The sequence below is a fragment of the Erinaceus europaeus genome, chromosome 5 (assembly GCF_950295315.1).
Source record: "Erinaceus europaeus chromosome 5, mEriEur2.1, whole genome shotgun sequence".
NCBI lineage: Eukaryota > Metazoa > Chordata > Mammalia > Eulipotyphla > Erinaceidae > Erinaceus > Erinaceus europaeus.
This window is the reverse complement of record NC_080166.1, coordinates 93543250-93615338: the sequence shown is the minus strand read 5'-3', so window position 1 is coordinate 93615338 and position 72089 is coordinate 93543250. Positions and strand designations below refer to the sequence as shown.

The following is a 72089-nucleotide window of genomic DNA, read 5'->3' as shown; positions in this document are numbered from 1 at the left end:
GACTCACCAAACAAAAAAGAGAGAAGACTCAAATTAATAGAATTGTCAACGATACAGGAGATATCACAACTGACACCACAGAAATCCAGAGAATTCTGCGAAACTTCTATAAAGAACTATATGCCACCAAGCTAGAGAATCTGGAAGAAATGGAACAATTCCTAGAAACCTATGCACTTCCAAAACTGAACCAAGAAGAACTACAAAATCTAAATGCACCAATCACAGACAAAGAAATTGAAACCGTTATTAAGAATCTCCCCAACAACAAAAGTCCTGGACCAGATGGCTTCACAAACGAATTCTACAAAACTTTCAGGAAACAGTTAATACCCATACTTCTTAAGCTATTCCATAAGATTGAAGAAACAGGAATACTCCCTTCCACCTTTTATGAAGCCAACATCACCCTGATACCAAAAGCTGATAGGGACAGAACAAAAAAGGAAAACTACAGACCAATATCTCTGATGAACATAGATGCCAAAATATTAAACAAGATCTTGGCCAACCGGATACAGCAACACATCAAAAAGATTGCTCATCATGACCAAGTGGGATTCATCCCAGGAATGCAAGGCTGGTTCAACATCCGTAAATCAATCAATGTCATTCATCACATCAATAAAAGCAAAGCCAAAAACCACATGATTATCTCAATAGATGCAGAGAAAGCCTTTGACAAAATCCAACACCCATTCATGCTCAAAACTCTACAAAAAATGGGAATAGATGGGAAATTCCTCAAGATAGTGGAGTCTATATATAGCAAACCTACAGCCAACATCATACTCAATGGAGAGAAGCTGAAAGCATTCCCCCTCAGATCAGGGACTAGACAGGGCTGCCCACTGTCACCGTTACTCTTCAACATAGTATTGGAAGTTCTTGCCATAGCAATCAGGCAAGAGAAAGAAATCAAAGGGATACAGATTGGAAGGGAAGAAGTCAAGCTCTCACTATTTGCAGATGATATGATAGTATACATAGAAAGACCTAAAGAATCCAGTAGAAAATTACTGGAATTTGTTAGGCAATATAGCAAGGTATCAGGCTACAAAATCAATGTACAAAAATCAGTGGCATTTCTTTATGCAAACACTAAATCTGAAGAAGAAGACATCCAGAAATCACTCCCATTCACTGTTTCAGCAAAATCAATCAAATACCTAGGAATAAAGTTGACCAAAGAAGTGAAAGACTTGTATGCTGAAAACTATGAGTCGCTACTCAAGGAGATAGAAAGTGATACCAAGAAATGGAAAGATATCCCATGCTCATGGATTGGAAGAATAAATATCATCAAAATGAACATTCTCCCCAGAGCCATATACAAATTTAATGCAATACCCATCAAAGTTCCACCAAGCTTCTTTAAGAGAATAGAACAAACACTACAATCATTTATCTGGAACCTGAAAACACCTAGAATTGCCAAAACCATCTTGAGGAAAAGAAACAGAAATGGAGGCATCACACTCCCAGACCTTAAACTATATTATAAAGCCATCATCATCAAAACAGCATGGTACTGGAACAAAAATATGCACACAGACCAGTGGAACAGAATTGAAAGCCCAGAAGTAAATCCCAACACCTATGGGCATCTAATCTTTGATAAGGGGGCCCAAAGGATTAAATGGAAGAAGGAGGCTCTCTTCAATAAATGGTGCTGGGAAAACTGGGTTGAAACATGCAGAAGAATGAAATTGAACCACTTTATCTCACCAGAAACAAAAATCAACTCCAAATGGATCAAAGACCTAGATGTCAGACCAGAAACAATCAAATACTTAGAGGAAAACATTGGTAAAACACTTTCCCATCTACACCTCAAGGATATCTTTGATGAATCAAACCCAATTGCAAGGAAGACCAAAGTAGAAACAAACCAATGGGACTACATCAAATTGAAAAGCTTCTGCACATCCAAAGAAACAATTAAACAAACAGAGAGACCCCTCACAGAATGGGAGAAGATCTTCACATGCCAGACATCAGACAAGAAACTAATCACCAAAATATATAAAGAGCTCAGCAAACTTAGCCGCAAAAAAGCAAATGACCCCATCCAAAAATGGGCAGAGGAAATGAACAAAACACTCACCACAGAGGAGATCCAAAAGGCTAACAAACATATGAAAAACTGCTCTAGGTCACTGATTGTCAGAGAAATGCAAATTAAGACAACACTAAGATACCACCTCACTCCTGTAAGAATGGCATACATCAAAAAGGACAGCAGCAACAAATGCTGGAGAGGATGTGGGGACAGAGGAACCCTTTTACATTGCTGGTGGGAATGTAAATTGGTACAGCCTCTGTGGAGAGCAGTCTGGAAAACCCTCAGAAGGTTAGACATGGACCTTCCATATGACCCAATAATTCCTCTCCTGGGGTTATACCCCAAGGACTCCATAACACCCAACCAAAAAGAGGTGTGTACTCCTATGTTCATAGCAGCACAATTCATAATAGCTAAAACCTGGAAGCAACCCAGGTGCCCAACAACAGATGAATGGCTGAGAAAGCTGTGGTATATATACACAATGGAATACTATGCAGCTATCAAGAACAATGAACCCACCTTCTCTGACCCCTCTTGGACAGAGCTAGAAGGAATTATGTTAAGTGAACTGAGTCAGAAAGTTAAAGATGAGTATGGGATGATCCCACTCATCAACAGAAGCTGACTTAGAAGATCTGAAAGGGAAACTAAAAGCAGGACCTCACTAAACTGTAAGTAGGGCACCAAAGAAAAAACCCAGTGGTGAGGGGTAGACATGTAGCTTTCTGGGCCAGTGGGGGGTGGGAATGGGCGGGAGGGATGGGTCACGGTCCTTTGGTGATGGGAATGGTGTTTATGTACACTCCTAGCAAAATGTAGACATATAAATCAGTAGTTAATTAATATGAGAGGGGGAAATCAATTGTATGTCTCAAAGGTTCTCAGGAGACAAACTGAATCTTTTTAATAGATAGGCTACGTATTTGATATGCGGACTCTCTCAAAAGCCTAGACCAAGTAGATTGGAGGCTTCCAATAGCACAGCTATATACAAGATACTGGGTACTGTACAGCAAACCATAACAAAGGGACTTTTCAAAGTTAACCCAATTAACAAATAATGTGATGATAATATTAACTATTGATTGTCTTTTTGAACCCTAAGACAGCAGGAACCTCACATCTTCACTATAGAGCCCCTACTTCCCCCAGTCCTGGCACCCATGGATAGGGCTCACTTTCCCGTATGCTTCTCCCAATCCATACCAAATAATATTGCATCCGCCGATCACAACCTAACCAAAGCAACGATTGCCATCTCAACATGCTTCACCTCAGAGTGTATCCAGAGACTTCACGTGTGGAATGACAACCCTTCAGCTTCATTACTCGGGTGAGACCTTTCCTTTTATAGTACACTCTAATTTCATCTCAGGTAGTTCACTTTCTAACAAAGTCCCATAACCTAGACATACACCAGTTTCTGTGAGAGAGAGCGTATGCGCACACGTATCCATAAACTACTGCAAAATATATACCTGAAAGCAGGATTACACTAGAGTTTGCAGTGAGTACCTCCCCAACACTTCCTCTCCACTATTCCAATCTTGGGATCCATGTTTGCTCAACAAATTGTTTGGCTTTGTATGTTAACTCTCTTTTCAATCACCAGGTTCCAGATGCCACCAGGATGCTGGCTAGGCTTCCCTGGATTGAAGACCCCACCAATGTGTCCTGGAGCTCAGCTTCCCCAGAGACACACCTTACTAGGGAAAGAGAGAGGCAGACTGGGAGTATGGACCGACCAGTCAACGCCCATGTTCAGCGGGGAAGCAATTACAGAAGCCAGACCCTCTACCTTCTGCAACCCTCAACGACCCTGGGTCCATGCTCCCAGAGGGCTAGAGAATGGGAAGGCTATCATGGGAGAGGGTGGGTTATGGGGATTGGGTGGTGGGAATTGTGTGGAGTTGTACCCCTCCTACCTTATGCTTTTGTTCACTAATCCTTTCTTAAATTAAAAATTTAAATAAAAAAAAAAAAAAAAAAAAAGACTGTGGGGTTGTGGAGGAGTGGGTTTCAGGTACTGGTGCATGATGGTAAAGGAGGACCTAAGTGGGGAGGTTAAAGTCTTTTGCAGAAAACTGAGAAATTTTACACATGTACCAACAACTATATTTACTGTTTATATTACACTATTAATCTTCCCAATAAGAAACTAAAAATGCTAAATAAGTATTTAATTTCAAACAACTTAGCCTTATAACTAAGAACAATAGAAATAGCAAGATAGAATTTTTGGAGCCAGGTGGTGGTGCACCTGGTTAAGCGCACATGTTGCAGTGTGCAAGAACCCGAGTTCAAGTCCCCAGTCCCCACCTGCAGAGAGAAAGCTTCACGAGTGGTAAAGCAGGGCTACAGGTGTTTCTCTGTCTCTCTATTTCCCCCTCCTCGCAATTTCAGGCTGTCTCTATCCAATAAATAAAGATAATACAAAAATTTTTTGTTTTAATTTAAAACAAAGAAAAATAGAATTTTTTCAAGTCTTGCTGCTACTACCATAAAAATCAGACTCAGAACTCAAAGTTATATGAATTATGTATTTTAAATTTTATTTTATATAAGCTATGTATTTGAAAAAATGTACTGAAAAGTTAACCATACACATAATTATAAATACATGTGCAATATCTAAAATAATAGGTATAAGAGACTAATATAACCCTTTCTTGGCATAGTTACTTGGTCAGTATTTCCAGCCTGATAGTCAGTGCTCAGCTAGTTATGACACTTAAGATAAATCCCCATAGGATAAATTCCTAAGTAGAGGTTTTTAACTTTTTAGTAAAGTTGATGCTGCTCTTACAAATTATAATTCAAAGGCAATCTTTTCTGTTTGCCAGTAATTACCTGGTACTCAGTAGCAGGGCTTATTTCTACTGTATTTGCTGATTGCAGCTAATAACTAACCTCCTGTTCAGAAATTTCAGTTTTCATTAATTTATAAGGAATAAACTTGATTTTTACCATAGGTATGGAAGGGGAAAAAAATGCAGAAGAGCTAGTTTTATTTAACGCCATAGGGCTGCTTAAGGGCATGTTTTGCCTGCTTGTGGACGTAACATCCATCATTCACAGGTATACATTTAATTTCAGAACATAACTGTAGAGCAAGACAAGAAACAGATATTGACATTGGTGACACTTTATTGTTTCACATGAGCAAAAGATCAAATAAGTACAGTTTGAGAAGCAACTCAATTTACCACCTTCAAAAGCACATATAGATGGTGAAAAGTAAATACCTTAGCATGTCACAGATGAAGTAAATGTCATTGATAGTTGTAAAAAAAAAAGTCAAGTTACATGTAAGTAGCTTAATATATACATGAGTTATTCAAAGTGTATTCATTCATCTTATGAATATTTTTGAGTACCCATCCATCCTATAGCAGTAGTAGTTAACTATAGAAAATTAATTAAAAATTATCCTGCCCCCAAGGACCTTTTTGTTCCTGGCAAGGAGAGATAGACAATTATTATTTAGCATAATAAGTGTTTGTTTCGCCATGGGGAACACAGATGTATAAGCAGGGAGGAGTTGGATCTTAGAGGAAAGGAACAATACTTATTGCTATGGAAATTTGGAAGCAGTATCCAGAAATGATGATAAAGATGATTTTAATTAAAAAAAAAAGAACAGATGGTATATATCCCAGAATGGAGGAGCACACAGGACAAGAATTTTCAGCTGTGTTTATCCAAGGAAGAATAGTAAACTGTGATGTCCCAAAATACTCCCTCGTCTACGGCCATACCACCCTGAACACGCCCGATCTCGTCTGATCTCAGAAGCCAAAATACTCCCTCAAGACTGTCTCTCCTTTGTCTGGGGCCCACTCCACAAGCAACTATTTCACAAAGAAGTCAACCTCCCAGGAGCTTTGGGTGAAAGAAGGAAGCTTCTGTTCATTTGAGTTACTATAGATTTTCCCATAGTAATGTGCTGACCTAGAGGTAAAATTTGGAAGATTTAAGACTCCTGGCAGTGGCCTTTCAAAGATTTCTGCCCCAAGGGAAAAGTAAGTTTCAGTGGGATGAAGGATGTAATATGGCAAGTTTTGGTTTGTCGGGCCTTTTCTAAAACCAGTTAATTTGAGAAAATCAAGAACTTGAATTTTACACAATTTTTCATAGATCTAAAACATGTCATGTGAAAAATATATATCTTCCTTTTTTATTGCCACCAGGGTTATCACTCAGTCTTGGGTGTCTGCATGATAAATCCACTGCTCCTGGTCATTTATTTTTTCTTTCTCCCCTTTCCTTCCCTACCCTTCCCTTCCCTTCCTTTCCTTTCCTTTCCCTTCCCTTCCCTTCCCTTTCCTTCCCTACCCTTCCCTTCCCTTCCTTTCCTTTCCCTTCCCTTCCCTTCCCTCCCCTCCCCTCCCCTCCCCTCCCCTCCCCTCTTCTCTTTCTCTTTCTCTTTCTCTTTCTCTTTTTCTCTTTCTTTCTCTCCCTTCTCTCTCTTTTTCTTTTTATATTATTTGATAGGACATAGAGAAGTTAAGGGGCCTGGTGATGGCACACCCAGTTAAGCACACATAATACAAACCACAAGGACCCATGCAAGGATCCAGGTTTGAGCCCTAGCTCCCCACCAGCCGGGAGGCACAAGCAGCAAGCAGGTCTGCAGGTGTTACCATTCTCTCTCCATTTTCTCCCTACCCTCTCAATTTCTCCGTCCTATCAAGTATAATAGAAAGGAAAAATGGCCACCAGCAGCAGTGGAATTTGTTTTTATTTATTTATTTATTTATTTTATTTAAGAAAGGAGACATTAACAAAACCATAGGGTAGGAAGGGTACAACTCCACACAATTCCCGCCACCCAATCTCCATGTCCCACCCCCTCCCCTGATAGCTTTCCCATTCTCTAGCCCTCTGGGAGCATGGACCCAGGGTCTTTGTGGGTTGCAGAAGGTGGAAGGTCTGGCTTCTGTAATTGCTTCCCCGCTGAACATGGGCATTGACTGGTCAGTCCATACTCCCAGTAGCAGTGGAATTTGTAATGCCAGCACTGAGCTCCAGTGATAACCCTGATGGTAAAAAAGAAAGACAGTGAGGAAGAGGAGGAAAGAGAGAAATTGTACTCACATGTCAACAACTCTAAACTATTAACCCCCAACAAAATAAGCAAAAAACCTCTCAAAAACATAGTTCATCTAACATGCATTGTGTTTGTTTCTGAAAAATATGGATTACATAAATGTAATAAAAAGTCTTAAAAGTTATTTCTGTTAGAAGAGAAAGTAAGTATACAAGTTCTTAGTTATACAGTTGGTAAGGTGAAGTGCAGAGGAAGTCCTGGTAAAAATCCAGGTACAGATTTAGTGAATTAAAGAACTCAGAAAGGTTTCTTGAAGAGAGTGATTTTGCGTTTAGTCTGAAAATTTGAATCTAATTTCTATTTTTATTAAGAGAATACTACCTGCATAAAGATACTAAGAAGCAGCAGAGTTGTAGGAAAAGCTGACTGTCCTCTGTGCCACCAGAAACCTAGTTCACAGTCAAGTACTTAAGCATGTCATGTAGGGTCTTGAGTGCTAAAGCAGAGAGTTTTCAGGGGACTGCAAGATGTGTAAGCACTATATTTATAGCAAAACAATCTGAGAGTAATGAGTAGTCCAAGATTAAGGACTAACGGATGGATGTTTTAGGGAATAATTGCTGCAGGAAATGCAGACATAAGCCAAGACCATGTAGTGGGTACAGAAATTAAATGAGATTCAATAAAGTCACTGTGAGCATGGGACATCCATGACTCAGCAACTAATTAAATGCTGGGTTTCAGAAGATGGGGGCAAGCAACATTTTACAATTTGTAGTTCATTTTAATGGCACATAAATAGGGCTAACAGAGGTAGAAATATGAGCATAACTGGATTCAGAGGAAAAGTGAAGGGAGGGTTTAATTTTACATATAATACAAGCCTTTTATAATAACTGTCCAGGACACCAACTTTTCCTTCCACCTCCATTCCTGGCATTGAGCTTATTTTTTCATTTTAATTAGCATATGGATTCTGTCTCTTTTTTTTTTGGTATTTTTATTTCATTTTTTCTTAATTTTTATTTATAAAACGGAAACACTGACAAAAACCATAGGATAAGAGGGGTACAACGCCACACAATTCCCACCAACAGAACTCCGTATCCCATGTCCTCCCCTGATAGCTTCCTATTCTTTATCCCTCTGGGAGTATGGACCCAGGGTCATTATGGGGTGCAGATAGTGGAAGGTCTGGCTTCTGTAATTGCTTCCCCTGTTGAACATGGGCATTGGCAGGTTGATCCATACTCCCAGCCTGTCTCTTTCTTTCCCTAGTGGGGTGGGGCTATGGGGAAGCAGGTCTCCAGGACACATTGGTGGGGTCATCTGCCCAGGGAAGTCTGGTTGGAATCATGTTAGCATCTGAAACCTCATGGCTAAAAAGAGAGTTAACATATAAAACCCAACAAATTGTTGACTAATCATGAACCTAAAGGCTAGAATATTGCAGATGAAGATTTGGGGGTCTCTATTTTGTAAATAGTATGCCTATTTTAGTTATATTCAAGTTTTTGTTTATTTATTTGTTTTTATGAGCCTGACATCTGACATGCAGGTGGATTCAAGTTATTGTCAGAGGAGATGATGTCATGGCTGGAAAAAGGACCAGAAAGCTGGATCAAGGAAGAGAGTAGCTCCCAAATATAGAAAAGGCATATAAATATTGTTGACTATAAATCCCATGGATCTGATTTGGTCTGGGGCCCATATTCAGCTTAGGAGCCTATGTGACCTCTGCTTCCCTGTAGATCCGACCTCACATTCTGTGGTCATGAGTAGAAACATTTTAAGCTGCCCCAATTTCAGAACCCATCTTCCTCAGGTGGAAGATATAGTATGTTGTCCAGCCTCCTTTCAGAGGATGGAACATTCTCTACAGATATTGATCCACATTGAGGGCAAGGTCCTATGGGGGGCCCACAAAGGAGTTTATTGTGTTGTTCCTGAGAGAGATAACCAATAACAACGGGGAGAGAGGGATTTATTTGAGGTCTAGGCCCATCATGTCTGTTTGGGAATCTCAGGACTCCCTGACTAGGGCTCCAGATGATGGAGTGACCTGATAGTGACCAAAGAGTCATCCTTAATGTATACACAATGGAATACTATGTAGCTATTAAGAACAATGAACCTACCTTCTCTGACCCATCTTGGATGGAGCTAGTTAGTCATTTTGAGCCTGCCTGCATGCATGCATATGCCATGAAACTGAACCCAATGGGCTGCGGGGGGGGGGGGGGGGGGTAGATAGCATAATGGTTATGCAAAGAGACTCTCATGCCTGAGGCTCTGAACCTGGGTTCAATCACCCACACCACCATAAGCCAGAGCTGGGCAGTGCTCTGGTGTTCAAAAGAAAGAAAGAAAGAAAGAGAGAGAGAGAGAGAGAGAGAGAGGAAGAAAGAAGAAAGAAAGAAAGAAAGAAAGGAAGAAAGAAAGAAAGAAAGAAAGAAAGAAGGAAAAAGAAAGAAAGAAAGAAGGAATGTTCAACCCAACATGTTAGTCAAAAAGCCCCTTGAATCACAGCTGCCCTTGAGTGCTCTCTCACCTAGTTTCCTGTCATGCTGTTTGGTGACAACACTTAAGGTATGTAACCACCCCTGTTCCCCCTTTCCTCCAAAAGTTCCCTAGATCATTACCCTAATTAGTTAATTGCCCCCAAGCTATTGCAACATGAATGAACTTGCCCTTCCTCCTCTCTCATTAGCTCTTGAGAACATCCCAAAACACCACCTAAATAAAGCTCCTTGTGTGCTACTGCCACCTTGTGGTTATGTTTTCCCCAATCAGACCGTAAATTCCTTAACTCACCACAAAATTCATGTTTTTAATCGCTTTTCCTAAGCCTATGTATTTTTCTTTATGTTTTTCATTTACCAGAAATAAGTATCAAATGTTAAGTCGTAATCTGTGCATTATAGGATTATTACCTGATTAAGGTTTAGTTCATTTGGCTATATTTCCTACAGAAGGCGAATCTTAAAAATAATTTTTAAAGAAGTAAATTATCATAGCAGGTTTCATATCAAGCCTAAGGTGCTAATAGAACTTTCTGCAGTGGTGGAAATGCTCTATATCCTTACTGTCCTACACATTAATGTTTGGTCAGATTAGACGCTGAAACTGGCTACTGAACATTTGGAACTGTTAAGTGCACCTGAAGACCTGGATATTTAATTGCATGTATTCAGTCATATGTAGCTAGCAGATACCCTGTCAGAAACATAACACCTTAAATAAGGTGATTTTTTTTCACAAGCCTTCATCTACTTTTTGGTGAATGTGGAAATTTATCCCAGCAAGTCAGAGAAATCATCTAAGGAAGAGAAATAAGACTGTCTGGTCTGATAGTAAGGGGAATTCCCATTGTATCTGGCCTAATTGGCTAAATTCAAGCATCTTTAATATATATATTTTTTTTTACCAAAGCACTGGTCAGCTCTGGTTTACAGTGGTGCAGGGGATTGAATCTGGGACCTCAAAGCCTCAGGCATGACAGTCTGTTTACATAACCTTTATGCTATCTACCCCTTCCCAAGAAAATTATTTTTAAGAGAGAATACATCAAGAAAACTTCAAATGAAATCAAATGTAAGAGGGTTTAAGCCTTCAGTTCCCACCTGCAGGGAGGAAACTTCAGGGGCAGTGAAACAGGTCTGCAGGAGTCTTTCTCTTTCCCTCTGTATCTCCCGTGTTCCCCTCAATTTCTGTCTAGAGGAAGGAAGGAAGAAAGGAAGGGAGAAGGAGAGAGAGAGAGGGAGAGAGAGAGGAAAAAGGAAATAAGGCATGAAAGAAGGAAGGAATGTGGGAAAGAAGGAAGGAAGGAGGAAGGGAGGGAAGGGAAGAAAACAAGATTAGTGTCCACCAGGAGAGGTGAATTTACTATGTAGGCACTGAGATCCAGCAATTACCCTGGTGGCATAAATAAATAAGTAGGAATGAAATAACACCTCAGACTCATTCTCACACATTTGAAGCTGTAGTCATGGGTCCCAGAATAGTGCCTGACACATAATAGAAACTCAGAGGACACAGTAAAGGAGTCATCTTGGTTTTGTGATTTTTTTTAAATTTGTGGTAAAACATGCACAACATAAAACCAGCCATTTAAATTATTTTTAAGAGTGAAATTCAAAAAAATATTCATTATGTCGTGCAACCATGGCCATTATTCATTTCCAAAAATTTTCATCACACACATACACACACACACACACACACACACACACACACACACACACACACGATGTACTCATAAAACAGCAATTATCCATTCTTCTCTCCCAAGTCCCTGGTAAATTCTGTTCTTCTGTCTATTCTAAGAATCTCATATAATTGTAATCATGACATTTTTATCCTCTTGTGTCAGATTTACTTTCCTTAGCAGTATATTCTCAAGGAATGATAGTGTGTGTCAGACTCTCTTTTCTGTCTGAATATTACTCCACTGTATATACATATTATGTGTATTTTTTATCTGCTCGTCTCTGAACAAACATTGGGAATGTTGCCACATCTTGACTGGTGTGAATAATGCAGCTACAATGTATGAGTATCTGAGTCCCTGTTTTAAATTATTTTAGGTTTATCCCTAGAAATTGCTGGATGAATGGTAACTGTATATTTAATTTGTGGGGAAGGATACTGACAATCTTTCCCCTAACAGCTGCACTCATGTTATATTCCCACTACCAATGTAAGAGGGTTCCAATTTCTCCTCATACTAACAGTTTTTTTTTTTAATAGTCATCCTAATAAGTGTGAAATGGCCATTTACTGTGGTTTCAATTTGCATCCAATGGCTGTGAAGTACTTTAAAAGATAGTTTTAATGGGTATTTTCTATGTATCTGGCACCATATTAAGTATGTTACGGACATTAATTAACCCTCACAGTAAATCAATGGCAGAGATAATTTATCTTTTCTTTGCAGATGCAACTAGGTTAGATTAAGGAATTGAGCCAAGTTCACTTAGTTAATAGAGGCTGCCAGGCTTCAAATCCAGATATTTCTGCTGCCTAGTTCTTGTTCTCAGCTGTTGTTATATTCCTTTCACAGTCTTCACCCCAGGAAAGGGGCTGACTTGGCATGGGTTGACATTCCCTACTCATAAAGTCTAGAGAATCTGCAACTGGCTGGTGTCAGTCACTGTTCCTAGTGAGACAATAGTCCTTGGTCATTTGTAACTAGTGACTGTGACTCATGCAAAGCAGAAACTCTGATTACTTTTAAAAATATATTTATTTATTTATTCCCTTTTGTTGCCCTTGTTATATTATTGTTATTGTTGTTGTTGTTATTGATGTCGTTGTTGTTGGATAGGACAGAAAGAAATGGAAAGAGGAGGGGAAGACAGAGAGGGGGAGAAAAAGATAGACACCTGCGGACCTGCTTCACTGCTTGTGAAGTGACTTACCTGAAGGTTGGGAGCCAGGGGCTCTAACTGGGATCCTTATGCCTGTCCTTGTGCTTTGAGCCACATGTGCTTAACCTGCTGCACTACCGCCCGACTCCCAGCTCTGATTATTCTTATTTAAAACAAGAACATAAAGCTGTACTACCTTGTGGAAAATGTTGAGCCATTTTCTTTTGTTCACAAATATATTTAGTCTAGAAATATAATCTACAAGTCAAGTGTCAAGCTTTCTTAAACTGCAAAGGGAAAGTCTGCCATATTTTTCTTCCTTTCTTCTTTTCTTGCCATCCGGGTTATTATCCTTGGGTTTCATTGCTTTTACAATAAATTCAGTGCTCTTAGTGTTTTTTTTTTTCATTTTTTCATTTCCTTTTGATAGAGATAAAGAAATTATAATGAAAGAGGGAAATAGGGAAAGAGAAAGAGATACACCTTCAGACCTGCTTCACTGAATGCTCATGAGGCTTGCCCTCTGCAGGTAGGCAATGGGGCTTGAATATAGATCCATATGCACAGTAAGTTGCATGCTCTGGCAAGTGTGCCACCGTCCAGCTCCTCCCCACTTCCCACCCCACCATAGGATTCTTGGTTGTACATCTAAAAAATCAGCATATGGATTAGAAATATGCCTGCATTCTTGAATGCTTTTTTTCCTTTTTCATAGATAAAAAATAATTTAATTAGAGGTCCGGGAGGTGGCACAGTAGATAAAGCATTGGACTCTCAACCATGAGGTCCCGAATTCAATGTCCAGCAGTACATGTACCAGAGTGATAGCTGGTTCTTTCTCTCCTCCTATCTCTCTCATGAAAAAATTATTTTAAAAATAATAAAATAAAATAATTTAATTAGATTTTTTAAATTTCTTTACTGGGGAATTAATGTTTTACATTCGACAGTAAATACAACAGTTTATACATGCATAGCATTTCCCAGTTTTCCATATAACAATACAACCCCCACTAGGTCCTCTGTCATCCTTTTTGGACCTATATTCTCCCACCCAACCAACCCAGAGTCTTTTACTTTGGTGCAATACGCCAATTCCAGTTAAGGTTCTACTTGTGTTTTCTCTTCTGATCTTGTTTTTCAACTTCTGCCTGAGAGTGAGATCATCCCATATTCATCCTTCTGTTTCTGACTTATTTCACTTAACATGATTTTTTCAAGCGCCATCCAAGATGGGCTGAAAACGGTAAAGTCACCATTTTTAATAGCTGACTAGTATCCCATTGTGTATATATACCACAACTTACTCAGCCACTCATCTGTTGCTGGACACCTGGGTTGCTTCCAGATTTTGGCTATTACAAACTGTGCTGCTAAAAACATATGTGTACACAGATCTTTTTGGATAGGTGTGTTGTGTTCCTTAGGTTATTTCTCAGGAGAGGAATTGCAGGGTCATACGGTAGGTTCATTTCTAGGGTTCTGAGAGTTCCCCAGACCAGTCTCCACAGAGGTTGGACCAATTGACATTCCCACCAGCAGTACAGGAGGGTTCCTTTGATGCCACAACCTTTCCAGCATTTGCTGCTGCTACCTTTTCTAATGTATGACATTCTCATAGGAGTGAAGTGGTATCTCATTGTTGTCTTTATTTGCATTTCCCTGACAATCAAAGACTTCGAGCATTTTTTCATGTGTTTCTTGGAATTTTGGATCTCTTCTGTAGTGAATATTCTGTCCATGTCCTTTCCCCATTTTTGGATGGGGATACTTGTTTTCTTGTTGTTGAGTTTGGCAAGCTCTTTATATATTTTGGTTATGAAACTCTTGTCTGATGTATGGAATGTAAAGATCTTCTCCCATTCTGTGAGGGGTCTCTTGGTTTGGGTAGTGGTTTCTTTTGCTGTGAAGAAGCTTTTTAATTTGATGTAGTCCCATAGGTTTATGCTTGCCTTAGTCTTCTTTGTAATTGGATGCATTCCATTGAAGATGTCTCTAAAATTTATGCAGAGAAGAATTCTACCAATATTTTCCTCTAAGTATCTGATATTTTCTGGTCTAACATCCAAGTTCTTGATCCACTTGGAATTTACTTTTGTATTTGGTGAAATAAAGTGGTTCAGTTTCATCCTTCTGCAGGTTTCAACCCATTTTTTCCAACACCATTTGTTGAAGACACTCTGCTTTCCCAATTTAATAGTCTGGGCACCATTGTCAAAGATTAGATATCCGTAGGTGTGGGGGCTTACTTCTGGGCTCTCAATTCTATTCCACTGGTCAGTGTGTCTATTCATGTTCCAGTACCAATCCATTTTAATTACGGTGGCCCTAGAATACAATTTGAGATCTGGGAGTGTGATGCCTCCAGTTCTGTTCTTCTCAAGATTGTTTTGGCAATTCTATGTCTTTTCTGGTTCCAGATAAACATTTGTAGCATTTGTTCTATTCTCCTAAAAAATATGTTTAGGATCCTGATGGGGATAGCACTAAATTTGTATATGGCACTGGGTAGTATATTCATTTTGATGATGTTAATTCTTCCAACCCATGAACATGGAATATCTTTCCACTTCTTTGTCTTTTTCAACTTCCTTGAGTAGTGACCCATAATTTTCAGTATACAAGTCTTTCACTTCTTTGGTTAGGTTTATTCCTAGATATTTTATTGTTTTTGTTGCTATAGTAAAAGGAATTGATTTCAATTTCTTCTAACTTAGTGTTTGCATAGAGGAATGCCACTGATTTTTGAATGTTAATTTTGTAGCCTGACACCTTACTGTATTTCCTGATGATTTCCAGAAGCTTCTTGCTGCATTCCTTAGGTTTTTCTATGTATACTATCATGTCATCTGCAAATAGAGAGAGTTTGACTTCTCTTCCAATCTGTATGCCTTTAATTCCTTGCTTCTACCTGATTGCTATGGCAAGAACTTCCAACACTATGTTGAATAGTAATGGTGATAGTAGGCAGCCCTGTCTAGTACCTGATCTGAGGGGAAATGCTTCCAGTTTTTCACCATTGAGTATGATGTTGGCTGTAGGTTTGCTATATATAGATTCCACTATCTTCAGGAATTTTCCATCTATTCCCATTTTTTGTAGTGTTTTGATCATAAAGGGAGGTTGGATTTTGTCGAAGGCTTTCTCTGCATCTATTGATATGACCATGTGGTTTTTGGTCTTGCTTTTATTGATGTGGCGAATCACGTTGATTGATTTATGTATATTAAACCAACCTTGCATCCCTGGGATAAACCCCACTTGGTCATGATGAACAATGTTTTTAATAGACTGCTGTATCCTGTTGGCTACTATTTTGTTCAATATTTTCGAATCTATGTTCATCAGAGATATTGGTCTGTAGTTTTCTTTTTTGGTTGTGTCCCTATCTGCTTTTGATATCAGAGTGATGTTGGCTTCATAGAAGATAGAAGGGAGTATTCCAGTGTCTTCAATCTTCTAGAAGACTTTTAAAAGTAGAGGTACTAGTTCTTCTTTGAAGGTTTTATAGAATTCATTTGTAAAACCATCTGGTCCAGGACTTTTACTCTTGGGGAAGTTTTGATAACTGTTTAAATTTCATTGGCAGTGATGGGTCTGTTCATATTATCTAGTTTCTCTTTACTTAATTCTGGAAGTTCATAGGTATCTAGGAAATCGTCCATTTCTTCCAGGTTCTCTAGCTTGGTGGCATATAGTTGTTCATAGAAGCCTCGCATGATATGTTGAATTTCTGCGGTGTCTGCTGTGATAGCTCCTCTTTCATTTATGATCTAATTTATTTGGGTCTTCTCCCTTTTTTGTTTTGTGAGTCTGGCTAAATATTTGTCGATTTTGTTCACTGTTTCGAAGAACCAACGTTTACTTTCATTGATCTTTGTATGGTTTTCTTATTTTCGATGTTATTTATTTCTACCCTAACTTAAGTTATTTCTGTCCTTCTGGTTGCTTTAGGGTTGCTTTGTTCTTATCTAGGTCTTTAAAATGTGCAATCAGGCTATTTATTTCTGCTTTTTACTTGTTTCCTAATGTGTGCTTGTATGGCTATGAACTTCCCTCTCAGTACTGCCTTGGCTGTGTCCCAAATATTTGGATAGCTCGTGTCTTCATTTTCATTGAACTCTCAAAACATTTTAATTTCTTCCTTAATTTCCTCTTTGATCTAATAGTTGTTAAGTAGTGTACTGTTGAGCTTCCACATTTTGGGACTATTACTAATCTTTTGTTGATTGTTAAGTGTTAGTTTAACTCCACTGTAGTCTGAGAAGATGCTTGGGATGATTTCAATGCTCTTGACTTTGCTTATACTGTCTTTGTGACCTAACATACGCTCTATCCTTGAGAATGACCTTTGTGGATGGGAGTAAAATGTGTATTCCAGTTTCTTGGGATGAATGGCTCTGAAAATGTCCAATAGTTCTAGTTTATTTATCTCCTCATTTAGCTCCCTCATGTCTTTATTGATTTTCTGCCTGGATGATCTGTGAAGTTGAGGGAGTGGGCTGTTGAAGTCCCTTACTATGACTGTGTTGCTATTAATATATTGCTATATCCTATATCTCTTTCAGTAGATGTTTGATGTATTTAGATGACTTCTCATTGGGTGCATAGATGTTAATAATTGTTAAGGCCTCTTGATTGACTGATCCTCTGAGCATTAAGTAGTGTCCATCCCTATCTTTTTTAATTTTATTGATTTCCAATATGAGAATAGCTATTCCCGCCTTTTTTTGTGTGTTGGCATTTTTTTTTCTTTGTTGGTGGTGATTAATGGTTTAACAGTCAACAGTAAAATACAGTAATTTATACATGTGTAACATTTATCAGTTTTCCACATAACAATCTAACCCCCCAGTGGTCCTCCTCTGCCATCATGTTCCAGGACGTGAACCCTTCCCCTGACCCCTCACTCTTTTACTTTGAAGCAATACACCAACTCCAGTCCAAGTTCTCTTTTGTATTTTCCCTTCTGTTCTTATTTTCCAACGTCTGTCTATGAGTGGGATCATCCCATATTCATGCTTCTCATTGGCTTATCTTACTTAACATGATTCCTTCAAGCTCCATCTAAGAGGAGGTGAAGAAGGTGAATTCATTATTCTTAATAGCTGAGCAGTATTCCACTGGAACACTAACCTTTTAAAGTTTAGTCTTAGAAAAAAAAATAGTTAACACATATGTCCAGCAGAGAAACAGTTACAGGAGCCAGACCTCCCACCTTCCATCCCATAAAGAATTTTGGTTCATACTCCCAGAGGGATAAAAAAATAAGGAGGTGGGTGGGTGGGATATGGTGGGTGGGTAGGATATAGCACTCTAGTGGTGGGAATTGTATGGAATTGTACCCTTGTTATCCCACAATCTTGTCAATCATTATTAAATCATTAATTTTAAAAAAGTTGAAAAATAAGAAAACACAAAGCAGAACTTGCAATACACAAACTGGGTCTGGAGTCGAGGGGAGGGTTCAGGTCCTAGAATATGATGGCAGAGGAGGATCTAGAGGAGGTTGAATTGCTACGTGGAAAATTAAGAAATGCTATCCATGTACAAACTACTTCATTTTACAGTTGACTGCAAACCATTAATCCCCAATAAAGAAAAAAAAAACAGAAAAGAAAAACATAGGCCCTGCCCTTTTCCTTAATAGACATATTTTCATCTTTTTTTTAAAAAATGTTTCATTTGGGGATTAATGATTTACATTATAATTGTTTACATATGGGTAAAATTTCCCATCTCCCTGTGATAGGTGTCTGTAAAACACTCTCACCACCAACTTGGGTCCTTTTCTACCATCATGCTCTAGAACCACAAAAGCCCCAGCCCCCTCCACATCTCTTCCCTCTTGTCCTTTGCTTTAATGCAATACACCAAATCCAGTCCAAAGTTCTACTTTCTATTTCCCCTTTTTGTGCTTGTTTAAGTTCTGCACATTAGTGAAAACATCCAATATTCATCAGTCTCTTTTTTATTTTATTAGTAACTTAATATTAATTTACAAAATTACATGTCAACAGGGGTATGAATCCAATTCATTCCCACCACCAGGGTTCTGAATCTTCAGTCGCCTCTCTACAAGCCACCACATGGACCAGCCATAATCTCTACAACTATCTGTCTACATTTATATATAATTGCCCCATTTTTCTTCCTGATCAATTCTCTCTTCCCCTCCAAGCCACTCATGACAACATTACTACCTCCATATGTCCCTCTCCTTCTCCTCTGCTCTCTGGGTGCTGATGAAGCTGGAGTTCATAGTTATCTTTTTCATCCTATCAATTTTTCCCACTTGGAGTATGGATCAAGGTTGTTTTTGGGGTGCAGAAGGTAGGAGTTCTGGCTTGTGTAGTAGCTTCTCCACTGGCCGTGTGCATTGGGCATTGGCAGATTGATCCATATGCCCAGCCTGTTTCTGCCATTAGTGTGCCACAGCTCTGGAGAGGTGAGGTTCTAGGACACACTGGGAAGGTCCTCTATCCAGAGAAGTCAGGATGGCATCATTGTAGCATCTGAAAATTGGTGTCTGGAAAGTGGCAGGAGAGAAATTGAGACAAAATGATTAATTAATAGGAACCAAAAAGTAGGGCTAGAGCAGATGAGATAAGGGATCTTAGAGTAAAAGAGAGCTAGAAAGTCCATCTTATACATGCTCCTCTTTTTCACTTCTTTCACTTAACATGATTCCTTCAAGTTCCATCCAAGATGAAGTGAAGAAGGCAACTCCTCATTCTTAACAACTGAGTAATATTCCTTTTGTGTATGGAATACCACAACTTTCTTACCACTCACCTGATGTTGAACACATGGGTTCCTTTCAAGTGTGGGCTATTACAAATTGTGCTACTATGATCTCTTTGGATAAGTGTTTGTTTCTTTAGGATATATTCCCAGGAGAGGGATTGTTGGGTCATAAGGTAGGTCCATGTGTATTTACAGTCTTATACAATTTAATAATTTTGTTTTTATTGACCATTATTTTATAATACTGTAGCATCTGGAAAGTAGAATTTCACACCTCTACATGTGGCCTCACTAAACTCACTAGCAAAGTTCTAGAGCCTGATATCACTCTATCAAAATAACCCACCATAGTTTTCAACTTCTGAACTGGTGTGCTGTTTTCTAGTCTTTATTTTTAATTGTTACAACTACATGTATGTTATACTTCACTTAGTGTTTTATCAGTCTTTATTCTGCATGCTTCAATGACTGCAAACATTATCCAAACATTAAACAAGTTTATGCAAACATAAACTTGATTAACATATTAATCAAGTTTCTAGATAATTATCCACTTAGCCATCCTCATATTTTGAGACCTTGGCTCTTTGACTAGTAAATCCTTTGTTTCTCTTGACTTTATTTATTTATTTTTATTTATTTATAAAAAAGTAAACACTGACAAAACCAGAGGATAAGAGGGATACAACTCCACACAATTCCCACCAACAGAACTCCATATCCCATGTCCTCCCCTGATAGCTCTCCTATTCTTTAACCCTCTGGGAGTATGGACCCAAAATCATTGTGGGATGCAGAAGGTGGAAGGTCTGGCTTCTGTAATTGCTTCCCCACTGAACATGGGCATTGATAGGTTGATCCATACTGCCAGCCTGCCTCCCTCTTTCCCTAGTGGGGTTGGGGTTCTGGGGAATCAGAGCTCCAGGACACATTGATGGGGTTGTCTGTCCAGGGAAGTCTGTTTGGCATCATGCTAGCATCAGGAACCTGGTGGCTAAAAAGAGAGTTAACATATAAAGCCTAACAAGTTGTTGACTAATCATGAACTAAAGACTGGAGTAGTGCAAATGAAGAGTTGGGGGGGTGGTCTTTGTTCTGTATATAGCTAGTAGGCATATTTTAGTTATATTCCAACGAGCCTGTAGCTATACTAGGTTTTTTTGTTTGTTTGTTTGCCTGAGCCTGAAATCTGATATACAGGTGGATCCTAATTATTGTCTGGGGAGAAGATGTCATGGCTGGAAAAAGGACCAGAAATCTGGGTCAGGGAAGAGAGTAGCTCTCTAATATGGGAAAGATGTATAAGTATTATTGACTGTAATCCCCATCAATTTGATGCGATCTGGGGCCCATATTCAGCTTGGGAGCCTAAGTGACCTCTGCATCCCTGTAGATCTGAGCTCACATTCTGTGGTCATGAGTAGGAACATTCCAAGCTGCCCCAATATCAACCCATCTTCCTCAAGTGAAGCATAGAGTATATTGTCCAACCTCCCTTCAGAGGATGGAACATTCTTTACCGTTGTTGATCCAAGTTGAGGGCAAGGTCCTATGGGGGTCCACAACGGGGTCTGTTTTGTTGTTCCTGATATAGGTGACTGATAACAATGGAGAGAGGGATGTATTCGAGTTGACTTAATTTTTTAAGATAATAGGCATAGTGACTACTTTCAGATATATGGACTTTGGAGGAAGAAAAAATTTAGTGCCGATGCTTATTTTTTTTATTTTTAGGTAATGTGCCCATGGGAATATTAAACATTGTCTCTGTAGTTCAGATATTTTTCTGTAATGATAGTGACATTCAAATAAGTAAAAATACAGCATCTAATCTATGCTGCAGAAAAAACATTCTTAAGTATACCCACTAGGGAAAAATAGAAACAGGCTGGGGGGGGGGGGGGCTATGAATCCAATGCCAATGCCCATGTTCAGTGGAGAAGCAATTAAAGAAACCAGAACTTCTACCTTCTGCACCACATAAAGAATTTTGGTCAGGGGAAGATGGTAGCACATTGGGTTAAGAGCACATAGAACAAAGCACAAGGACCCATGCAAGGATCCCAGTTCAAGCCTACAGCTCCCCACCTGTAGGGAGGTCATTCACTTCACAAGCAGTGACTTAGGTCTGCAGGTGTCTATTGTTCTCTCTCCCTTTCTATCTCCCCCTCCCTTCTCAATTTCTCTCTGTGCTATCCATCAGGAGTAGTGTATTCATAATGACAGCACTACACCGATAACCTTGAAGGCAAAAAGAAAAAAGAGAGAAAGAAAGGAAGAAAGGAAGGAAGGAAGGAAGGAAGGAAGGAAGGAAGGAAGGAAGGAAGGAAGGAAGGAAGGAAGAAATAAAATTTTTTGGTCCATACTCCTAGAGGGGTAAATATTAGGGGAAGATAACCAGAGGGTTCTGAACTCCAATTTCAACAGAACCCAAAGAGAGGAGTAAGAAAAAAGAAAAGTGGGGGCCAGGTGGGGGCGCACCTGGTTGAGCGCACATGTTAAAGTGTGCAAGGACCCAGGCTCGAGCCCCTGGTCCCCACCTGCAGGGGGAAAGCTTCACGAGTGGTAGATCAGGACTGCAAGTGCTTCTCTGTCTCTATCCCTCTCTATCACCCTCTTCCCTCTTGATTTCTGGCTGTCTCTATCCAATAAATAAATAAAGATTAAAAAAAAAAGAAAAGAAAAAATGAAGGACACTAAGAAATAGTAGATGTGATTTATAAAGATAAATAAGAACAATAGGAAAAAGAAAAAGAGGGAAATAATATATGTGACTTATAAAGAAAAAGGACCATAGGAAAAAGAAAAAAGGAAGGGCCCATGTATATCACTTTTCAAAATTCTTTGTAACCACACTGTTCAGCCTCTAGAATTTTATTCTTTAGCCAAGCAAATGTGGATCCCTAAGTGGGTATGGGTTAATCCTCAGTGCTTATTCATAGACTTAAGGTCACAGGATGAAGGGTAAAAATATCTCATTTCCCCAGAACCTGCCCTACTAGGGAAAGAGAAGACAGGCTGGGAGTATGGATCTACCTGCTAATGCCCATGTTCAGTGGGGAAGCAATTACAGAAGCCAGACCTTCCACCTTCTGCACCCCATAATGATCCTGGGTCCATGCTCCCAGAGGGATAAAGAATAGGAAAGCTATCATGGTAGGGCATGGGATACAGAGTTCTGTTGATAGGAATTGTGTGGAGCTGTACCCTCTTATCCTATGGGTTTTGTCCAAGTTTCCTTTTTATAAATAATTTTTTAAATCTGATTTTCCTATTTAAAAAGACTTCTCTGATTCATACCAGTCTAGCTCCCTTTGAAAAGAATTATGGCAAATTCTTCCCTAGTTTGTTTATGTGCCCAGCGCACCAGTTGATTGAGGAATGTTGGTTATCAAGCATCCTCCCAAGGCACCTGTGATGGGATGGGGCATAGTTAATCTCTGGGGATATGGGATTCTTCTGGAGAATACTACTTTCCAAAAGAAGCAGAAAAAAAAAAGAAAAAAAAAGGACTTCACAGCTGTTCCCTAGGTCACCATTCCTAGCCCTTCTGACAGCCATGTCATAGGAGGCATGTCTAAATGTTTACTGGCTCAGCACTTCCCATAGTAAATGTATATGACTTTCTATATATCACAAATTGCAAAACATCTAATCTAGATCAACTGAATTGACGAGAAGACAAGAACAGTAAGGTCAGCCTTGAAGGAATTCAATTCTAATAAGCTCTCTTACAAAAGTTTTGTTTCTTTGTTGGAGGGTGCGGACATTGGGGTTAATAGTTTCCAGTACAATTACTGGCACATAATTTTCCAGTACAATTACTGACATTGGGGTTAATAGTTTCCAGTACAATTACTGGCACATTACTGGCACATTCCTTATCTCCATAATTGGTGTCTGCAAAACATTCTCAACCCAAATGAGGTCATTTCCCACCACCTTGCACCAGGATTCCAAAGTCCCCCATGCGAACCCCCCCTCTCCATTCCATCTTTTATTTTGATAGGATGCACACCAAACCCAGCCCAAGTTTTACTTTGTTTTTTCCCTTTCTATCCTTGTTTCTTAAATTGTACCTGTGATTGAGATAATATGGTATTCATCCTTCTCTTTTTGGCTTATCTCATTTAATATGATTATTTCACGTTGGATGGAGAAGTTCTGTTTCTGGATGGAGAAGTTCCAATTTCCAAGCAAGGTGTCTGTTATCTTCTTGACCTATCTATGAAAAGCTAAAGCGAGACTGGTGATATCTTTTTTTTTTTAATTCTTTTTTTTTTAATTTAATTTTATTTATTTATTCCCTTTTGTTGCCCTTGTTGTTTTATTGTTGTAGTTATTATTGATGTTGTTGTTGTTGGATAGGACAGAGAGAAATGGAGAGAGGAGGGGAAGACAGAGAGGGGGAGAGAAAGATAGACACCTGCAGACCTGCTTCACCGCCTGTGAAGGGACCTGCCTGCAGGTGGGGAGCTGTGGGCTCGAACCAGGATCCTGACGGAGGTCCTTGAGCTTAGCGCCACCTGCGCTTAACCCGCTGCGCTACAGCCCGACTCCCTGGTGATATCTTTTAACAGTTCACGTGGGTAACCCACTGCTTTACCATGTGCATGACCCAGACTTGAGCCTGGCCCCCCACTGCATAAAAGGAAACTTCAATACTTTGGTCTCTTTCACTCTCTCTGCTTTTCTGCCTCTCTCTCTCTCTCTCTCTCTCTCTATATATATATATATATATATATATATATATATATTTTTTTTTTTTTTTAATTAAATGGACTTATTTAGCTGTTCTCCCTGTCTCCTGGCTCCTGCCAGAGACTGGTGGCTGAGACTCGGAACTTTAGAGGAACACATGCTCTCTCAGGAGGCTTAAGATCAACAGACAGATGTGGCCCCAGCTGCAAAGCAGCCTGTGCCAGGAAAATGAAAGAGTCTTTTCATGCACTGTTTCTTCCATCCCCCATGCCAGGCACAGCACCAGCATCAGTCCCCACCTTCCCTCTGTGAATGGCTTCTTCAAATCCAGAAGGCAACCATATAACAACTGCCCAGCGAGTCCTGCTCTGGAGTGAGTAATGGGATAGTTTTTTTTTTTTATTTTAATGTATTTATTTATAAAATGGAAGGAAGTTATCTTTTAATAATTGTTTTTTATAATTATTAATTGCTGTTAATTTACTTATAAAGCATATATCTCCATTTATAAAGTATCTTAGGTGGGAGACTTCATTTAGAAGATTAGATATCCCATAAAATGTAAATAGTGTGCGTGCGTGTGCATGTGTATAACTATACTTTTAGAAGTCAAGCAGTAAAAAGATCACTTTGCTGATTACAAGAGTGAGAACCCCTATCTTCTGCACCCCAAAACCAATTTGGCCCATACTCCCAGTGGGGGGAGAAGGAGGAAGAGGATAAGAGGGTTCTGAATTTCAGCTCCATCAGGACTCAGAGAGGAGGAAAAGAGGAGGGACATTTGGAACTAGTAATAGAGTCATGAGTGACTTGGAGGGAAAGAGAGGACTGGAAGAAAAAGGGGGCAATTATGTAAATTATGATTCCAAAGTCATCATGGGAAATGAATCAAAGTCAGGTCAGTTTATGTTCAAGAGGTCATGTTACGGGAAGTCAAGAGTGGGAAGTGACCTGTAGCAAAGGTGTTAGAGATATGAGACAAAAATGAGATAAGTAGAGTCAGGTATGCAGACAAAGGAAAGCTGGGAGAAAGTTAGAGGCCCTGCCAGAGACAGCTTGAGAAGCCCTGGCCAGGGAAGCCTAAGAGCTCAGCCAGGGCGAGTTTAGGAGCCTGCCCTGGGACAGGCTAATGGTCCTTATGTGCAGTCTTGAATCAGGGCTAACTTCAGAGGCATGGAAAGGCTTGGTGGTCTTAGATTTAAGATCCATTCAGGGCTATTTCTGGTCAAATGTGTCTGGTGCATGCAGTTGTAGGATAGTTTTTCCTGTATGGATGAGGGTTCTGCTTGTCCCAGCATGTCCCCTTCAATCTGTTTCAGTGAAATAAGTTATTTTTATGAGGGGTCAAGCCCAAGCATATTTCCTCAAGAGGAACATTAGTCAAGTTACAAAAGGTGTCTTGCTTTTCTCATTATAAAAAGGAAGTAATAGTAACTGCCACAAAGGCAGACACAGTATGAAGTTAGTGAAAGTTAATTGTAGAAGCCCTTACTTAGGGCCCCACTGGTGGCACATCAACTTGAGCACAAACATTACAGTGCTCAAGGACCTGATTTCAAGCCTCCATTCCCTACCTCAGGGGGAAAGCTTCATGAGCAGCAAAACAGCAATGTAAAGCAGTCTTTCTGTCTCTCCCTCCTCCCTCTCCCTCTCTCTCTTTCTTGCCTCCCCCTATAAATTTCTCTCAACCTCTATCCAAAATAAATAACATTTTAAAAAATCACTTAACATAAGTTTAAGAACTTCCTTAAGTTCTAATTTTGATGTTTTTGAATTTTATTTATAACTTTATTTTCTTATAATATCACAATAATCTATCATTTCTACAAAATTTTAAACATGTAATATATACTATTATACATGTATTATACACAGTTAAATATATATAATGAAGCACAATGTTCTATTGCAGCTCTACATTATGTTGGCTTAGTTGAAACTTTATGGACTGGGGAGATAGCATAATGGTTCTGCAAAAGACTTTCATGCCTGAGCCTCTGAGACCACCAGTTCAATCTGCAGCATCACCATAAGCCAAAGCTAAACAGCGCTCTGATCTGTCTGTCATTCTCTCTGTATATCTCTTATTAAAATAAATATTTTAAAGAATATTTACCCAAAAAAAAGAAACTTTATATCCATTGATTAGCAACTCTACGTCCCTGTCTTGCTAGCACCTTTATATACTTACTCTATTGTATACTCTAACATAAGAGTAACCACTATTGGGGAGTCGGGCAGTAGCTCAGAGGGTTAAGCACACGTGGCGCCAAACACAAGGACCAGCTTAAGGATCCCGGTTCGAGCCCCCGGCTCCCCACCTGCAGGGGAGTCACTTCACAGGCGGTGAAGCAGGTCTGCAGGTGTCTGTCTTTCTCTCCCCCTCTCTGTCTTCCCTCCTCTCTCCATTTCTCTCTGTCCTATCCAACGACGACGACATCAATAATAACTGTAACAATAAAATAACAAGGGCAACAAAAGGGAATAAGTAAATAAATAAATAAATAAATATTTTTAAAAAATTAAAAAAGAGTAACCACTATTATATACTATTAACCACTATTATATACTCTAAGAGTTTAGACTATTGCAGACATCTCATATAGCTGAAATTATACAGAAATCATTATCATTAGTTTATTTAATTTAGAATGTCTTTCTTCAAGGTTCTTCCATTTTTTTAGCATATTTCAGAATTTTCAACTTTATACTTTTTTTTAAAGTGAACCTAAAACCGGTCATGTGTGTGATTCATGTTTGAAGCCAGCCCCCACAGCATTGAAGAAATCTTTTGATACTTATCTCTCCTCCTCTCCCTCCCTTTCTTTCTCTCTCTCTATTAAAAAAAATGTGACCCTAAAACTGGACTATTTTCATTCCTGGAGAAAGTAAGACACATTTCTGACAGTATACAGTATTATTTGCAAGGTAAAATGAATCCATCTTCATAGGGTGTATAGCACATTGTGTCTGTGAGAAGAGTGTTAACTCCTCTTATTATGTGAGCATGAAATACAACTGATAGGCACATCTAGAATGACCTCTGGGTACTCAGGCTTGGGCTGCAGGGAACTATTCCCCTATATTAAGACACTTTAAGTAATGAAGAATTAATGGTTCCGTTTTGAATATGTTGCAATTTCAACATACAAATAAAATTTCTGCTGGATATTTAGAAGTAAGCCACAAACCAATTTGATACAGAGCTCAAGAGGGGTTAGGGCTATTTATTTGTGGAATACCTAACTATATAGGATAGATAGTAAAGTCAGTTTTCTGGATGAAAATGTCCAAGAAGAGTCCAAAAACTGGAAACTGAACCAATCTCAGACCAGAATCCGGAGGCACACCAAACTATTAACAGAACTTCATAGTACCATATACCCACTCCTTCCCTAAAAAATGAGTGGATGTAAAGCTAATAAAATCCAAACAAAATTTTCAGGGAAGTTAATAGTGCCATGGCATTGTATAGGGTTTTATAATGTTCTGTAACTATGTAAGATGTTATTTTTGAGGAAAACTCATGTGAAGATTTTATGAGACCACTAAATTTTGCATATGCTTTTAAGTCCTTATTTCAAAATAAAAAGTTAAAAATAATGAGGCTGTGGCAGTATTACTTTGGATAGACTGGGATATACTGGAATATACTCAAAAGTTGCTGGACATTTTAGAGTAAGATATTATGCACTGGTATTTTATGGATCTGTTAAACAGTGATCGGATTTCAGCACAATGCAACCAGCTGCACACACTGAAACAACTGTCGCATTCCTGTTACAATTTGTCTCGGTCAAGGAAAGCCCTATGGGGGGTTTTACAGCAGGAATCAGGCAGAATCAGAGGAGACTAGATTGGAAAATATGAAGAAACAGGTAATAATAGTTCAACACTTGCCTCAGTGCTATGAGTATAAAAGAGTGATAAAGTCTACACCACACTAAGGAAAAATAATTCAATTTTATTCAGATACTCCCGTAAGGAAACTGATAAGAGAAAAATCAAACCATCTAGATTTTTTTCTGTTTGTTGCTTTCAGGAAAAAACAAATCAAGAATCTCATTCTCATAAAACTTCCTCAGTATCTGTGATACTCAAAATATGATCTGTAGCCTAGTAATGTTGACATTCCCTGAGCTCTTACCAGAAATGCAGACTGAATCTCAGGCTTCACCCCCGACCTACCAGAATCTAGATTTTTTTAAGTACTAAGGCATAGTATGTGCATATTCAAAAATGAAAAAGCATGGGCTAGACAACTCTGCCTTTCCACTACATTCAAAATCATCAACAGAGAATAAAGAGTCTAACTACTGTCAACCCTTGGGACTTAAGTAACCCCATATAACTAAAAAGAATAGCAAAATATCATGAGTGTAACAAAATAGCATGACTCAAAAGATCTGGGTTTAACTAAGTTCCTTTCATGACCCATTACTTTGCTGAACTGTTTCTTCTTTCATAATACATGAGTAATACTTGCTGTGTATCTGGTGTGACTACTTGAGTGATGATAATAATAATGCCTGGCTAAATGAAGAGTTGTGAGGATTGTACAAGGTTAAAATCTGCACAAGTATGCTGATAACAAAGAAGCATCACAGGAACAAAATATATTTATTACTACATTCACATTATAAAGAGGTGGCACTGCTATTCATAACTGATATTCACAATAATTGATCTTAAAAACCAGAGAACAAAAATAACCTGTTGTGGGAGTCGGGCGGTAGCGCAGCGGGTTAAGTGCACGTGGCGCAAAACGCAAGGACCGGCCTAAGGATCCCGGTTCCATCCCGGGCTCCCCACCTGCAGGGGAGTCGCTTCACAGGTGGTGAAGCAGGTCTGCAGGTGTCTATCTTTCTCTCCCCCTCTCTGTCTTCCCCTCCTCTCTTCATTTCTCTCTCTGTCCTAGCCAACAACAATGATGACATCAATAACCACAACAATGTTAAACAACAAGGGCAACAAAAGGGAAAATAAATAAATATTAAAAAAATAATGACCTGTTGTTATCAATATAGCTTGCATATTATAAATTGTAACATAATTTAAAAGGAAGAAATAGTAATTAGTATTTAGTAAAGCTTAGAAAGTCTTTGGCTTGGGTCTCCCTTCATAATAAGAAGGGTTTAAAGGGTGGAAATGGATTTTTAAAACAATGATAGGTGACCCAAGGGGATGGAGGGGTACTGTGGCACAGTGATTAGAATGCTGGGCTTACAAAAAAGAGGTAAGAGTTCTTTCCCTGGCATTGTTTATCCCAGAAATGTAATTAGCAATTGCATTTGTCAAGATGATTCAGTTGCACAATGGCACAACACACTTCAAAGATATTTCATATATCTGTAATGGAGAGAGTAAGGTGATTCTTAGAATGAAATGAGACAATATGTAGAAAGTATGGAATACATTTCTTATGAGAGACAATAAACAATTGTTAGTTCTCTTCCTCCTCTTTTTTCCTAGATGTACAATGCTTCACCATCTTCCTCATCTCAAGAAATGACATCTAGGGCAGAGGAGAGAGCATAATGGTTATGCAAAGAGACTTATTCCCAAAGCTTCAAGGTCTCAGGTTCAGTCTCCTGCAGCACTATAAGCCAGAGCTGAGCAGTACTCTGGTAAAAATAAGTGAGTAAATAAACAATAATAAATTTAAATTAAAAAAGAATGGCATCTATAGGCACATCCAGTTACTAAATCTGCAGGATACTCACCACCTTCCTCTGCCACTCTCCCTGATTCCTATGAACTTGGTATGGATGGTACTTAGAAGATAAAATCACTGGCTCCAGATAAAGAAACGTACCCAAGATCACAGAGCCCACTAGTGGCAGACCCAGGAACTGAAACTTGTCTTAGAGAATTTCATTTCAGGAAATCTTTCTAAGCCAGCAACTCAGACTGAAAGTGAGTACTCAAGGACAAACTCAAATAAAAATTAAATGAACATGTACAGAATGTAGTAATACCATCACAACATTAGAAATGAGCAGAGATTAGCAACAAATGAAGTGGGGAATGTGGAGAAGTAAAAAATCAGAGAAACCAAGCAGCAAAGTAGATTGAAAAAGGAACAGAAGAAAAGAACAGTACTTATTTTTTCATTTAAGCTTGCTTTTATTATTGTGATTTAGGAAGGCTACTTTTTCTGAATCGTTTAGTGTAGTTTTTTTTTAATGTGTCTTAAACAAAGGATACAAAGAAAGAAAAAAATCAACAACAAAGAAAAAATAATAATGTGTCTTATTTTTTTTGTTCATTTTGATTAGAAATTTGTGGAAGAAGTTTAACATTCATCTTGATTACATTGTATAGAACAAAACAAATTCATGGATGATTCTGAAAGAATCTATAAAATGAACCAAATTAGAGAAAGCAACTGTGCAGAACTAGAGACTTGCTTAAGAGACTTCATGAAAACCCCAAGAATTTTTTTTTTATTGATATTTTGAAGTTTAACAGATTTACTATGAGGTAGAGATAGAGAATCAAAGAAACTGGCAATGTCCTTTAGTCAAATACTATCTGAGGTTTCCCTTGTGGTTTTGTTTTGTTTAAAAGATTTGTTTTATTACACATGATATATATAGAGGAAGTAGGAGAGAGAGAGAGAGAGGAGCCAGAGACCACTTTGGCACATGCAGCACCAAGGATACACCAAGAATTTCCGGTATGCAAGTCCAATGTCAGTTGAGCTATTCCCTCTGCCTTGCTTTTGTTTAAAACATTTTATTAAACAGCTTTATTAAGGGGCTGGGCGGTGGCACACCCTGTTAAGCCCACATAATATGAAGCACAAGATCCAGGCCGGAGCCCCACCTGCAGGAAGTTCGCTGGTCAGCAGGTGTCTTTCTCACCCCCTCTATCTTCCCCTCCTCTCAATTTCTCTCTGTCCTATCCAATGGAAAAAAAAAAATGGCCACCAGGAGCAGTGGATTTCTCGTGCTTCACGGAGCCCCAGCAATAACCCTGGAGGCAAGAAAAAAAAGTCACCTTGGGGGTGGGGCGGTAGTGCAAAGTGCAATGACCGGCTTAAGGATTCCTGTTCAAGCCCCTGGCTCCCCACTTGCAGGGGAGTCGCTTCACAGGCGGTGAAGAAGGTCTGCAGGTGTCTTTCTTCCTTTCCCTGTCTTCCCCTCTTCTCTCCATTTCTCTCTGTCAAATCCAACAATGACGACAACAATAATAATTACAATAACAATAAAATAAGGACAACAAAAGGGGGAAAGCAAAAAAGAAAAACCAACTTATTAATAGAAGAGAGCACAGGAGAAAGAACATTGCATCGTTCTGTCACATGATGCTGGAGATTCAACTTAGGTATCAACACATCTTAGCTTTTTTAAATTTCTGTATTGGAGGATTAATGGTCACAGTCAACAATAAAATACAATAGTTTGTACATGTGTAACATTTCTCAGTTTTCCACATAACAATTCAACCCCAGCTAGGTCCTCCTCTGCCATCATGTTCCAAGACCTGAACCCTAACCACCCCTAGGTTTTTACTTTGTTTCAGTACACCAAATCTAGTGTAAGTTCTGTTTTCCCTTGTTCTTATTTTTTTAACTTCTATGAGTGAGATCATCCCATATTCTTCCTTCTATAGCTTAGCTTTTAATAGAACATGTCTATAATTAGAATTGTGACAAAAACAACCCTGCCCCTTGATAAAATAGCACAGCAGTTAACTCATCTATGTTATTAAAATAATGGTTATATTTAAGTATGCTTGTATACTATACATCTGTATTTGTAAAAAATTTCCAAGTTCTGTTTAGTTATAGATTTTTCTTCCTCTCCTTCTCCTTCTTCTTGCCTCCAGGGTTATCACTGGGACTTGGTGCTGGCTCTAAGATTCCACTGATCTTAGTGGCCATTTCTTCATTTTTATTGGAAAGGACAGAGAGAAATTGTGATGGGATGTGAAGATAGAGAGGGAAAGAGAAAAGATACCTGCAGACCTGCTTCACCGCATGGCTTGAGCCCCCAGTTTCAAGAATAAAAGAGAAGAGTGTATCTTTAGTGCTAGTTGGCTACAACATGGGCTAGTTATTACCACATTCCCTTTCTTGACTATATTAACTAAAGGGGAGCTAAGAAAGTGTGTGATAAGCTGCTAAAATTCACTAAGCACCCGGAATTCATTATTGGATATTCTTGATTGTCTTGAGGGGAATACCATTCAAGAACAGCTAACATATTTTCTATCAATATGCAGACAACTTGGATGGAAACATCTAGGTCCAGAAAGCCAGCACTGTTAGTTCTTGGGGCTGGTCCAAACCCAAGCTGATTGCCCAAAAGAACTGATGTTATAGCAGATGCTTACTTCGTGCAATACAGATTTGAATGCATCGGGTTCATAGATTGTGAGCAAAGATGCTGGGGGCAGGTGGCGAGAAAAAGCCTACTTTATGAGACTTTGAAAAAAATACATCAGTTTTGCATTTTTACATTTTAAACTACCTGGCATCCATTTCCAGGAGAAAAAAAATGTGTTGTTGTTGCATTATATGTATTTCCTGAACAATTTATTTTATTTTTTTTTCACGATTACTAATTGCTGTTCTTTAAAAATCCTTTTATCAGGGGCTGGGTGGTAGCGGGTTAAGCACACGTGGCACAAAGCACAAGGACTGGCATAAAGATCCTGGTTCGAGCCCCCAGCTCCCCACTTGCAGGGGGGTCGCTTCACAGGCTGTGAAGCAGGTCTGCAGGTGTCTTTCTCTCCCCCTCTCTGTCTTCCCTCCTCTCTATTTCTCTATGTCCTATTCAGTAACAATGACAGCAATAACAATAATAATAACAACAACAACAAAGATTTAAAAAAAGGGAAAAAATAGCCTCCAGGAGCAGTGGATTTATAGTGAAGGTACCAAGCCCCAGCAATAACCCTGGAGGCAAAAAAAAAAAATCCTTTTTCCCCCAAAAGTAATACAAACCTTAAAAAGCATTTATCTCCCTAACATAATTGCAAAGGATTGGTGTTATTGCTAATATGTAAAGTAAGAAATCAAATAAGGGGCTGAGGAAATAGCATAAAGGTAAAGAAAAAAGACTTTGATGTCTGAGGTAACAAAGGTCCCTGGTTTGATCTCTAGCACCACCATAAACCAGAGCTGAACAGGACTCTACTAATAAATTTGAAAATATTCTAAGTCCTACTTTGCTTAAAAATATGATATTACTATTACCAACAAAAAGGTTATTGGTTATTAAAAAGTCACTTAAAAAAAGAAAAATATATATCACAGAGCAGAAGTAGATCTTGAGAATACTACTTCTGAGTCAGTTTTGTCATCCAAAAATTTTCTTTAATTTACATATAGACAAGACTTTAAGGTGTTAACTCAGCATAACTCAGTATCATTGAATTCTATTTATTCAGAAAATTTGATTACAAATTCATAAATTAGTTTCTCTTAGTTGATGAGTATTTGGGTTATTTTACTGTTTGGCTATTTAAAAATAATATTACTATAAACATTGTTGTACATATTTGTATATTTACATCACTTGTATGTGTGCATAAGTAATTTTATTTTATTTTAAATATTTTTATTTATTATTGGATGGAGACAGAGAGAAATTGAAAGGGAAGGGAGAGATTGAGAAGGAGAGAGAAACCTGTAGCCCTGCTTCACCACCTGTGAAGCTTTTCCCCTGCAGGTGGAACTAGGAGCTTGAACCTGGGTACTTATGCACTGTAATGTGTATGCTTAACCAGGTGTGCCACTGCCTGGCCCTCTTAAGTAATTTTATTATTGTTGATTATATAATATTTCTAGAATGATAGTTTACCATTAATTCTTCAGTTTTAATATTCATATGTATAAAAAACCTAGGAATAAAGTAAACAGAAGTAGAAGGGATTTTATAACAGCACCAATTGATTTGTTTGAACAAAAATAAATAAAACATATATATTTTTAAAATTTTTTAATGTCTTTATTTATTTATTGGATCGAGACAGCCAGAAATTGAGAGCAGGGAAGCTAGACAGGGAGAGAGACAGAGAGACACCTGCAGCCCTGCTTCACCACTCGCAAAGCTTTCCCCCTGCAGGTGGGGACTGGGGGCTCAAACCTGGGTCCTTGTGCACTATAGTATGTATGCTCAACCAGGTGATGAACATATTTTTTATAATTTTTACCTAAGAATGGAATTGCTAGGTCATATGGTAATTCTATATGTGACTTTTTTTAAATTTCCTTATTGGAGGATTAATGGTTTACAGTCAACAGTAAAATACAGTCGTTTGTACATGTGTAACATTTCTCAGTTCTTCCACATTTCCATTCAGCCCCCACTAGGTCTTCTGCCATCATGCTCCAGGACCTGAACCCTCCCCTCCTGGCCCCTCCCACCTCTCCAGTGTCTTTTACTTTGGTGCAATACTATGTGTGACTTTTTAAGAGTCAAACTGTTTTTTTTTTTTAAAGCTTCATCATTGTGCATTCCAGTCAGTAATGCATGAGGTGTGTGTGTGTGTGTGTGTGTGTGTGTGTGTGTGTGTGCATGTGGTCATTCATTGCCAGATTTCACTGATCTGGGATGACTTGCTTTAGAGATAATGAGTTATATTTTCAATTTCTTGATAGTGTTCTTTGGAAGAGCAAAATGCTTAAACACTGATGAAGTCAAACTTGAAATTATTTTATTATTATTATTTGCATTGCTTATATTTTGGAGAGGTGGCCATAGGATTTAAAAAGAAAACATTGCTTACAAGTAAATCCATACAGATTTGCTCTCAAATTTTGTGATTTTTTTTTTTTTTTTGTAAACCAGAGCACTGCTCAACACTGTTATGGTTGCACTGAAGATTGCATTTATGACATCTGAGCCCAAGACTTGAAAGCCTTTTGCATAACTATTATGCTATCTCCCCAGCTGCTCTGAAATTTTCTTCTAAGAGCTTTATAACAATAGTTTTAGCTCTTAAAAATTTAGGTCTGAGGAGTCGGGCGGTAGCGCAGCGGGTTAAGTGCAGGTGGCACAAAGTGCAAGAGGATCCAGTTCGAGCCCCCGGCTACCCACCTGCAGGGGAGTCCCCTCACAAGCAGTGAAGCAGGTCTGCAGGTGTCTGTCTTTCTTTCCCCCTCTCTGCCTTCTCCTTCTCTTTCCATTTCTCTCTGTCCTATCCAATACGATGACAACAATAAGAACTACAACAGTAAAACAAGGGCAACAAAAGAGAATAAAATAAATAAATATTTTTAAAAATTAGGTCTGGGCTGGGAAGCTAGCATAATGGTTCTGCAACAAAAGACTCATGCCGGAGGCTCTGTGGTTCCAAATTCAATCCCCAGCACCACCACAAGCCAGAACTGAGCAGAGCTCTGGAGTTTCTCTCTCTCCTTCATTTAAATAAATAAATTTAAAGATAAGAAAAAAGATCATTGAATCTTTAAAAAATTAGATCTGTAACTCGTTTTGTGTTAACTTTTGAGTATGATAGGAAATAAGGATCTAATTCACTTTTTTTTTCATGATTTCCCAATTGTTCCATTCACTGAGAAAACTTTTTCCATTGACTTTTTTTTATGTGTGTATGTGCTTTTTGGAAAGTTAACTAGTTGTTTATAAATGCAAGCACTTATTTCTAGGCTGTATATTCTATTCTGTTGATCAATTCTACTCCATTAAAAGACATTCTTCTACTCCTAAATTAATGGCTGCAGTTTTGTGCTGCATTTTAAAACCAGGAAGTCTGTTCTCAGACATTCTTTTCAAGATTATTTAAACTATTCTGGAGTCTTTGTGTTTTCATCAAAATTTTTAATTAGCTTGCAACTTTCTGCTAAATAGTCTATTAGGGATTTGAGTAGGGATTGTATTGCACCTGCAGATATGAGAAGTATTGACATCATAACAATATTAACTACACTAGCAATGAGTCCTGCGCAAAAAGAATTAAGAATTTCATTAACAAGTAACCAGGCTGTGTCACATTCCAAAAAGATAAGATGCTCAAGGAATGGGCACAGGTCCCCATGTGCAAGGGGTCGGTGTTTCACCATACCTGTTTATTCTTAGAAGGCAAGTATTTAACTTCTGTACCAAAGACACATTACTAGTAGAGGCATTTAACACGAGCGCTGGTGAGCGCACACACCCTGTGACTTTTCCCACGTTGAGTATGTGCACTTTTGGAAGTACCTGTCCTGTCTCAGGATCGATTATGAGTCACAAAGCTCAGATCCAGAGTGGAGAGAATTGAGCCTTTGTTCCCCTCCCGCATGCACTGCGCCGGGGCTCCCTCTAGCGGTCATCGCTCTCCCGCCGCCCTCCCAGTGCTAGTAGCTGCCCGGGTTCCGCGGGGGCGGTAAGAGAATGCGCACGCGCGGGGGCTGCCGACGTGGCTGCAGGAGACCCTGACCCTGAGCGGGGGGCGCAGTTGGAGGGGGTGTCCTCCGCTGAGCCACTGGCTCACGTGGTTCTCCCATGACTTTCCGCCCTCGCTGCTTTCTTCCCCCGCAGAGAGAGTTGTATCCGAACAATCTCGCCAGACCGCTTTAGAAGGTCAGGGTGGACAGACCCGGGGAGGTTCGCGGGGGTGGGGGGCGCTGCTGAGGAGCAGGGAAGGGACCCGAGTAGGCGGGTCCGTGATAGGACAGCGGCGGCGGCGGCCGTGACGTGTCGCTCGGCCTACGATGCTTTGTGCGTCCATGCGCGGCGGCGCGCGCGCGGGGGCCGCTGGGCACCTCGGGGCCGATCTGACCCGGCGCAGAGCGCGGCTACGGCGGCCGCGCGGGGACTCTGTGGGCGACCAGCCGGCGGTCGGGCAGGTTCAGGTGGGGCGGCGGAGCCTCCCCGGTGGGCAGGGCCGGGGTCTGGGCGGCGGGACTGGAGCGGACAAGGCCGGGGGTCCTTCTGCCAGGCCGTTTACGGGGAGGAGGTCTTAGTTTGAGAAGTTTAAGGTGGCATCTCTTGTTTAGGAGGCCCCCGGGTTGGCGTCTCCAGCCCTCCGCCTGCGACGGCCCCGGGGGCTGCTGATTGCTTCCTAGTGACTGTTCGTCCTCCCGGCGCTGCCAGCTTCGCGAAAGTTTGGTCACCTGGCTCAGAAAGGTCTGCAGTCCACAACTTTATTTTTAGTTTTGGAAGCGTTATAAAAATTCCTCTTTCTGATGCATTTGTGAATGTTTGTTGGGGAACGAGCAGCGCAGAGGACTCCCTCGTGGATTTTGCGTCGTGGCCTGGGAAGCGCCGTCGGGGAGGCCCATCCCATATCCTCCAGATCCCATATCCCTGATCCCCGATCCCCAATGATCCCCATCCCCGATGATCCCCCATCCCTGATCGCCGTGCTCCCACCGCGAGAGGCTCCCGAGAGCCGCCGTAATTTTGAGACTGGCCGGGCCAGAGTGTGGGATATAATCATGTTTCTTTGAAATTTGCACAAGCCAAACCCAACACGCTTATGTAAGAAGGTTTCCGTCTGTAAATAGATCCTGGGAGTCTCCCTCATTTGCAGTGACAGGACCACCTAAGGACTTATCTAGGAAACCTGTTAGAAACTGGCAGCTTCTCTCTGGAATCCCATGGGACTTGCTGACTTGTTACTGTCAGTGTTGGTTCCCCTAAGAAAGAATTGGAGGTGGGGGGCAAAGTTTGGAGAATGTTCTTTCCTCCAAAGCTCCAGCCAGACAAAGCACTATGACAGCTTATGCTGCTGCTGCTCTAAGGAGATAAATACTGTGTATTATTAAAGACTTTGCAACCTTACCTCTTAGGATGATTCTTTGGAGACTATGTGTGGGACTAAGTGGCTTAGTGTTGGGTCAGAATTTTACTGAGTGTTGTTGGTTTTTTTCCAAAGCGTGGACACACAAACACTGATCTTTCTTTACTTTTACTTGCAACATTTAAGGAGTAATTTAAATACACCATTGGAATCTGACACTAGTATGGGTTTGTAATTTAACACAGTTCCACCAGTGTAATTCAAAGACTTTACTGTTCTCAAGAGCCATGTATTTTACATTAAAATGCCAGTATTAAAGTATGTAGGAAACTACTTATTTTGCAAGTCCTTAGAACTATGGAAAGTGTTGTTCTATAATAGTGAGTGGTTTTTTTATAGCACTTTACATAGCCTTAAGTATTATTTAAAAGATAGGTAATTTCCCACATGCTGTATGTACCATTTTAATGTAAACTAGTACATGACTTAAATGTATCCAGAGGAGTGCTTTACAAAATTCCTTTTCTCAGAATTGTACATTGTTTCTCATCCTTCCTCAGCCCCTCTCAGAATGTCACTTTAATGTAATCTGTGCTTAGAAGTGGTTTATTGTATCATATATGTCTTTAACAAATTATTGGTATAAATGGAAACAAGTTTTAAAATTTTTCCTGTGACTATAAATAACTCTAGGAATTTATTTCTCCTGAACTAAGCTCTTGCAAGTGTTGATAGTTGGTCAGAACAACATGTAGCACTTGTTAAATGCTTGATAAATGAAAAGTAAAAGTTTTGTCAAAATTTATCATAAAGAAATGGATAATTGGAGTTATGCCTAAATTAAAAATGACAACTTTAACCCTTTTGGGGGACCCTGGAGCATTTATTCTTTGTCCTGGGCAATGCACTGTAACAATAGGAATAGATGAGGTATGACTTTATTTTGTAAAATGGGAAGATTGTTAAAGTAGCGGGGAGTATTCCTAGGTAGATAAGTTTTAGTTTATTCACATTTGAGGTTGTACTTCTACAACAGAGAGTTGAAGAAAGAAAGCAGCAGATGAAAAAATTTCATACTATTTCTGGTAAAGAAAAGAGTCTATGTATCTGTGCGGGGTGGGGAACAGGACTTAGTAAGATTTTTCTTTAATTTGTACACGTTGTTGGAGTTTGTACCCTGGAAAAGCATTCATATGGCCTGAGACATTTGAGAACCAATTAGAGCAGATATTATCGACAGAGTTGATTTTGCTGCTCAGAGTACATTTTGCAATGTCTGGAGACATTTTTGCTTGTCATGGGGGTGGAGCTGGGAGTGTTACTACTGGCATCTGGAAGAGAGAGATCAGACATGATGCTAAGCTTCCTACAGTGAACAGGACAGTCTTCCATAACAAAGAATTACACAGCTTAACAAGCAGCTCATGATGACAATGAGAAAATCTGATTTACAGTGTTAGGCTGTAATTCTGTCCCATGGTTTCTGTGTTAAGAAAGAGATGGGATCCATGGAAAGACTAGCTGTCTTTTGTTGTTGTTGTTTTATAAAAAGGAAACATTGAAAAAACCATAGGAGACAATTCCACACAGTTCCCACCACCAGAACTCCATATTCCATTCCCTCCCCTGATAGTTTTCCTATTGTTTAACCCCTCTGGGAGTATGGGTCCAAGGTCATTGTGGGATGCAGAAGGTGGAAGGTCTGGCTTCTGTAATTGCTTCCCCACTGAACATGGGCATTGCAGGTCGATCCATACTCCCAGCCTGTCTCTCTCTTTCCCTAGTGGGGCAGGGTTCTGGGGAATCAGAGCCCCAGGACACATTGGTGGGGTTGTCTGTCCAGGGAAGTCTGGTTGGCATCATGCTAGCATCTGGAACCTGGTGGCTGAAAAGAGAGTTAACATATAAAGCCAACAAATTGTTGACTAATCATGAACCTAAAGGCTGGAATAGTGCAGATGAAGAGTTGGGAGGGGTCTCCGTTTTGTAGATAGCTGGTAGGCATATTTTAGTTATATTCCAAAGGGCCTGTGGCTATACTAGTTGTTTGTTTGTTTTTTCCCTTAGTCTGAAATCTGAAATGCAGGTGGATCCAAGTTATTGTCTGGGGAGATGATGTCATGGCTGGGAAAAGGACCAGAAAGCTGGATCAGGGAAGAGAGTAGCTCCCAAATATGGGAAAGGTGTATAAATATTGTTGACTGTAAGCCATCAATTTGATGTGATCTGGAGCCCATATTCAGCTTAGGAGCCTATGTGACCTCTGCATCCCTGTAGATCTTAGTTCACATTCTGTGGTCATGAGTAGGAACATTCCAAGCTGCCCCAATATCGACCCATCTTCCTCAGGTGTAGCACAGAGTATGTTGTCCAGCCTCCCTTCACAGGATGGAACATTCTCTACCATTGTTGGTCCAAGTTGAAGGCCAGGTCCTATGGGTGGCCCACAAAGGTGTCTATTTTGTTGTTTCTGATAAGAGACGACTGGTAATATTGGGGAGAGGGATTTATTTGAGGACTAGGCCCATCATGTCTGTTTGGAAATCTCAGGACTCCCCAAATAGGGCCCCAGCTGTTGGGGTGGCCTGATAGTGACTAAACAGTCATCGCTAAAGTATGCCAGTTTCTTTCCCTTATTCAGCTTTTATAGTCCTTGCTTTGATAAGGATAGCTTGGGAGTGAGTTAGGGAAGTGTAATAGGAAGTAGGTGAGGAGGGTATCTAAAGACACTATTTCATTATGAACTTCATACTGACTCACTGCAGACTATTGTACAGTTTTGCTTTCAGGTATATATTTTGCCCTAATTTATGGATACATGTGAACATATGCCCTATCTCATGGGACCTGGTCTATATCTAGGTTTTGAGACTTTTTTAGGAATTGAACCACCTGGAATGAAATTATAGAATCCTATGAAAGGAAAGTCTTACCCGAGCAATGAGGCTGAAGGGTTGACATTCCACACTTGATGTCTCTGGACACAGTGTGAAGTGAAACATGCTGAGGTGGTACTCACTGTGTTGATTAGGCTGGGAGCAGCATATGCAATGTCATTTGGTATGAATTGAGAGAAGCATGCAGGAAAGTGAGCTCCACCACCCCACCCCTACCCCACCCCAGAGGTTCCAGGACTGGGGGAAATATAGGCTCTATAGAGGAAGCGGGATGTTCCTGCTAAGACTAGCTATCTTAATGACTCAACAGCAGCTTTGAATTCCCGGGAAAGGGATTGTCACTTTTTATAAGTAATTTGGGATAAGGCAGGTAACGTAGATTCATGCATGACTGTTTGTATTTGATGTCTTCTAAACAGAAATAAATATTCTCTTAACTATCATGAAGTAGCTGGGTAAGGTTGATAAGTAGCTTGCCTAGTAGAAGTGTAATTATTTGCCTAGTCAGAAGTTCAGTTAACAGTTCTTGAGATTTCTTTAGAGTATAGATTGTTGATAATATAATTAATATCAAAGTATTCAATCATAAGTTTTAATAAGATGACAGGGAAAATATGTCTAAAACTGGATTTATGTTGGATAATAGTAGGCACACATGGGAACTAGGAATTTGAAATGGGACTGGTTGGATTTAGCTAAGCTTCAAGTGTAAAACACTAGGTTTTGAAGACAGTACAAAGTAAAGAAGGTAAATGTCTTGAATTTTTTATCTTGACTACATGTTCTAATAGTATTTGGATGTACTGTGTAAATATAGTAGTATCAATGAAATTAATTTCATCTGTTCATCTTTCAAGGCGGGTAATAGAAGATTTCAAATTTATATTTGTGGTTTGCATGATGATTCTAGTAGACAGTGCTGCTCAAAAACATCTGTTTTCTATTTTAAATTAGTAAATTGTGGTTCTTTTATGTACATAGTTTTCACAATCAAATGTTCTGTAACACAGCTTGCGTTGAAAATCAGAAGTCATCACCACCACCACCCCCAATCCCTTCTTCCTAAGGACCTTAATTTGTAGAGGATTTTTTTTTTCTTTTTGAAGATGGGGCCTCACCATTGCTTCCTAAACTTTTCTCCCCATTTATACATAGAGAGAGAGGGAGACACTACAGCACCCCAAGTTTTCTGCTGGTGCCAAGTCATTATCATGTGCTGGGCTGTGAATCTCACAAGGCATGAACCCCACCCAGCAAACTCTCTCTGGTCCTAAATAGCCTTTTAATAAGTCCATTCTCCTACCTCTACTCCCTCTAAAAGCAAACTGAATTCTGTGATTCCCTATGTTTTCAGAGGTTCTGTGCTGTGATGTAGAGAGAAAGCTGCTTTGATGATTTCCCCACTGACATCCTAGGATTCGGCTTTCTCTAATGGGTTTTGTGGGTTACTATTTGTATACAATTTTCATAATCAAAGTAACCTTGAGTCTTCATCCTTTACTATGTTTTTCTTGTGAGTTATGGCTTTGTCATTTATTTAATGAGAACAAAAAATATATGTGGTATGGTAGCCTTAAAACTGAAACTTCATGATCTTTTACATATGTCTACATCAATCTTATGAGTCAGATCATAGCAAGCAAATATTTTTATATTCTTTAAAGTCCTCACCCGTCTCTTCTAAGTCAACCCCCCATACACATAAGCAGTATTGCTTTTCTATTAGATGGGTTTTACCAATTTTTCAACTTAGTACAATTGTATGTGTCCCATAAAGTATTTAGTATATGACCTTTTTGATCAAAGAATTGTTAAGATTCTTGTCACATACCATGATTCTTTCAAAGATGAGACAGAAGAGACAGATTCATCTTTCCTAACAGCTGAGTAATATTCCCTTATGTATATATGCCACAACTTTCTTAACCACGCATTTGTCATTTGTGCTATTGCAAATTGTGCTATGTATACATAAGTAAACATAAATCTCCTTGGATATAGGGTGGGTGTGTTTGTTTCATTGAGAGAAAAGCCAAAAAGATAAGGCTGAATACCATCTTATAGTACTCATAGGAAGAATCTAAGAAACAAAGATGGAGGTGGGAGTGAGGGAACAGGCAGTAGCACAACTGGTAAAGTACACAAGTTACTGTGCATTAGGACCTGGGTTCAATCCAGGAGGAAGCTTCACAGTAGTGAAGGAGACTTCAGATGTCTTTCTCCTTCCCTCTCTCTCACCCTATTTCTCTATCATAATTAATTTTAAAAAAAATTAAGGAGACAGAAACAAGGGCAGAAAGGGAAAACAATAAAGTAAAACTTGGATTGGATTTTGGTGTATTGCACCAAAGTAAAGGACTCCGGGGAAGGAGGGTGGTGGAGGGGGTGAGAATTTTGGGGTCTTGGTGCATGGTATTGGAAAGGGACCTAAGTTGGAGTTAAGAGTATTTTGTAGACATCTGTCACAGGGAATGATAAACTGGTATGTCAGCAACTGTACTATGTAAATATTAAAAAAAAAAGTCTTGCCACAGAGTGGGGACACATGTCCCAGCATCCTTTAAAAAAACTCCCTGTGTTTTATTGCATGATATAAATATGCCCCATCCCTTCTGCAGATGGGCATTTGGATTTTTTTTTAATTTGGGATAATAAAACTTTTATGAATATTGTTTTACATGTTTTAGTGTGCATGATGATTTCTCTTGGATTTTATTTATTTTGTCACTTGGTTATGACTGGGGCTCTTCACCTGTCCAATTCCACCTCTCCTAGTAAGCAGAGGGAGAGAGAGGGAGAGAGAGACACTGCAATACTGTTGGAGCTCTTGTGCGGGTCCTGTGCTGTCATGTGGTGGCTGGTGGCTTGAACCTGGATCCTCACACATTGCAACCTGTATGCTCAGCCGAATGGACTATCTCATAGACACTCTGATTTTTTTCTTAATCTACTGGTGAAATGACTGAGACATAAAGTGAGTGAATTCTTAACTTTAATAGAAATTACCAATTTTCCAAGTTCATGTGCCATTTTCATTTCTGCCAGCAAAGTATGTAAGTTCCATTTGCTGGCTTCTCTATAGTCAGTCATTTCAATTCTGAGCATCTGATAAGTATATAGTCATGCCATTGTGAAATTGATTTTTTTTCCATGAGAGAATATAGGATTGACTATCTTTTCATATCTATATATCCCCTTTTTGTGAAGTATGTGGCTGTAACATTTTTTTTAATAAAAATGAAATACTGTCTTTTAAAGGCAATCCCATTAGTCATTTTAATGGAGTTTAGGGAAAGAATAGGGTTTCAAGTAACCTACCACCTTCAAGTGAAAGTCAGGTAATTTTAAAACATCATCTAGTTTTATTTTGTTTTTCTTTTCCTCACTTCTATTCTCTTTAATGTATGACTCATCCTCATTTTTGATGAACTCGATATAATGTGAATTTATATTACAATGAATTTTAGAAATGAGACTGTTTAATTCCAATCTTATAGAGATGTTAGGAAAATGCATTATAAAAGCTATACAAAGGGGGGTGGGGTGCTCCGTGTTAAGTGCATATAGTACCAAGTGTAAGAACCTGCTCAAGGATCCCAGTTCGAGCCTCTGGCTGGGCTCCCTACCTGCAAGGCGGTCACTTTACAAGCGGTGAAGCAGGTCTGCAGGCGTTTATCTTTCTCTCTCCCTTTCTCTCTTCCCCTCCTCTCTCAATTTCTCTCTGTCCTATCAGAAAAAAAAAAAAAAGGAAAAAATGGCTGCAAGAGCAGTGGATTTGTAGTGCCAACTCCAAGCCCCAGCAATTATCTTGGAGGCAATAATAATAATAATAATAATAATAATAGTTACACAAGAAAATTTGTAGATATATTCAGAATTATTCCCTAGTTAAAATGTCTTAGTGTAAGAGCATTATTTGGGGCCTGGGCAGTAGCGCAAAGAGTTAAGCTCTCGTGGTGCAAAGTACAAGGACCAGCACAAGGATCCCAGTTTGAGCCCCCGGCTCCCCCGCCTACAGAGGAGTCGCTTTCACAGGCAGTGAAGTAGGTCAGCAGGTGTCTATCTTTCTCTCCCCCTCTCTGTCTTCCCTTCTTCTCTCCATTTCTCTCTGTCCTATCCAACAATAAAAGCAAAGGTAAAATAACAATAGCAACAACAACAACAAGGGCAACAAAATGGGAAAAATGGCCTCCAGAAGCAGTGGATTAGTAGTGTAGGCACCGGCACCTAGCCTGAGCAATAACCCTAGTAGAGGTAAAAAAGAGCATTATTTATCTATTCAAAACTCATATATACTCTGTCAATTCTTTTTTATATTTATTTATGTATTCCCATTTATTGCCCTTGTTTTATTGTTGTAGTTGTTATTGTTGTTGTCATTGATGTCGTCATTGTTGTTGGATAGGACAGAGAGAAATGGAGAGAGGAGGGGAAGATAGAGAGGGGGAGAGAAAGACAGACACCTACAGACCTGCTTCACCGCTTGTGAAGTGACTCCCTTGCAGGTGGGGAAGCAGGGGCCTCAAACCTGGATCCTTACATTGGTCCTTGGGCTTTGCACCACCATGTGCGCTTAACCTGCTGCGCTACCGCCCGACTCCCTACTCTGTCGATTCTAATACATTAGGGAATTAGCAATGAATACCGCAGATAAGCAAGACTCTTTTCCTCTTAAAACATATCCAGGTAGGAGAAATTGATAATATATAAGGAGATTGTTAGCTAGATAAAGTAGTAAGAGATCATATTTTCTATTTTGCAGAAATGGAGCAAGAGCCCCAAAATGGAGAACCTGCCGAAATTAGAGTCATCAAGGAAGCATATAAGAAGGCCTTTTTATTTGTTAATAAAGGATTAAATACAGATGAACTAGGTCAGAAGGAAGAAGCAAAAAACTACTATAAGCAGGGAATAGGACACCTGCTCAGAGGAATCAGCATTTCAGCAGCAGAGCCTGAACACGTAGGCCCTGGGTGGGAATCTGCTAGACAGATGCAACAGAAAATGAAAGAAACACTACAGAATGTCCGTACCCGGTTGGAAATTCTAGAGAAGGGTCTTGCCACTTCTCTACGGAATGATCTTCAAGAAGTGCCCAAGTTATATCCAGAATTTCCTCCCAAAGGTGATATATCTGAAAAGTCACCACCAGAGTCTCAGGCCTTTAGTTCAGCACCTGAGCACACTGAAGTGAATGAAAACACTTCAGCTTCAAGTTCAGCATCGGGTCCTGCACCTAGTTCGCTGGCCACACCATCTCAGAGTCATCCAGCAGAAGCACCTCCTGCGTACACTCCTCAGGCTGCTGAGGGGCACTACACTGTCTCCTATGGAACAGAATCGGGGGAGTTCTCCTCAGTTGGAGAAAACTTTTATCAGAATCATTCACAGCCACCTCCTCTTGAGACTTTGGGACTAGATGCAGATGAGTTGATTTTGATACCTAATGGAGTGCAGATTTTTTTTGTAAATCCTGCAGGGGAAGTTAGTGCACCTTCATACCCAGGGTATCTTAGGATTGTGAGGTTCCTGGATAATTCTCTTGATACAGTTCTAAACCGTCCTCCTGGATTTCTCCAGGTAAGCCAAGCAAAACCATAAGCATAATTTGAAATGTGTGTAGAGTCCATCATTTTTTTTATTAATATTTACAAAGTGTCCAGGCTGGTAGATGCAAAAATATTATGAGTTTTAGTTCTTTTTCAAATGTGTTCCCCATGATACTTCTGAACTTTGTTTGGTCTGTGTTTGTGTAGTGGCCAGGGTGCTACTCAACTTATAAATAGGGTGGCTCTCAACAGCTGAAAAATCCTATACACAATATCAGTCAAGTCAAGCTTGAGAAATTCTAGAAGTAGAGACTGTGATGATAATTTAAAATACAGTTTGGGGTGGTGGGGGAGATAACATAATGATTGTGCAAAGAGACTGCCATGCCTGAGGCTGTTAGGTCTCAAGTACAGTTTCCTGCATCAGCATAGGCCATAGCTAAGTGGTGCTTTCGTTAAGAAAAATTAGTAAAATAATTACAGAATATGCAGTTTGGGGCCGGGTGATGGCACGGCCGGTTGAGCACACCTGTTACAATGAGCAAGGACCCAGGTTTGAACCCTGGTCTCTACCTGCAGGGGGAAAGCTTCATGAGTGGTGAAGTAGTATTGCAGGTGTCTCTCTCTCTCCTTCTCTATCACCCCTCTCCCTCTCAATTTCTGGCTGTCTCTGCCAGTAAATAAAGATAATTAAAAAAATCTTAAACAGCAATTAAATAATAAAACTCAATTTTAGCATTCAGGCAGATAAATTTAATAAGGTGCCCCCAGCCCAAGATTGAAACTGGTACTAAATAAAAACTGTTATTGAGACATTTTTGTGGAATTAACCAAGAATTCTGAAGGTGATCCTCCAAGAACAGCTTGTTTTCAGATGATTAGACATGATTATGAAGACATGGGTTCTGAAAATGTGGACTTTGTTTGCATTAGATAGGACAGCTTACATAAATGACTAATTGGACTGTGTGGGTAGTTTCTTCTGAAGTTTAGATGATGTCATTTATTACTGCACTGGTTAACTAGATTCATTTTCTCTTACAGTGTACTCTAGTCAGTTCTAGCACAACTTTTTTTTAATACAGCTTTTATTTTTTTAGCATGGAGTAACAATTTTTTCATATTAATTAAATAGTGATTTATATGACTACAAATTAATAGGAGTGCACATAAACACCATTCCCATCACCAAATTTGGAGTAACAAATTTAAAGGGAGTTGGAGACAGGATTCTTGGGAACAAGAATCTGAAGAGAATTGTCGAAAGGAAGACTAAATAAAAGGAAAACTTGAAATTTTGTAAATTATTTTAGAGAAGGAGCCTTAAAAGTAGGTTTTATTAACTACAATTGTGAGGGGGTTGATAAAAGTTATAATTCCTTTAGCTAATCTGTAACAGTGCTGCACAGTAAGGATTTAGAAAACTACAGTAATTTAAAAAATCTTCTGGGTGCTTTTGCTGTGGGTTTAATAAATGGCAGGTTTATTGGGTTTTGCACATTGCGCAGGCTGGGAGACAATGTTGGGAAAGGAACCAAAAGTTGGATGAACTTCAGTTGGGCCCTCTTTTAAGTAACTTCCTATTCCACAATCCCCTGTGAATTTATGTCTTATGTTAAGTGTATGTTCATGATGTCAGCTAGCCACACCTGCTTCCCTAAGGAGATATTTCCATAAGAAAACCATTGAAGCCTGGAATGCTGGAAAATGAACATCAGTGGTCCTGGAGGTGGTGCAATGGATAAAGCACTGGACTCTCAAACATGAGGTCCTGAGTTCAGTCCCTAGTAGCACATGTACCAGAGTGATGTCTAGTTCTTTCTCTCCTCCTATATTTCTCATTAATAAAGTCTTAGAATAATAAGTACTAGAAGTTAGAAATAATTTCTTAATACTCCTCACATGACTTTTGGTCTACTTAGTAAATCAGAAGAAGAACTTAGTGAATAGACATAGACTTCTAGAATTTCTTTTATATATATTTTATGTATGTATTTATTTATTTGCTAGACAACAGATCCATAAAAGAAAAAGAACTTGAAAATACTTTTCTAATATTGTCCAGAAAATAGAGTTGAATGCTGTCATCCCTGCATTTTTATATCTGTTTTTTTATATTTATTTTCCCTTTTGTTGCCCTTGTTGTTTTTATTGTTGTTATAGTTGTTGTTGTTGTTATTGATGTCATTGTTGTTGGATAGGACAGAGAGAAATGGAGAGAGGAGAGGAAGACAGAGAGGGGGCGAGAAAGAGAGACACTTGCAGACCTGCTTCACCACTTGTGAAGCAACTTCCCCTGCAGGTGAGGAGCCGGGTGCTGGAACCGAGATCAGTACACCGTTCTTGTGCTTCACGCCATGTGTGCTTAACCCACTACACTGCAACCCAACCGCCCACATTTTTATATCTGGTTGGTCAGAGATGTTGATAGTGTGCCAGAATTTTTCATTGTTTACAAGAAATAGTTAATTTTTTGAAACATGTTAACCATGTAGTGCATATTATTATTATTATTATTTTATGAGAGTACTGCTCTACTCTGGCTACTGGTGGTGTCTAGGATTGAACCTGGGATCTCTCACATACAAATCTTTTGCATTATAACTGCACTATCTCCATAACCTAATGACAGGTCATTCTTCAAGTTTCTTCACATTAGGATGGTACTATCTTGGGAGAATAGTACCATTGTATACTAGCCACTCAAAGATTATGACTCAGTGGAAATGAATATATTTGGATATGCTTATTTAAGACTTAGGCTTTTCTGAATTTAGATCTCCAAGATGTAAGTTTATGTCTTTAACAGTTCAGGACAGGTTGGTGTCATCTTGATTTAATTTTATAATAGGTAGTGAATTCACAAACAACTACATATTTTATTCTAGTTCTGTTATTTTAAGTTCTCTTAGGTTTTGTAGAAGAAATTATTTACCATTGTGAGTACTGTGTTTCTAATTAAAATAATTGACTTCTCTTATGCAAGACTGCATGTGTTCAGATTCTACCTCCACTTTTAAGTGTTCACTCTGAGGAATTCAATTAACCTCTCTGCCTGAGTTTACATAAAATAACAGGACTAACCAACTTCATGGAATTACTATGTGGATTAAATCAGTTAATACATGCAAAGTGCCTGGAAAGTGTTTGATTTTTATGTATTTCCACAAAGGCATGTCTCATTTAAATAATCAAACCTTAATTTATTTTATCATTATTTATTCAATAATAAGCCCATTAATGCCTAATAGTGGACTATATTAAACCTTTGATTTACTAAGACTGAATGGCTAGTGGAACAGTAATGTTTTTACGTAGTTCTTGTGAAACTTACAGGAAGGTAAAACTAGAAAAGTTTAATGGGTTATTTGTTGATACTCATGGCCTTTTGAAATGAGTTTAAAACTTCAAAATGTTTATTTTCTATTATAATTCCTAGAAATTAATAAATATATATTTAATTATATATATAACATATATAATTATATAAATTATAATTCCTTATATTCATTTGTTGTGTGTGTGTGTGTGTGTGTTTTTAACTTACCTTGCAGGTTTGTGACTGGTTGTATCCTCTAGTTCCGGATAGATCTCCAGTTCTTAAATGTACAGTGGGAGCATATATGTTTCCTGATACAATGTTACAGGCAGCAGGATGCTTTGTCGGAGTTGTTTTGTCTTCTGAATTACCTGAAGATGATAGAGAACTCTTCGAAGATCTATTAAGACAAATGTCTGACCTGCGACTCCAGGTAACTTTGGTGATTCCTGTCAGATTTAAAACCCCATTTTAACAAGCACTAAACTTTAGGCTCTAATGTGGTCAAAGTTAGGAGACTGAGAAGATACAATATGCTTTTGTGTTTACAAATACAAATTAGGAAGGGGATATGTATATAGTAAGAGTGTGAACTTTGGAATTTGAATTCAAACTTGCCTGTTCAAGTTCTTACTATCTGTAAGTAAGTATCCTTGTCATAAAATGAAGATAATGTTGACATCCACTTCATTGAGCTGTGGTGAAAATTAAAATTAGTACCAAAAGGCACCTTCATCAATGTCAGCTAAGCAGGTAATGATCTATGAATATTAACTCTTAATTACTGTTTTATTTGGGCAAAGGAGACTAAATGGTAAAATGAATTATTTTTAGCATTTTAGCAGAGGAATTATGTTGGACATTTTAGCAGTTGTCAGTTTGACAAGAAATAGGTTTTGTTTGAGAGAATTATCTTTATTCTCATGATAAAGGCCAGATAAAGAAAATTTTAAGTGTGATTTAAATGCAGTTGGTTTTGTTTAAGACTTCCATTTTTAGCCGGTTGCCTCTGCCCACACTCTTATTTGTTATAGGAAGTTGAAATATAATAGAATATAGTGGTGAAACAGTCTTTACGTATTCTTGTTCAATCCTGATGGTAGGACAAAGGAAGAAAAGTATTTTTAATTGTGAATATTGATACATTTTTAAGGGTTGAAGGATATTGATAGTATGTTAGTTTAATCTTTTATTTTCTCCTTCAGTCAGCAGGTATTTAGAATACATTTTTTTAGCAAAGTACTGTGTTAAAATATGATGGGGTGGGAAGAGAGTGAGGATTCTGAAGGTTTTTGATCTATATATATAGATAGATAGATATAGATATAGCTGTATAGATGTAGATATCTGTATATCAAACTAAAAATCACATGTATACACATATATTTCTTTTTTAATATTTTATTTTTAGTGAGAGATACGGAGAGAAAAAGTAGAGGACTGCTCAGCTCTGGGTTATAGTGGTGCTGTGGCTTGAACCTGGGACCTCAGCACCTTAGGCATGGGTCTTTTGTATAACCAATATGCTGTCTCCTCAGCCTCATATATATTTCTTATTATTATTTTATTAGTGACTTTAATATATTATGAGATAACAGGGGTATAATTCCACACCATTCCTACTACCAGAATTCTGTGTCCCCTTTCCCCCCATTGGAAACTATAGTAGTTCTCTCAGAGGCTTACTATTATTTCTGTGACTATCTTTCTATACTCATATATACTTTCCCACTTTTTCTATGGTCCTGCCTTGCCTTCCTAATTCAAACCTAGACTTATTCAAACCTTTTACTTATTTATAAAATAAAAAATATCATCTAGACCATAGGATAAGAGAGGTACAGTTCCACATAATTCACACCACCAGAGTTTCATATCCCATCTCTTCCCTTAAAAGCTTTCCTATTGGGAGTCGGGCAGTGGTGCAGTGGGTTAAATGCAGGTGGCGTAAGGCACAAGGACTGGTGTTAAGGATTCCAGTTCGAGCCCCCAGCTCCCCACCTGCAGGGGAGTTGCTTCACAGGCGATGAAGCAGGTCTGCAGGTGTCTATCTTTCTCTCCCCATCTCTGTCTTCCCCTCCTCTCTCCATTTCTCTTTCCTATCTAACTACAATGACATCAATAACAACAACAATGAAACAACAAGGGCAACAAAAAGGAATATTTTTTTTAAAAAAAAGTTTTCCTATTCTTTATCTCTCTGGGAGCATGGACCAAGGATTCTTTATGGGGTGCAGAAGATGGAAGATCTGGCTTCTGTAATTGCTTCTCCACTGACCATGGTTGTTGACAGGTCGATCCATACTCCCTGTTTCTATCTTTCCCTAGTGGGGCAGGGCTCTGGAGAGATGGGGTTCCAGGGTACATTGGTGAGGTCATCTGCCTAGAGAAGTCAGGCTGGTGTTATGGTAACATTTGCAACTTGGTGGCTGAAAAAGCATTAAGATATAAAGAACAAATCATTTAATAATCAGGAACTTAAAGGCAAGAATATAGCAGATGAGATTTGGGGTCTCTGTGGTAAAAGCTAGTAGGTCTATTTTAGGTATATTCCAAGGGGCCCATGACTTTACTAGTTTTTGCCTGAGCCTGACAGCTAACATGCAGGTGGACCAAAGGTATTGTCTGTGTAGATAGTGTCAGAATTGGAAATAAGACTAGAAAACTGGATTAAGGATGAGAGTAGCTCCCAATTATGGGAAAAGTATTTAAATACCATTAACTATAAACCCCATCAATTTGATCTAGGGCTTGTGCCCATGTATCCATAAGTTAAGGGAAAATATATACCTTAAAACAAAAGTGCACAATAATTTGCAGTGACCAAGTAAGTTCAGCAAGCAAGTAGAAAGACCTAAAAAAAGACATCATAAAGTACTTAATCAAATAGTTTCTGCTTAGACCTAGATATCCCCCTCACCTACTTCCTATTTCACTTCTTTCGATCACTCCAAGGCTAACTTTGTCAGAGTAAGAACGACTAGAGCTGGATAAAGGCAAAAGACCAGCATACTTTAATGATGGCCCTTTTGTTTACTACCAGGCCACCTCATCTCCCGTAGGACCCTAGTTAGGGAGTCCCGGAATTCCCACACAGATATAATGGGCCTAGACCTCTAACAGATCCCTCTCTCACTGTCACTGGTCATCGCCATCAGGAACAACGTAATGAACCTCTTTGAGGGCCCTACAGTGCCCTGCCCTCAATGTGGATCAACAATGGTGGGGCTGGCCGATTTTCAGAAGGGAGATTGGGCCAAAATACTCTACCACTCGAGGAAGATGGGTCCATCTATGAATGCAGCCTTGAATATTCCTACCTATGACCACAGAATGTGAGCTCAGACCTATAGGGATTCAGAGGCTACACAGGCTCCCACACTGAATCATATGTATTTCTTTTTATTTTTTTTATATTTATTTATTTTCCCTTTTGTTGCCCTTGTTGTTTTTCATTGTTGTTGTAGTTATTGTTGTTACTGATGTCATCATTGTTAGGACAGAGAGAAATGGAGAGAGAAGGGGAAGACAGAGAGGGGGAGAGAAAGATAGACACCTTAAGACCTGCTTCGCCGCTTGTGAAGCGACTCCCCTGCAGATGGGGAGCCAGGGGCTCGAACCAGGATCCTTATGCTGGTCCTTGCGCTTTGTGCCACATGTGTTTAACCCACTGTGCTACCACCTGACTCCCCATATGTATTTCTTAAACACACATATAACACATCTGTTCTCTGGTCCCTTATAGTCTGTCAGATAAGTACAGGACAGGATGACAGATGATGAAATAAAAGTATATATAAAATGCAGGAAGGGGGTCAGGATTTCACAAAATTTCTTTTGAACTCAGTCTCAAAGATTTATTTTTCAGGAAGTGGAATATATGTTTAGTTCATTCCTTTATTAAATCGGTGAAAGGTAGTGGGACAGATCACCTGCTAAGTAGAAAGTCAAGGAGAAATCTGAGCATTAGATTGTAAAGCTGTATTGCAGAATGACATAGTAAGGAGCATGAACTTTAGCAGACAATGCAAAGCATTTAAATGAGACTGACAAAATGCATGATTCTCATACAGAAGAATAGCCTCAGTGTGCTCAGGGAGAGGGGTTTACAAAGGCAGTAATGAGTGTGGGTTCAAGTCTTCTACAACTCTTAACTGTAAAAAAAAGTTGCTATTAAATTTTGAATTGTGTTACTAGTAATTATTTATTCCCTGTGGTACATACTAGTAGAATACCTTTAGTATTTAAGTACAAAGGCAACCAAAAGCCAAAATCAACTTTCCAGTAACATGAATTTTGTTAACTACCTTTAAACTCAGTCTTACAACTATGATTCCTAAAACATACTATTTAAATTCAAATGTAGCAGCATTTTATTTAACAATAATACTTTAAGACAACAGCTGGTCTACATTTATCTTTTGTGTTTTTAAACTTCCTCTATTCTTTGAACTGAAAGTCTTATAAGGGTTGACTTGTGATGATGAGATAAGGTTGAAATGTAGGGGAATACTTCAAAACTGCAAAATTGCTTGAATTTAAAACTGCCAACTATTGGCGTTTAAGCAAGTATTAGTGTACACAGTACAGAAAAATTATATGGGACAATTCAGATTTGAGTTCAGCTTAGTCCTTTATTCCGTAGGCAAACTGGAATTGGGCAGAAGGAGAAAGTGAATTCCAGATTCCTGGAAGATCAAGATCTCCTGATCAACAGAGGGAGGCGAGTAGCACTGATGTGAGCCAGTTGGGTCCTTCAGTGGATCAAGGGAATAGGGATGTACATCATAAAGGAAAACGAGGGAAAAAGGTTAGTAAAGTAAGTAAAGAGCTCTGTTTTAATGGTACTCTTAAAAAACAGTTTATTTATGAGGTCTTATCTCCACTTGCTAAAGCACAACAAATTACAGTCTCAAAATGATCTGTTAAAAAAAAAAAAAACAATTTGAGTGGTCTGGGAGATGGCGCAGTAGATAAAGTGTTGGACTCTCAAACATGAGGTCCTGAGTTTGATCCCCAGCAGCACATGTACCCGAGGGACATCTGATTCTCTCTTTCTCCTATCTCATTAATAAATAAATTTTTTAAAAAAACAATTTGAATTAGTTTTTTGTTTGTTTATCTTGTTTTTGCTTTTTAATTGCCACCAGGGTTACTGCTGTGGCTCAGTGCCTGCCCTACAAATCTACTGCTCCTGGTGGCCGCCCCCCCTTTTTTTTCATTCTGTTGTATTTGAGAGAAATTGAGAAGAAAGGAAAAGATAGAGAGATACCTGCAGACCTGTTTCACCACTTGAAAATTGTCCTCCCTGCAGGTGGGGAGCAGTGGCTCAAACCCAGGTCCTTGCACATGTAGCCATGTGCCACTCGACTAGGTGTGCACCTACCAGGCAGGCCCCTTTCCACATATTTATTGCCTGCATTTTAAAAAATAATGCCCACTGTTTGGGAAGAGAGACTTAAGAAAAATAATAACCAGGAGTCAGGTGGTAGCGCAGTGTGTTAAGCGCAGGTGGTGCGAAGGGCAAGGACCTGTGTAAGGATCCTGGTTTGAGCCCCGTGACTCCCCACCTGCAGGGGAGTCGCTTCACAAGCAGTGAAGCAGGTCTGCAGGTGTCTTATCTTTCTCTCCCCCCACTCTGCCTTCCCCTCCTCTCTCCATTTCTCTCTGTCCTATCCAATAACAATGACATCAGTAATAACTACAACAATAAAACAACAAGGGCAACAAAAGGGAATAAATATTTAAAAATAATAACCAAACACATTGAAAGATGTTTATATTTACATATATTAGTTTTGCGTCTGTTCTTCACATCCCTAAAAATGTTATGACTTGGGGGACTACATGTTTCTTACACACACACACACACACACACACACACACACACACACACTTTTTACTCAGTTCCTTATCTTTTCAGGGTCAGTAGTATAGAGATTAGGTTTTTAGAAGTATGTTTACTAATTTCTTCTTTTAGATCTTAGATTCTGAGTAGATACTAATCTCAGTCTAGTAAATTTGGATTAGCATTCAGTATTTATTGAATGCCAAATGTATAATAGAATTTTTTTTCATTCTCTCAAATTCACTACCTAGTAGGGAGAAAAGATTAGAAAAGAGAAAAGTCTTTTAGTTTGCCTGAGCTCTTTACTTATTAAGAACATAGGGCAGATAAGAAGTGGCAGATTCTTTGTTCAGACTGAGAGAAAGGTCAAGCATTGCTCAGCTCTGACTTATGGTGATGCTGAGAATTGAACCTGGGACCTTGTTGCCTCAGGCATGAAAATCTTTTGCATAGCCATTATGTTGTCTCTCTAGTCTGATACATTGAATTTTATATTATAATATAAGATGAGATAATCTGTTAATTATGTTGTTAGAATAAACTTACCTTTTGGGATTTTGAGTGTGGACTTAGCTCTCATAATAACTGTTAAATTAGCAAAGATCAGATATTTCTATGTCCCACATTTCTTGCCAATGGAAAAGGATAGCTTATGTTTAAGTATCTTAATTGTCTTGTTAATCTTTATAAAATCAATTTATTTGCATATATTCTTATTTACTGACTGAGCCACTTAACTAAAATCTTTCAACCATGCTGAGTATGCATACTAGTATCTAGGGAATGATAGCTATATGGAGCAACTTCAAGTCTAGTCAGGGCAAGACAAGTTGGTCAGTTTAGATACACTGTTTGCATTAGCACTGTGTTGGTATTTTCCTTACTTGCCAGCAAGAACTTACTAAGACCAGAGAAATTTCTAGCTTCCTGGTGGTTGCAGTGTTACATTATATATTTTAAAAAATATTAGTAAAGAGGTTGGCTAGAGGTATTTCCATTATTTATATACTATATAGTATTTTTTACTTCATTATTATGTAATGCTTATAATTTTCCCCCTTGGTATAGTACTTTACTATTTTATGTTTTACTACTTAGGGTAAAGGTACACCAAGTGAAGAAGTAAATCTGAGTCACATTGTACCCTATGAGCCAGTTTCAGAAGAAAAAGCAAAAGAATTACCTGAATGGAGTGAAAAAGTGGCTCAAAACATTTTGTCAGGTATTAGAGTAATGTTAACTTTTTTCTACTATAATATAAAACTTTTGGAATCCATAAAGAAATACTTAGAAGATAATGTTTTACATTTGGTTCTCACTGACCAATTTTTTAGTACTTATACGAAAATATCATGTATTTTCATTTTTTCTTGCTTTATCAGTCTGTTTTATTGTTGGAGAAAATAGCATGGTAACCTTGAGCTGCTGTGACTTCTGCATGGTATTCAGGACTCCAAGGGGTAAAGTCCAAAAAACAACCAGAATTAATACTTATTTTTCTTGCTTGGAAATTCCAGGCTTTGCTCATTGTAAGCAACTAACAAGTCTTTCCACACACAAAGGGCTATTAAAAAAAAAAAAAGGCCCTGTTTACTAAGGGAGGAATGTTAAGGTTGGATTGTAAGAAAGAATGGGATAGGAAATGTTTTAGACATTCTTTAGAAATATTATACTAAAATACTATAAATTCTTTTTTTATATTTATTTTTCCCTTTTGTTGCCCTTGTTGTTTTCATTGTTATAGTTACTGTTATTGATGTCACTGTTGTTAGATAGGACAGAGAGAAATGTAGAAGAGAGGGGGAGAGAAAGACAGACACCTGCAGACCTGCTTCACCGCCTGTGAAGCGACTCCCCTGCAGGTGGGGAGCCAGGCTTGAACCAGGCTCCTTCTGCCGGTCCTTGCGCTTCGCGCCACGTACACTTAACCCACTGTGCTACCGCATGACTCCCTAAAATACTATAAATTCTTAGATTTCTTAGGTACCCCCAGAGACTCCATATACATATATGTAGTATATGATTCTAGTTTCTTTTTTTAAATTTTTTAAAATATTTATTTTCCCTTTTGTTCCTTTGTTTTTTATTGCTGTTGTAGTTATTATTGTGGGTGTTACTGATATCATTGTTCAATAGGACAGAGAGAAATGGAGAGAGGAGAGGAAAACGGGGGAGAGAAAGACACCTTCAGACCTGCTTCACCGCCTGTGAAGCAACTCCTTTGCAGGTGGGGAGCCGGGGGCTTGAACCAGTATCCTTACACTGGTCCTTGCACTTTGTGCCACGTGCGCTTAACCCACTGCTACCGCTGGAATTCCCCCCCCCCTTTTTTCTTTACCTTATGGTGGTGCAAGTGATTGAACCAGGGACTTTGAAGCCTCAAGCATGAGAGTCTCTTGCATAACTATTATGCTATCTACCATCCCCCCCACACACATAGCGATTCTATTCCAAAAGTTCAAACATCCTTAGAAGCAGCTAATCCTGAGAAGAGATCTTTTTAGAAATTAAAAAGAAACATCGCAGTACCACATAATTCGCAAGGGAACAAAAACTAAACTCTGGCAACACTTAAAGCCCTTACTTGCTATTTGAAACTTCAGTGTCCCCCATGCTTATAACTCTTCACTATTTCATCCTGTGCCCTCAAGGGTAGAGGGCTAGTATTAGACGTAGTAGTTTAGTAAATTAAAAACACTTCCAGGTTTACCAGAACTATGTTATTTATCATAAGTGTTTTTAGTGGGTTGAATGAAAAGCTAGCTCACTAAGTACTTATGATACAAATAACAGAGGTTCAGAAAATATTAAAAATTTACTCTAGTGGAAATCATCTGATAATAGGTGACTTATTCCTGAGTCATGAAAACTCTGTACTCATGAGTAACCAGAGATCTAAATTGAGCTCATTCACCGTAGCACATGATTGATTCCTGTCCACTGTCAAATGTTGAATGAAGATCAAAGTTACCATTTTGTTTTATGAATATAAAATGGGGTGGGGGAAATAACTGTTTTATGTTTGCCTGTATAGAATATTGACTTGAGAAGCCTAGACTGACATTTTGAGAAGATAACTGTCATACATTACAGGTAGAGTTAAGTTCAGAAAAAACAGTTTAAGAAGGCAGAGAATTGGTGACAATAAACTGAGTTTCCCTTTGGTTTGAGTTAGATAATCTTGAGTTCTTTTCTTTTTTTTTAATCTTTATTTATTGGATAGAGACAGCCAGAAATTGAGAGGGAGAGAGAGAGAGAGAAAAAGAGGAGAGAAAGAAAGAGAAAGACGTACAGCACTGATCCACCACTCACAAACTTTCCTCCTGCAGGTAGGGACTAGGGACTCAAACCTGGGTCCTTATGTATTGTAATGTGCACTTAACCAGTTGTGCCACCACCTGGCTCCATGTTGAGCTATTTTCTACCTTTTGTTTATTCAGCAAATGTTCATTGTCCACTATTATCTCAGCATCAACTAGGTATACAGAATGCAAATCATGGATAGAATAAAGTATTTTTAAAAAATAATAGTTTATTTTAATGATGGGGAAGAGACAGAGAGAGAGACAGATACCAGAGTATTGGCTTATGGTGGTGCTAGAGGAGCATGGGTCCTCTGGAGCTCAGGCATAAAAGTCTGGTGCACTGCCACTATACTGTCTTCCCAACCTGATAGAATAAATTATATTCTTGACAATTTAAAGACCCAGATATCTATCAATATCTGTTTCAGTGTTATAATTTTTTATTATTTTTCTAATCACTTTATTGGGGGTGTAACAATTTTGAGTACAGTTGTTAACATGTGGTTACAATTTCTCATCTCCCCACGATAAGTGTCTGTAAAATCCTCTCACCCCAACTTGGGTTCTTTTCCACCATCATGCCCCAGGACCCCAGTTCCCTCTCTACCGCCACCCTGCTCCTCCTCCCTCAGTCCTTTGCATTGTTGTAGTATACCCCACCCTATTATATTTCCTCTATTATGTTCTTCCATGGTGATTACCGATTAATAATGAGCATTTAGTATTTTTATAAGTCCTATGACTTTTACCTCATTTACGTTTACTGTTCTCATTAAATAGATATTATCCCTTTTGTTTAAGAGTTTCATTGTAATATAGTCTGTTAGAGCACTCCTTTGTTTCACTATATTATTTTTCAGTCTTCTTTAAAGTTCATTTTGTATTTTCATTCAATTTTTTTTTACTTTGTAAGGTAACACTAAAAACATACATATATTTTGGAATAAATTTGTCAGTACCTTTACTATTGGGTTGTTGGCAAAGTCATGACATTTTTTCTGTGTTTGCCTGGGTTTGAGTCCTGGTGCTCACCCAAAGTTAGGACAGTGAGAATAGAGTTGGAAGTAAGGCTGGACATAATAACTAAAACAGGAAGAGAAGGAAATAAACATATTTTTCTAGTCAATTAGCAGTGGCCACTATCTTTGTTAATATTTAAAAAAATAAATATGCCTTTCACATGGACACTGAAAGTCCACTCACTGATAGTCTGATGTAGTTATGTATTTTAAAGAAAATGCCATAGACTTTGAAGAAGATAATTAAGTGCATAAGTTCGACTTTAAGAACTCATTATTTCAAGGTATAGCCAAAAGGAAATAATAAAGAAACAAACTCTTTCCCAGGGATTATAAATACTTTCCCTCCTCTTTTTAGAGGAAACCATTCTCCTTATGTATCATCCCTTCTTCCATCTCCTCTCCACTTCACACTTTCCCACATGCTTTCTGGCTCAGGGCCCTTTCTCTTTCCTAGAGAAGGCCTGTCTTCCTGTAGTCACTCTGACACCTTTCTGTTATAGAGCAAGAAATATTAGCGAAGCAATGTACTAGGCCCACGTCATCTAGTCCTCTCAATGTGCATCCTGCAAATTGCATTTTGTGTGCATTTTGCATATTGTGTGTTTGCGTGTTCTTTTTTTAATATTTATTCCCTTTTGTTGCCTTTGTTGTTTTATTGTTGTAGTTATTATTACTATTGATGTTGTTGTTGGATAGGACAGAAAGAAATGGAAGAGAGGAGGGGAAGACAGAGAAGGGGAGAGAAAGATAGACACCTGCAGACCTGCTTCACTGCTTGTGAAGCGACTCCACTGCAAGTAGGGATCCTTAGCCAGTCCTTGTGCTTTGTGCCACCTACCCTTAGCCCACTGCACTACCGCACAACTCCCCTGTTTTCATGTTCTTATGTCTTCTTGAGAATTTCACATGAGAAAATGGTGCCTACCTTAAGACAAAAAGAATAAGAATACCTGGGATGGTAGCCCAGTACTATTTTAATTACATCAAAGCCTGAATTAATCTCTCACAGTGGTATTGTAACACAGAAAGATATCTACAGGCGGGGTTCAGACGGTGGTAGCACAGCTGGTTAAGCGCACATGGCACCAAGAGCAAGGACCGGCCTAAGGATCCTGGTCCGAGCCCCTGGCTCCCCACCTGCAGGGGAGTCGCAAGTGGTGAAGGAGGTCTGCAGGTGTCTTTCTCTCCCCCTCTCTGTCTTCCCCTCCTCTCTCCATTTCTCTCTATCTTATCCAACAACAACGATGTCAATAACTACAACAACAACAAAATCAAGGACAACAAAAGGGAATAAATAAGTAAATATTAAAAAAATACAGATGCACACAGCTTACATGACAGCTACACTACATAGGTTCAACTCTGTACCAGAAGAAGCTAAAAATAACTAAGATGAGTTAGTATAATTTACTTGAACACAGCAGAAAAGATGGGGGAGGAACTAGCTCAACTGGTAAGAGTGTTGGACTTACATGTCTGAGGTTTCCTGTTTTATGTACCACTGTAGCATCTGGTTTCTCTCTACCTCATGTGTGAAAAATAAATAAATAGAAAACCTATATATTTTTAACTTTTATTATCTTTATTTCTTGTATATAGTCAGAAACTGAGAGGGTGGGGGGTAGGGAAAGAGACTGAGATACCTGTAGCACTGCTGCACCACTCACAAAGCTTCCCCAGGGACTCAAACCCTGGGTCCTTGTGCATGGTAACTAACATAAGCACTCAACCAGATGCACCACCACCTGGAACTCTAGAACTCTTACTGTCATCTATGTATAGTACTAAAAGGTGAATTTACTTAGACAAAGTATATGTTCCAGTAAGAAAACTGTAGGTGCAGGGGCTAGGCAATGGGACACCTGGTTAAGTGCAGAAATTACAGTGCACAAGGACGAAGGTTCAAGCCCCTGGTGCCCTCCTGCAGGGGGAAAGCATCACAAGCAGTGAAGCAGGGCTGTAGGTGTCTCTGTGTCTCTCTGTCTTTACCTCCTCCTCACCTCTCAGTTTCTCTCTGTTTCTATCCAGTAATAAATAAATAAAATATCAAAGAAAAAAGAAAACTGTAAGTGTAAAGTTTAAGGCATGCCTGTTACATGGAAATTGAACTCTCTCTTACTGATTACTTATTTAAAGAGTTTATGTACAGTCTTAACATTACATAATTTTTCATTTTCCTTTGACAAGGTGCTTCTTGGGTGAGTTGGGGTTTAGTCAAAGGAGCTGAATTTACTGGAAAAGCAATCCAGAAAGGTGCTTCTAAACTCCGAGAAAAGATTCAACCAGAAGAAAAACCAGTGGAAGTAAGTCCAGCTGTGACCAAGGGACTTCACATAGCAAAGCAAGCTACAGGAGGAGCTGCGAAAGTCAGTCAATTCCTGGGTAAAATGACTTTAGATGACATTACTTTTCAATTAAATTAGAAACAATCTCTTTAAACCTGGTTAATCTGAATATTCATGTAGATGTTTTAACTTTAACAAAGACAAAGTTTCACATTGTTGCTTGAGTGAGATCAGTAACATCAGCCAATCTGAGAACACTAGGCTTGAGACTTGCCACATCAGACCAGAATCTACATTATTATGCAAAGTACCTCAGTGCCTCTTATTTGTGTAGTACAATTCACAAAGCAGATTAAAAGTTGCTTTAATTGGTTGAAGGGAAATGACTGTGCCTTTCAGAAGGAGTAATTCTGAATGTACTTGCTGTCCTTGAATATTGCTCAGTTATCTCAGTTTAGGTTAGTCTAGCTCAGTTACAGTATGTGAGGAGAGATGTATTCTTAGAAAGCTGATACAGTGAGTGGATCGCCAGACTTTCTGGTCATATGCTCCCAGCTTTACAGTTTGGCATTCTAAAAAGCAGTTGGATATATGCTTAATGGATTAAGTAAATCTGTTTAAAATTCTTGGTTTTTTAAAGTATTCTTTTGAATCAGATTATGGTTTCTGCATTTTTAACTTGACACCATCCTCTAGCAAATAGACAAAGAATGCACAGAATGGAGGGTTTTTCTTTTGCCTCACCCTATTTCTGTAAGATATTTGCTGAAAAAGTACAAATACATTTAGCAGGAAAACATGAAATCTGGATCTACTCCTACTTGCCTTACATTGCAGAACTTAGATAAGAATAAAAGATTTTGGAGCCAGGTGGTAGCACACCTGGTTGAGTGCACATATTACAATGCACAAGGACCCAGGTTCAAGCCCCCAGTCCCCACCTGCAGGAGCCTTTGTGAGTCATGAAGCAGTGTTGCAGATGTTTCTCTGTCTCTCTCCCTGTGTACCTCCCCCTCCCCTCTCGATTTCTGACTGTCTTTATCCAATAAAAAAATAAAGATTATAAATTTTTTAAATAAAAGGTTTTCTTTTAAACTAAAGTCTCAAAAAAGAAGATTGTATGTAATAGACAAGATTATAAATCAGTAGACTCTACAATTTTGTCCTTAAAACCAAACAGTAACTATTAAAAAATAGCTAACCTGGAATCCTCCCTTAAATAAAAGAAATGTGGATGCAGTATTGCTAAATAAGAGATAGAATCAAGGAATGAATACTTTTTAAAACTTTTTTAAGTTTTATTTTTTATGGTTATATTAGTTGATGGAGTGTGCACTGTGGCAAATTGTGTTGGAAAGGAACTAGCACCACATGTGAAGAAGCATGGAAGCAAACTTGTTCCAGAATCTCTTAAAAAAGACAAAAATGGAAAGTCTCCTTTGGATGGTGCTATGGTCGTAGCAGCAAGTAGTGTTCAAGGTAACAGAAGGTCCAGATATTTAACTGGGGATGTATTCGCTTAGGCTAGTTTTACTTACTTTTAAATGTATCTGCAGGATTTTCAACTGTCTGGCAGGGACTGGAATGTGCGGCAAAATGCATTGTTAACAATGTTTCAGCAGAAACTGTACAAACTGTCAGATACAAGTAAGTTGAATTTTTTTCATTTGTATATCAATCTCATTAAAACACTATTATGAAAATAGTTAAGGTGATTATGTGATTATCTTTGTTGACAAATAAAACAAAAGTTATCCATAAGTAATATAAATATATTTTTAGCAAAGTAATTGAGATACTGTGACTTTGCCTTACTACAAATGTCTGTAATATAAGGAATAGATATAGATTTTTTTTTTAATCTTGAATTTCTATATACCTTCTTAACTGTTCATGATGAATGATATTTGCCTATAGTTTTATTGTACCATGTTATAGCCAGTAAGTATTAGATTTTGTCTCAGTTTATTTAACTCTAATTACCATTGTACATTTGTATTGTAATGGACATGTATTAAAAAATAAGCAAACATGCCAGGTTGGTGGTGCATGTTACCATGTGCAAGGACCTGGTTTTGAGCCCCCAGACCCCACCTGCAGGAGGAAAGCTTTGCAAGTGGTGAAGTGGTGACCTGTAGGTGTCTCTCTATCTATGTCCCTATCTTCCCCCTTCCCTCTTGATTTCTGTATGTCTCTGTCCAATAAATTAATTTTAAAAAATGTTTTTTAAATGAGCAAACAGAAATGACTAAGTTGCTTAAGATTGTCTAGTAAATACTGCTGTAGCTGAGACTTAAAACAGGATATGCTTAATTTTTTTTTATTTTATTGATTTAACGTTGATTTACATCACTATAAAACTAGGGTAGCATTAATTTCATTATATATATGACTTATCACATCAAAGCTGAAAAATCCATCACATCAAAAGATACTCTTTAGGCTTTTCCCACATTCTTTTCTCACTCCTTCCAACTATAATGGCTTTCAGAGTTTTAAGAGCTAACTTTGTAAATCAGAAGCTTCTTTTTCTTATTAGTGATTTAATAGTGATTTACAAAATTACAAGATAATAGGGGTATAATTTCACACCATTCCCACTACAAGAGCTCTGTGCCTCTATCTCCCCATCTAGCAAAAACTATCATAGTTCTCTCAAGGTCATAAATATGGGTTGAATATCTACATCTACATAACATATATATTTTTTGGCCTATTTTTTCCTTCCCTTAAGTGTCCTTCCCTTTTCCTCTTCCCTCTCAGATAAGAGAAATATTGCCTGGCTTTCTCTGAACAGAACTTTTCAGCTAGAAAGAGAAATGGGAAGGAGTCGGGTGATAGTGAAGTGCGTTAAGCGCAGATAGCGCAAAGGGCAAGGACTGGTATAATGATCCCCATTCGAGCCCCAGCTCCCCACCTGCAGGGGAGTTGCTTCACAAAGGGTGAAGTAGGCCTGCAGGTGTCTGTCTTTCTTGCCCTTCTCTGTCTTCCCCTCCTCTCTCCATTTCTCTCTGTCCTGTCCAACAACAACAACATCAATAACAACAACAATAATAACTGCAACAATAAAACAACAAGGGCACCAAGAGGGAATAAATAAATATTAAAAAGGTTTTTTTTAAAATATTGCCTGGGAGGATGAAACTGAAAAGATGTATTCTAGGGAATAGAACTGGAAAGCCAGATTAGAACATAGAGTAGCTCCCAAACTTAGAATGTTTATATAAATACAGCTAACTGTTTACCACATCTATCAAGTCTCAGGCCCTGTGTATATTCATATTTAGCACTGGAGTTGTTTAATCTCAAAGTCTCTGTCAGTGTGAGCTCTCAGTCGATGGTCAGCTGGGAACATTCTAGGCTGCATTTATTTCAGGAACAGTCTTCCTTGAGTGGTAGAGTAGGACAACCCAGCCTCCCTTGAGAGAATGGGCCATTCCTTACCATTGCTACTTTGTAGTGAGGACAAGGTCCTAGAGAGGCCCACAAAAGGGCTAATGATGGGAGTGGCCAGTGATGGAAAAGTGAGGGATTCACTACTCAGTTGATTACATATGATCAAGTCTGAGTCAAGCACACATCTAAATCAAAACAATATGGTATATACATCATTGAGATTATTTTACCAGAAGACTTGAAAAATAAAATATTATAAAAACATAATATTTTTTAATTTATGTATTTATTTTTTATATTACAAAATTGCATGTCAACAGGTTTAAATCCATACCATTTCCACCACCAGAATTCTGAATCTTCAGTCTCCCCACTGCAATCCACTGCAGTTCCCCTAAGGTTGTAACATGGGTCAGCCATCATCTCTACAACTATCTGCCACATTTATACATAGTTGCCCACCCCACCCCCCTTTTTTTCTGACTAAATCCTCTCTTCCCTTCCAAGCCACTCATGACAACATCACCACTTCCATATGTCCCTCTCGTTGTCTTTCTGTCTCTCTGGATGCTGGTGGAACTGGAGTTCAGAGCCCTCTTGTCTTCATCCTATCACTTCTCCCCCACTGGGAGTATGGATCAAGGTTAGTTTTGGGGAGCAGAAGGTAGGAGTTCTGGCTTCTGGAATTGCTTCTCCAATGAACATGGGCATTGACAGGTCTGTCTATGCACCCAACCTGTTTATATCTTTACGTAGTGGACCAAAGCTCTGGAGATTCGAGGGTCCAGGACACACTGGGTGAGGTCGTCTGCCCAGAGAAGTCAGGATGGAGTCATGGTAGCATCTGTAACTTGGTGTCTGGAAGATGGAAAGACATAAATTGAGACAAAATGGTTAATGAACAGGAACCAAAAAGTAGGATTAGAGCAGATGAAATTAGGGCTTTAAGGTAGAAGAAAGTTAGGAAATCCATTTTAGGCATGTTCTTAGAGGTACATAACTATGGCTGTTTTGCTTGAGTTTGAAAGCTAACCTGAAATTGACGCTAAGTGCAAGGACCAGCATAAGGATCCCGGTTCGAACCCCTGGCTCCCCACCTGCAAGGGAGTCACTTCACAGGCAGTGAAGCAGGTCTGTAGGTGTCTTTCTCTCCCCCTCTGTCTCCTTTCCTCTCTCCATTTCTCTCTGTCCTATTTAACAACGATGACATCAATAATTAAAAGGACAACAAAAGGGAATAAGTAAATAAAAAGATTAAAAAAAAAAGAATAGTCTGAGAGAATGTTGTCAGAGTAGAGAAAGTTGGATTAGGGCAGAGAGTAGCTCTTGTTCTTGAAAAAAAGAAATTAAAACAGAATATTTTTGTTGGGATTAGTAGTTTATAGTAATTATAACTGCTGATACACAGGTGAAAGTTTCTCAGTTTTCTGCAGAACATCTCACCTTAGTCTAGGTCCTCCTCTACCATCATGTACCAGGACCTGAAAGCCCCTCCCCCCACAAATAGTCCTTTGCTTTGGTGCAATACAGCAAACCCAGTCTAAATTCCACTTTGTGTTTCCTTTTTCTGTTCTTATTTTTCAACTTCTGTCCATGAGTGGGATGATCCTATATTCATCCTTCTCTTTTTTTTTTAATTTATTTATTTTTTTTTTTTTAAAGAAAGGATTAATTAACAAAACCATAGGGTTCATCCTTCTCTTCTGGCTTAACTCACTTAACATACTTCCTTCAAACTCCATCCAAGATGAGGTAAAGAAGGTGAATTCATCATTTTTAATAGCTGAGTTGTATTCCATGATAGATAGATAGATAGATAGATAGATAGATAGATAGATAGATAGATAGATAGATATCACAACTTGCTAAGCCACTTTTGGACTTTTGGGTTGCTTCCAGGTTTTGGCTATTACAAATTTTGCTGCTGTGAACATAGGTATACACAAATCTTTTTTGATGGGTGTGTTGGGTTCCTTAGGATATTTCCCAAGGAGAGGAATTGCAAGGTCACAATTTCAAGCCACAAAGCCACAAAGGTTGGACCAATTTATATCTCCACCAGCAGTGCAGGTGGGGCTCCTTTCCTCCCACAACCTCTCCAACATTTGTTCTTACTGATGTATGACATTCTCACTGGGCTGAATACCTTATTGTTGTCTTTGTTTACATTTCTCTGATAATCAATAACTTGGAGGCTTTGTTTGTTTTGTTTATTCTTTGTTAGCCTTTTTGATCTCTTTGTTAAATACTCTGTCCTTTTTCTCTTTCCATTTTTAGGTGGGGTCATTTTGTTGTTGTTACTGAGTTTGCTGAGCTATTTATGTATTTTGGCAACTAGTCAGTATTCTTAGTGCCTATAAATATTCTTCTAAGTAGTTTGAAATATGTTTTTAATAGCATGCATTTGTCTAAGAGAAGAAACAGATGAATAATATAAACTTCTTTACTTGATTTCTGGTAGTGTAAACCATTAAAGAAGATTACTTCTTCACGTTGTCGTATGTAGAAGTAGTAGAGAGTATATTCTGTATGCCTTTTGTGGTTTGATTCAGCATTATGTTGATTGTCTATGGTTTATCTAATCATCACATGCTTAATTTTTTCAGGTAAACTTCATTAAGACTTATTTATCAGCCTCAGGAATTCTTTTGGTGTCATTTTAGATGTAGGATCATGGAGATTTGCAGGGATAGTGAAAAATACATTAACTTTAAGCCTGCCATATACTTAATTGCAGTATAGTGTCTATTAAATAATTGAACACTGCTCTCTGTAACTTCTAAATTTCACTTTACACTCCTTTTTTCCACTTTAATTTATTTAGAACTATATAACTTTAGTAAATTAGGTTCATTTTTTCTCTTAGTTAATAACTTACCTTAGAATATATATTTGTGAAGAATAAGCTTATATTTTTCTATAAAGAGTTTATTCTTTTATGGTACGTAATTTTATTTGTGGGTAAACTTAAGAATCCCCTTAAATTTGTACTGCATGAGAGAACAGATTCAAATCTAATAAGGTTAATTCCTTTGATAGCTGTCATATTACCACAAACCAACTCAGTTTAACATGTACTAAGGAGTTACATAGAGTCAGTCTTCTCTTTTCAGTATGGAAACTATGAAGATAATTAAATACCATTATTATGCCCTTCCCTTGTCTTTTTTCTTCGTATTCTAAATATTCCAAGTTTCTTAACTATTCCATAGATGGTATGATTTCCAAATCCTTCATTCATCAGTGGTCTTCTTAAAGTAATGACATACAGAACCAAATCTGATATTCTAGATAGGTTAAATTTAGTGTAATTTACCTCCCTGATTTTGGCCATATTTAGCACTTGATGAACATGGCACATAAGACCAGTACATCTTTTTAGTAACTGTTACTTTATTGACCCATTATCAAACTTAAGGGGTGTTTGCTTGTTTTTAACTAAAATCTGGACCTTCAACAAATTCTGAGGGGGTGCGAAGCAATAGACTTTGTAGGGAGCAGTTGCAAGAAGCTTTTCTGTCTGATAAATGGGAAGAGTGGTATAGATTTCACAGATTGTGGATTCTGCCATACTCTGCCTCTAAAAATTAACACTAGACAAAGAACAGAATGGAATCATCACTCCGGAGTATAATAAAATTGTGTTTCTAGGACTGAAGCTGGAAAAAATTAGGCATGAATAATCTAATAAAATCACAGACCACTTACTGTAGGCTAGTAGTAATAGAAGATTTATAAATTCAGTAGACAGATCTTATAATGGTATAAAATAGTTCAGATAGAGGTCACAAAGCACCTCAGTATCTTCAGTTGGAGAAAATTTTCAAATTTTGCCTTTTTGTTGTTATTTAAGCAGTCCGCTGATTGGGGAACACTGTGGTAAGGAAAGCTTTTAAAGACTGCTACATTAAAACAAAACAAAACAAAAAAGACAAAGTATAAAATAATAGTCTTTCCCATTATAACTTGTATATACTTGTAGATAGTGCTTTGTAATTGCCCAAGCACTGTGCTATATATTTATTGTTCAAGAAATATTGCAAGAGTTAGGCAGAAATTAGTCATTTCATTCATTCAACAAATAATGAGTTAGGCACTGTTCTCTGTACTTAAGATATTTAAAATGAACAAAGGGCTCCTTAAATGAGGTCTGTATAGTGAGACACATATACATAAAACAAAGTATATAAATAAAGTCTGCAATATAAAACAGGTGATAAGTTGTGAGAGAGCTTGTTAAGGAGAATTGGTTGTTTGGTAGGGTGGAGTATAGGATAAAACAATTTAGTTACGTTAGATAATGAGAAAATAACTGTAAGTAGCCTTGAATAAAGTGATGTGATTAACCATGTAAACATCTGGACTGAAAGTTTTCTAGGCCTGTTAACTATATGAATACTGATATTATACTAGGATAGGCTGATACCACCCAGTACATTTTTTCCCAAGTATTTTACTTACTTTTTATTTTGCTTCCAGGGTTATCACTGGGGCTTTGTAGTGCCAGCAGTTTTTCTTTTTCCTTTTTTCTTTTTTTTTCCTTTTTTGCCTCCAAGGTTATTGCTGGGGCTCAGTGCCTGCACTACAAATCCACTGCTCCTGGTGGCCATTTTTCCCATTGTTATTGTTGTTGCTGTGAGATAGCACAGAGAGAAATTGAGAGAGGGGTGGGAGAGAAAGAGACACCTGCAGTCCTGCTCTACCACTTGTGAAGCAAACCCCCTGTAGGTGAGGTCCCAGGGCTCAAACCAGGATTCTTGTGCTGGTCCCTGCTCTTTGCGCTATGTGTGCTTATACCCAGTGCACCACCACCTGGCCCCCCATTTTTTCCATTTTTATAGAGGCACATATATACTTGATGGATTCAAAGAACAGCAAGACTTAGTGAGTCTACACTGGAGTGGAGTGCAATGCAAGATTCTGGTAATCCTAAAAGACTTAAAGTCTAGTTAGTGTGAAACTCAAAACCATCTAAAGTAACTGAATGCTTTGTGTTTTACAGTTGCTTCAACAAGAATTCTTACTTTTTAGAAGAGTAGATAACAAAGAAAATACAGAATAACAACATTTTATATGTATATTTATTATATAGAGTCTCAGCTAGCCTGAGTTCATTTTCACTCAGTTTTTCACTAATGAAGAAGATACCTCCTTGGCATGTGTGACTTTTATTACATTTTGGTAATTTCATTGAATTGAAACCTAACCTTTGATTTTTACTTTCACGGATAACATGCTAATCATGTAAAATACCTAATACTAACTCAGATCGAAATTAGTAATTGTAATATTATGGTCCTTTCTTTTTTATCTTTTGAAGATATGGACATAATGCAGGAGAAGCTACACACGACGCAGTAGACTCTGCCATCAATGTTGGTGTAACAGCTTATAATATTGACAACATTGGTATTAAAGCAATAGTGAAGAAAACTGCAAAACAAACAGGACATACAATCCTTGAGGACTATAAACTAGTTGATAGTCCTAAGGAGGGAAATCAAGGAGGAGCAAGTGTAAACACAAAAGGGGAGAAAGATGAGCAAACAGACAAACTAGAGAAGAATGAAACAAAGAAGAAAGATAAATGATGAACAAGCTGTGAACCACCTTACAGGATGGATGCAGCTTTGTTAACTAGCAAGTGTGGAATTCCCTACAGATTAATCAGTATTTTTAAAAAATGTATTCATTCCTGCAAAGTGACTGTTAAATAAGCTTTATAGCATGTACTCTATGTACCAGGAAAAGAATCAGTATTCTTGCATCTGACCTTTGAAACTATACAGTTATTTTCTCAGTAAGTTTATTTTTTTCTAAGTGTGGCTAAAATATTTTTTGCAGTTAAAATAGGACTAATAATACATGAGCTTTAAACTTCATTAAATCAAATGTTAAAACTATTTTTGTATTTGCTATCCATCAGAAGTATCAGGAAGTAGAAAGGTGGGAAATTGTTAGATGTATATGTAAAATTTGGTATTTAGTAACCCTAGTATAATTTATACTAGGAAAGGAAATTTTTAAATGTTATTTTTTCACTAATTACGGATTTTTTTTTTTAAGATGGTTGTTAAATCTTCAGTGTGTAAGCTAAACAAAAACTATAATACTAAACTAAAAGAATTCACAGGTAAGGTTTTATAAAGCTCCAAAAACAGGTTATAGTCTAATCATGAAAAATAAAACAAGACTAAACACATTTGGTAGTTTGCCTCTTAATTAAGAAACAGAATAGGTCTTTGTATTTAAAATAAATGCAAATAATGTATAAATCTTCTGAATTTAGACTGCTATCAATCTATGAGGAATCTAGGAAAATTTGGGGTATGTGTGATTGATATATAAGAATTATGAATGATTATTACCAATTTAATTGAGAAAAAAATCACTGGAAGAAATCATTATACCATATCTACTTCTGTTTTTCCAAATGTCTAAAATTGTATAAAAACAAAAATAAAACAGATTTGAGCTTACTGTAACTATCCTTTTGGAATTCCGTCATTAAATTTTTACATATTAAAAGCTAGTAAATTACTAGAAATTAAAGTGTTGCTTCATAATCCAAATAATGTGAAGACCTTTATCTATGGTTGATGGAAGGGGTGGGCATAACAGTTTCTTTCTTGGCCAAAGATAGGATCCTCACAGAACTATAAGGTAGGGATAAGTTTATACCCAATAACATTTTATTTTTGTTTACTGATTTTAAAAGATCATTTGTTCTTCATAGCTATAATATAATATTTTGGAATTTCTCATGGCTACTTAGTTTATTAGGCTTTATTTGTTACTGTTTACAATTTTTTTTTAAATAAATTGAATTGTTGGG

At 38.4% G+C, this 72089-nt stretch overlaps 1 protein-coding gene across 7 annotated transcripts; it reads left to right on the top strand.

Annotated features, from left to right (window-relative positions):
- Positions 1 to 36312: 36312 nt before the first annotated feature.
- SPART (spartin) lies at positions 36313 to 71739 on the top strand. 7 transcript variants are annotated; one of them, XM_060191544.1, is made up of 10 exons: positions 36314 to 36471; positions 36888 to 37017; positions 45293 to 46110; positions 49634 to 49831; positions 54044 to 54217; positions 56345 to 56468; positions 61761 to 61955; positions 63179 to 63337; positions 63415 to 63505; positions 70575 to 71739. In XM_060191544.1, the coding sequence occupies exons 3-10, from the start codon at positions 45295 to 45297 to the stop codon at positions 70843 to 70845; spliced, it is 2028 nt and encodes a 675-aa protein (XP_060047527.1). In that variant the 5' UTR covers positions 36314 to 36471; positions 36888 to 37017; positions 45293 to 45294; the 3' UTR covers positions 70846 to 71739. The 7 variants fall into 7 exon arrangements, with proteins under 7 accessions (XP_060047529.1, XP_060047527.1, XP_060047531.1 ...); XM_060191543.1 differs by lacking the exon at positions 36314 to 36471 and adding an exon at positions 36539 to 36743; XM_060191547.1 differs by lacking the exon at positions 36314 to 36471 and adding an exon at positions 36540 to 36743 and having other exon boundaries at positions 54044 to 54208.
- Positions 71740 to 72089: the final 350 nt, after the last annotated feature.

Bases quoted from the DNA above. Each gene is read 5' to 3' on its own strand.
- SPART (XM_060191546.1), top strand. From the start codon at position 45,295: ATGGAGCAAGAGCCCCAAAATGGAGAACCTGCCGAAATTAGAGTCATC. The intron at 49,832-54,043 runs GTAACTTTGGTG...TTTATTCCGTAG, and splicing joins TGTCTGACCTGCGACTCCAG to GCAAACTGGAATTGGGCAGA. The intron at 63,338-63,414 runs GTAACAGAAGGT...ATGTATCTGCAG, and splicing joins AGCAGCAAGTAGTGTTCAAG to GATTTTCAACTGTCTGGCAG.